Genomic DNA, 72089 nt, shown 5'->3' with positions numbered 1-72089 from the left:
GTCAGCTTATCCCTGCAACCGTGCACTGAAGTTTTAGATAAACTAAGCTGAAACCATTAAATAACTAACCAGCCTGTGCCAGCTATCTTTGTCATCTGATCCCTGCAACCGTGCACTGAAGTTTTAGATAAACTTGGCTGAAACCATTAAATAACTAACAAGCCTGTACCAGCGATCTGTGTCAGCTGATCCCTGCAACCGTGCACTGAAGTTTTAGATAAACCAAACCGAAACCATTAAATAACTAACCAGCCTGTGCCAGCGATCTGTGTCAGAGGATCCCTGCAACCGTGCACTGAAGTTTTAGATCAAATAAACTAAGTTGAAACCATTAAATAACTAACCAGCCTGTGCCAGCGATCTGTGTCAGCTGATCCCTGCAACCGTGCACTGAAGTTTTAGATCAAATAAACTAAGTTGAAACCATTAAATAACTAACCAGCCTGTGCCAGCGATCTGTGTCAGCTGATCCCTGCAACCGTGCACTGAAGTTTTAGATAAACTAAGCTGAAACCATTAAATAACTAACCAGCCTGTGCCAGCGATCTGTTTCAGCTGATCCCTGCGACCGTGCACTGAAGTTTTAGATCAAAAAAACTAAGTTGAAACCATTAAATAACTGACCAGCCTGTGCCAGCGATCTGTTTCAGCTGATCCCTGCGAACGTGGACTGAAGTCTTAGATCAAAATAAACTAAGCTGAAACCATTAAATAACTAACCAGCCTGTGCCAGCGATCTGTGTCAGCTGATCCCTGCTACCGCGCACTGAAGTTTTAGATAAAATAAACTAAGCTGAAACCATTAAATAACTAACCAGCCTGTGCCAGGGATCTGTGTCAGCTGATCCCTGCAACCGTGCACTGAAGTTTTAGATCAAATAAACTAAGCTGAAACCATTAAATAACCAACCAGGCTGTGCCAGGGATCTGTGTCAGCTGATCCCTGCGAACGTGGACTGAAGTTTTAGATCTAATAAACTAAGTTGAAACCATTAAATAACTAACCAGCCTGTGCAAGGGATCTGTGTCAGCTGATCCCTGCAACCGTGCACTGAAGTTTTAGATAAACTTGGCTGAAACCATTAAATAACTAACCAGCCTGTACCAGCGATCTGTGTCAGCTGATCCCTGCAATCGTGCACTGAAGTTTTAGATCAAATAAACTAAGTTAAAACCATTAAATAACTAACCAGCCTGTGCCAGCGATCTGTGTCAGCTGATCCCTGCGAACGTGGACTGAAGTTTTAGATCAAATAAACAAAGCTGAAACCATTAAATAACTAACCAGCGATCTGTGTCAGCTGATCACTGCGACCGTGCACTGAAGTTTTAGATAAAATAAACTAAGTTGAAACCATTAAATAACTAACCAGCCTGTGCCAGCGATCTGTGTCAGCTGATCCCTGCGACCGTGCACTGAAGTTTTAGATAAAATAAACTAAGCTGAAACCATTAAATAACTAACCAGCGATCTGTGTCAGCGGATCCCTGCGACCGTGCACTGAAGTCTTAGATCAAATAAACTAACGTGAAACCATTAAATAACCAACCAGCCTGTGCGAGCGATCTGTGTCAGCTGATCCCTGCAGCCGTGCACTGAAGTTTTAGATCAAATAAACTAAGCTGAAAACATTAAATAACCAACCAGGCTGTGCCAGAGATCTGTGTCAGCTGATCCCTGCGAACGTGTACTGAAGTTTTAGATAAAATAAAGTAAGCTGAAACCACTAAATAACTAACCAGCCTGTGCCAGGGATCTGTGTCAGCTGATCTTTGCGACCATGCACTGAAGTTTTAGATAAAATAAACTAAGCTGAAACCATTAAATAACTAACCAGCCTGTGCGAGCGATCTGTGTCAGCTGATCCCTGCAACCGTGCACTGAAGTTTTAGATCAAATAAACTAAGCTGAAACCATTAAATAACCAACCAGGCTGTGCCAGAGATCTGTGTCAGCTGATCCCTGCGACCGTGCACTGAAGTTTTAGATCAAATAAACTAAGCTGAAACCACTAAATAACTAACCAGCCTGTGCCAGCGATCTGTGTCAGCTGATCACTGCGACCGTGCACTGAAGTTTTAGATCAAATAAACTAAGCTGAAACCACTAAATAACCAACCAGCCTGTGCCAGCGATCTGTGTCAGCTGATCCCTGCAACCGTGCACTGAAGTTTTAGAGAAAATAAACTAAGTTGAAACCATTAAATAACTAACCAGCGTGTGTCAGGGATCTGTGTCAGCTGATCTTTGCGACCATGCACTGAAGTCTTAGATCAAATAAACTAACCTGAAACCATTTAAATAACTAACCAGCCTGTGACAGCGATCTGTGTCAGCGGATCCCTGCGACCGTGCACTGAAGTTTTAGATAAAATAAACTAAGTTAAAACCATTAAATAACTAACCAGCCTGTGCCAGGGATCTGTGTCAGCTGATCCCTGCAACCGTGCACTGAAGTTTTAGATAAACTAAGCTGAAACCATTAAATAACTAACCAGCCTGTGCCAGCGATCTGTGTCAGCTGATCCCTGCAACCGTGCACTGAAGTTTTAGATAAAATAAACCAAACCGAAACCATTAAATAACTAACCAGCCTGTGACAGCGATCTGTGTCAGCGGATCCCTGCGACCGTGCACTGAAGTTTTAGATAAAATAAACTAAGTTAAAACCATTAAATAACTAACCAGCCTGTGCTAGGGATCTGTGTCAGCTGATCCCTGCAACCGTGCACTGAAGTTTTAGATAAACTAAGCTGAAACCATTAAATAACTAACCAGCCTGTGCCAGCGATCTGTGTCAGCTGATCCCTGCAACCGTGCACTGAAGTTTTAGATAAACTAAGCTGAAACAATTAAATAACTAACCAGCCTGTGCCAGCGATCTGTTTCAGCTGGTCTTTGCGAATGTGCACTGAAGTCTTAGATCAAAATAAACTAAGCTGAAACCACGAAATAACTAACCAGCCTGTGCCAGCGATCTGTGTCAGCTGATCCCTGCAACCGTGCACTTACGTCTTAGATCAAATAAACTAAGCTGAAACCATTAAATAACTAACCAGCCTGTGCCAGCGATCTGTGTCAGCTGATCCCTGCAACCGTGCACTTACGTCTTAGATCAAATAAACTAAGCTGAAACCATTAAATAACTAACCAGCGATCTGTGTCAGCGGATCCCTGCGACCGTGCACTGAAGTTTAAGATAAAATAAACTAAGTTGAAACCATTAAATAACTAACCAGCCTGTGCAAGGGATCTGTGCCAGCGATCTGTTTCAGCTGATCTTTGCGAACGTGCACTGAAGTCTTAGATCAAATAAACTAACCTGAAACCATTAAATAACCAACCAGCCTGTGCGAGCGATCTGTGTCAGCTGATCCCTGCAACCGTGCACTGAAGTTTTAGATCAAATAAACTAAGCTGAAACCATTAAACAACTAACCAGCCTGTGCCAGCGATCTGTGTCAGCTGATCCCTGCAACCGTGCACTGAAGTTTTAGATCAAATAAACTAAGCTGAAACCATTAAATAACTAACCAGCCTGTGCCAGCGATCTGTGTGAGCTGATCCCTGCAACCGTGCACTTACGTCTTAGATCAAATAAACTAAGCTGAAACCATTAAATAACTAACCAGCGATCTGTGTCAGCGGATCCCTGCAACCGTGCACTGAAGTTTTAGAGAAAATAAACTAAGCTGAAACCATTAAACAACTAACCAGCCTGTGCCAGCGATCTGTGTCAGCTGATCCCTGCAACCGTGCACTGAAGTTTTAGAGAAAATAAACTAAGTTGAAACAATTAAATAACCAACCAGCCTGTGCCAGGGATCTGTGTCAGCTGATCTTTGCGACCATGCACTGAAGTCTTAGATCAAGTAAACTAACCTGAAACCATTAAATAACTAACCAGCCTGTGCGAGCGATCTGTGTCAGCTGATCCCTGCAACCGTGCACTGAAGTTTTAGAGAAAATAAACTAAGTTGAAACCACTAAATAACCAACCAGCCTGTGCCAGCGATCTGTGTCAGCTGATCCCTGCAACCGTGCACTGAAGTTTTAGAGAAAATAAACTAAGTTGAAACCATTAAATAACTAACCAGCCTGTGCCAGGGATCTGTGTCAGCTGATCTTTGCGACCATGCACTGAAGTCTTAGATCAAATAAACTAAGTTGAAACCATTTAAATAACTAACCAGCCTGTGACAGCGATCTGTGTCAGCTGATCCCTGCAACCGTGCACTGAAGTTTTAGATAAACTAAGCTGAAACCATTAAATAACTAACCAGCCTGTGCCAGCGATCTGTGTCAGCGGATCCCTGCGACCGTGCACTGAAGTTTTAGATAAAATAAACTAAGTTGAAACCATTAAATAACTAACCAGCCTGTGCCAGGGATCTGTGTCAGCCGATCCCTGCAACCGTGCACTGAAGTTTTAGATCAAATAAACTAACCTGAAACCATTTAAATAACTAACCAGCCTGTGACAGCGATCTGTGTCAGCTGATCCCTGCAACCGTGCACTGAAGTTTTAGATAAACTAAGCTGAAACCATTAAATAACTAACCAGCCTGTGCCAGCGATCTGTGTCAGCTGATCTTTGCGACCATGCACTGAAGTCTTAGATCAAATAAACTAACCTGAAACCATTAAATAACTAACCAGCCTGTGCGAGCGATCTGTGTCAGCTGATCCCTGCTACCGTGCACTGAAGTTTTAGCTCAAATAAACTAAGCTGAAACCATTAACCAACCAGGCTGTGCCAGAGATCTGTGTCAGCTGATCCCTGCGAACGTGGACTGAAGTTGTAGATCAAATAAACAAAGCTGAAACCATTAAATAACTAACCAGCGATCTGTGTCAGCTGATCACCGCGACCGTGCACTGAAGTTTTAGAGAAAATAAACTAAGTTGAAACCATTAAATAACTAACCAGCGATCTGTGTCAGCTGATCACTGCAACCGTGCACTGAAGTTTTAGATAAAATTAACTAAGTTGAAACCATTAAATAACTAACCAGCGTGTGTCAGGAATCTGTGTTAGCTGATCCCTGCAACCGTGCACTGAAGTTTTAGAGAAAATAAACTAAGTTAAAACCATTAAATAACTAACCAGCCTGTGCCAGGGATCTGTGTCAGCTGATCCCTGCAACCGTGCACTGAAGTTTTAGATAAACTAAGCTGAAACCATTAAATAACTAACCAGCCTGTGCCAGGGATTTGTTTCAGCTGATCTTAGCGAACGTGCACTGAAGTCTTAGATCAAAATAAACTAAGCTGAAACCACGAAATAACTAACCAGCCTGTGTCAGCAATCTGTGTCAGCTGATCCCTGCAACCGTGCACTGAAGTCTTAGATCAAATAAACTAAGTTGAAACCATTAAATAACTAACCAGCCTGTGCCAGCGATCTGTGTCAGCTGATCCCTGCAACCGTGCACTGACGTTTTAGAGAAAATAAACTAAGCTGAAACCATTAAATAACTAACCAGCCTGTGCCAGCGATCTGTGTCAGCTGATCCCTGCGAACGTGCACTGAAGTCTTAGATCAAATAAACTTGGCTGAAACCACTAAATAACTAACCAGCGATCTGTGTCAGCTGATCCCTGCAACCGTGCACTGAAGTTTTAGATAAAATTAACTAAGTTGAAACCATTAAATAACTAACCAGCGTGTGTCAGGAATCTGTGTTAGCTGATCTCTGCGACCGTGCACTGAAGTTTTAGATTAAATAAACCAAACCTAAACCATTAAATAACTAACCAGCCTGTGCCAGCGATCTTTGTCATCTGATCCCTGCAACCGTGCACTGAAGTTTTAGATAAACTAAGCTGAAACCATTAAATAACTAACCAGCCTGTGCCAGCGATCTGTGTCAGAGGATCCCTGCAACCGTGCACTGAAGTTTTAGATCAAATAAACTAAGTTGAAACCATTAAATAACTAACCAGCCTGTGCCAACGATCTGTGTCAGCTGATCCCTGCAACCGTGCACTGAAGTTTTAGATCAAATAAACTAAGTTGAAACCATTAAATAACTAACCAGCCTGTGCCAGCGATCTGTGTCAGCTGATCCCTGCAACCGTGCACTGAAGTTTTAGATAAACTAAGCTAAAACCATTAAATAACTAACAAGCCTGTGCCAGCGATCTGTTTCAGCTGATCCCTGCGACCGTGCACTGAAGTTTTAGATCAAAAAAACTAAGTTGAAACCATTAAATAACTGACCAGCCTGTGCCAGCGATCTGTTTCAGCTGATCCCTGCGAACGTGGACTGAAGTCTTAGATCAAAATAAACTAAGCTGAAACCACAAAATAACTAACCAGCCTGTGCCAGCGATCTGTGTCAGCTGATCCCTGCTACCGCGCACTGAAGTTTTAGATAAAATAAACTAAGCTGAAACCATTAAATAACTAACCAGCCTGTGCCAGGGATCTGTGTCAGCTGATCCCTGCAACCGTGCACTGAAGTTGTAGATCAAATAAACTAAGCTGAAACCATTAAATAACCAACCAGGCTGTGCCAGGGATCTGTGTCAGCTGATCCCTGCGAACGTGGACTGAAGTTTTAGATCTAATAAACTAACCTGAAACCATTAAATAACCAACCAGCTTGTGCCAGCGATCTGTGTCAGCGGATCCCTGCGACCGTGCACTGAAGTTTTAGATCAAATAAACGAAGTTGAAACCATTAAATAACTAACCAGCCTGTGCAAGGGATCTGTGTCAGCTGATCCCTGCAACCGTGCACTGAAGTTTTAGATAAACTTGGCTGAAACCATTAAATAACTAACCAGCCTGTACCAGCGATCTGTTTCAGCTGATCCCTGCAATCGTGCACTGAAGTTTTAGATCAAATAAACTAAGTTAAAACCATTAAATAACTAACCAGCCTGTGCCAGCGATCTGTGTCAGCTGATCCCTGCGAACGTGGACTGAAGTTTTAGATCAAATAAACAAAGCTGAAACCATTAAATAACTAACCAGCGATCTGTGTCAGCTGATCACTGCGACCGTGCACTGAAGTCTTAGATAAAATAAACTAAGTTGAAACCATTAAATAACTAACCAGCCTGTGCCAGCGATCTGTGTCAGCTGATCCCTGTGACCGTGCACTGAAGTCTTAGATCAAATAAACTAACCTGAAACCATTAAATAACCAACCAGCCTGTGCGAGCGATCTGTGTCAGCTGATCCCTGCAGCCGTGCACTGAAGTTTTAGATCAAATAAACTAAGCTGAAAACATTAAATAACCAACCAGGCTGTGCCAGAGATCTGTGTCAGCTGATCCCTGCGAACGTGTACTGAAGTTTTAGATAAAATAAACTAAGCTGAAACCATTAAATAACTAACCAGCCTGTGCGAGCGATCTGTGTCAGCTGATCCCTGCGAACGTGTACTGAAGTTTTAGATAAAATAAACTAAGCTGAAACCATTAAATAACTAACCAGCCTGTGCGAGCGATCTGTGTCAGCTGATCCCTGCGAACGTGTACTGAAGTTTTAGATAAAATAAACTAAGCTGAAACCACTAAATAACTAACCAGCCTGTGCCAGCGATCTGTGTCAGCTGATCCCTGCAACCGTGCACTGAAGTTTTAGATAAAATAAACCAAACCGAAACCATTAAATAACTAACCAGCCTGTGCCAGCGATCTGTGTCAGCTGATTCCTGCAACCGTGCACTGAAGTTTTAGATAAACTAAGTTGAAACCATTAAATAACTAACCAGCCTGTGCCAACGATCTGTGTCAGCTGGTCTTTGCGAATGTGCACTGAAGTCTTAGATCAAAATAAACTAAGCTGAAACCACGAAATAACTAACCAGCCTGTGCCAGCGATCTGTGTCAGCTGATCCCTGCAACCGTGCACTTACGTCTTAGATCAAATAAACTAAGCTGAAACCATTAAATAACTAACCAGCCTGTGCCAGCGATCTGTGTCAGCTGATCCCTGCAACCGTGCACTTACGTCTTAGATCAAATAAACTAAGCTGAAACCATTAAATAACTAACCAGCGATCTGTGTCAGCGGATCCCTGCGACCGTGCACTGAAGTTTAAGATAAAATAAACTAAGTTGAAACCATTAAATAACTAACCAGCCTGTGCAAGGGATCTGTGCCAGCGATCTGTTTCAGCTGATCTTTGCGAACGTGCACTGAAGTCTTAGATCAAATAAACTAACCTGAAACCATTAAATAACCAACCAGCCTGTGCGAGCGATCTGTGTCAGCTGATCCCTGCAACCGTGCACTGAAGTTTTAGATCAAATAAACTAAGCTGAAACCATTAAACAACTAACCAGCCTGTGCCAGCGATCTGTGTCAGCTGATCCCTGCAACCGTGCACTGAAGTTTTAGATCAAATAAACTAAGCTGAAACCATTAAATAACTAACCAGCCTGTGACAGCGATCTGTGTCAGCTGATCCCTGCAACCGTGCACTTACGTCTTAGATCAAATAAACTAAGCTGAAACCATTAAATAACTAACCAGCCTGTGCCAGCGATCTGTGTCAGCTGATCCCTGCAACCGTGCACTTACGTCTTAGATCAAATAAACTAAGCTGAAACCATTAAATAACTAACCAGCGATCTGTGTCAGCGGATCCCTGCAACCGTGCACTGAAGTTTTAGATCAAATAAACTAAGCTGAAACCATTAAACAACTAACCAGCCTGTGCCAGCGATCTGTGTCAGCTGATCCCTGCAACCGTGCACTGAAGTTTTAGAGAAAATAAACTAAGTTGAAACCATTAAATAACTAACCAGCGTGTGTCAGCGATCTGTGTCAGCTGATCCCTGCAACCGTGCACTGAAGTTTTAGAGAAAATAAACTAAGTTGAAACAATTAAATAACCAACCAGCCTGTGCCAGAGATCTGTGTCAGCTGATCTTTGCGACCATGCACTGAAGTCTTAGATCAAGTAAACTAACCTGAAACCATTAAATAACTAACCAGCCTGTGCGAGCGATCTGTGTCAGCTGATCCCTGCAACCGTGCACTGAAGTTTTAGATCAAATAAACTAAGCTGAAACCATTAAATAACCAACCAGGCTGTGCCAGAGATCTGTGTCAGCTGATCCCTGCGAACGTGGACTGAAGTTGTAGATCAAATAAACAAAGCTGAAACCATTAAATAACTAACCAGCGATCTGTGTCAGCTGATCACTGCGACCGTGCACTGAAGTTTTAGATCAAATAAACTAAGCTGAAACCACTAAATAACTAACCAGCCTGTGCCAGCGATCTGTGTCAGCTGATCCCTGCAACCGTGCACTGAAGTTTTAGAGAAAATAAACTAAGTTGAAACCATTAAATAACTAACCAGCCTGTGCCAGGGATCTGTGTCAGCTGATCTTTGCGACCATGCACTGAAGTCTTAGATCAAATAAACTAAGTTGAAACCATTTAAATAACTAACCAGCCTGTGACAGCGATCTGTGTCAGCTGATCCCTGCAACCGTGCACTGAAGTTTTAGATAAACTAAGCTGAAACCATTAAATAACTAACCAGCCTGTGCCAGCGATCTGTGTCAGCGGATCCCTGCGACCGTGCACTGAAGTTTTAGATAAAATAAACTAAGTTGAAACCATTAAATAACTAACCAGCCTGTGCCAGGGATCTGTGTCAGCCGATCCCTGCAACCGTGCACTGAAGTCTTAGATCAAATAAACTAACCTGAAACCATTAAATAACTAACCAGCCTGTACCAGCGATCTGTTTCAGCTGATCCCTGCAACCGTGCACTGAAGTTTTAGATAAACTTGGCTGAAACCATTAAATAACTAGCCAGCCTGTGCCAGCGATCTGTTTCATCTGATCCCTGCAAACCGTGCACTGAAGTTTTAGATAAAATAAGCTGAAACCATTAAATAACTAAACAACCAGCCTGTGCCAGCGATCTGTGTCAGCTGATTCCTGCAACCGTGCACTGAAGTTTTAGATAAACTAAGTTGAAACCATTAAATAACTAACCAGCCTGTGCCAACGATCTGTTTCAGCTGATCTTTGCGAATGTGCACTGAAGTCTTAGATCAAATAAACTAAGTTGAAACCATTAAATAACTAACCAGCCTGTGCCAACGATCTGTGTCAGCCGATCCCTGCAACCGTGCACTGAAGTTTTAGATAAACTAAGCTGAAACAATTAAATAACTAACCAGCCTGTGCCAGCGATCTGTTTCAGCTGATCTTTGCGAATGTGCACTGAAGTCTTAGATCAAATAAACTAAGCTGAAACCATTAAATAACTAACCAGCCTGTACCAGCGATCTGTGTCAGCTGATCCCTGCAACCGTGCACTGAAGTTTTAGATAAACTAAGCTGAAACCATTAAATAACTAACCAGCCTGTACCAGCGATCTGTGTCAGCTGATTCCTGCAACCGTGCACTGAAGTTTTAGATAAACTAAGCTGAAACCATTAAATAACTAACCAGCCTGTGCCAGCGATCTGTGTCAGCTGATCTTTGCGACCATGCACTGAAGTTGTAGATCAAATAAACTAAGCTGAAACCATTAAATAACTAACCAGCCTGTGACAGCGATCTGTGTCAGCTGATCCCTGCGAACGTGGACTGAAGTTGTAGATCAAATAAACTAAGCTGAAACCATTAAATAACTAACCAGCGATCTGTGTCAGCTGATCCCTGCGACCATGCACTGAAGTCTTAGATCAAATAAACTAACCTGAAACCATTTAAATAACTAACCAGCCTGTGACAGCGATCTGTTTCAGCTGATCCCTGCAACCGTGCACTGAAGTCTTAGATCAAAATAAAGTAAGCTGAAACCATTAAATAACCAACCAGCCTGTGCCAGGGATCTGTGTTAGCTGATCTTTGCGACCATGCACTGAAGTCTTAGATCAAATAAACTAACCTGAAACCATTTAAATAACTAACCAGCCTGTGACAGCGATCTGTGTCAGCTGATCCCTGCAACCGTGCACTGAAGTTTTAGATCAAATAAACTAAGCTGAAACCATTAAATAACTAACCAGCCTGTGCCAGCGATCTGTGTCAGCTGATCCCTGCGACCGTGCACTGAAGTTTTAGATCAAATAAACTAAGCTGAAACCATTAAATAACTAACTAGCCTGTGCCAGCGATCTGTGTCAGCGGATCCCTGCGACCGTGCACTGAAGTTTTAGATCAAATAAACTAAGCTGAAACCATTAAATAACTAACCAGCCTGTGCCAGCGATCTGTGTCAGCTGATCCCTGCAACCGTGCACTGAAGTTTTAGATCAAATAAACTAAGCTGAAACCATTAAATAACTAACCAGCCTGTGCCAGCGATCTGTGTCAGCGGATCCCTGCGACCGTGCACTGAAGTTTTAGATCAAATAAACTAAGCTGAAACCATTAAATAACTAACCAGCCTGTGCGAGCGATCTGTGTCAACTGATCCCTGCAACCGTGCACTGAAGTTTTAGATAAACTAAGCTGAAACCATTAAATAACTAACCAGCCTGTGCCAGCGATCTGTGTCAGCGGATCCCTGCGACCGTGCACTGAAGTTTTAGAGAAAATAAACTAAGTTGAAACCATTAAATAACTAACCAGCCTGTGCCAGGGATCTGTGTCAGCTGATCCCTGCAACTGTGCACTGAAGTTTTAGATAAACTAAGCTGAAACAATTAAATAATTAACCAGCCTGTGCCAGCAATCTGTTTCAGCTGATCTTTGCGAACGTGCACTGAAGTCTTAGATCAAAATAAACTAAGCTGAAACCACGAAATAACTAACCAGCCTGTGCCAGCGATCTGTGTCAGCTGATCCCTGCAACCGTGCACTGAAGTTTTAAATCAAATAAACTAAGCTGAAACCATTAAATAACTAACCAGCCTGTGCCAGCGATCTGTGTCAGCTGATCCCTGCAACAGTGCACTGAAGTTTTAGATCAAATAAACTAAGCTGAAACCATTAAATAACTAACCAGCGTGTGTCAGGGATCTGTGTTAGCTGATCCCTGCAACTGTGCACTGAAGTTTTACAGAAAATAAAGTAAGCTGAAACCATTAAATAACTAACCAGCCTGTGCCAGCGATCTGTGCCAACTGATCCCTGAAACCGTGCACTGAAGTTTTAGATAAACTTGGCTGAAACCATTAAATAACTAACCAGCCTGTGCCAGCGATCTGTGTCAGCTGATCCCTGCGAACGTGGACTGAAGTTTTAGATCAAATAAACTAACCTGAAACCATTAAATAACTAACCAGCCTGTGCCAGCGATCTGTGTCAGCTGATCCCTGCGACCGTGCACTGAAGTTTTAGAGAAAATAAACTAAGTTGAAACCATTAAATAACTAACCAGCCTGTGCCAGCGATCTGTGTCAGCTGATCCCTGCAACTGTGCACTGAAGTTTTAGATAAACTAAGCTGAAACAATTAAATAATTAACCAGCCTGTGCCAGCAATCTGTTTCAGCTGATCTTTGCGAACGTGCACTGAAGTCTTAGATCAAAATAAACTAAGCTGAAACCACGAAATAACTAACCAGCCTGTGCCAGCGATCTGTGTCAGCTGATCCCTGCAACCGTGCAGTGAAGTCTTAGATCAAATAAACTAAGCTGAAACCATTAAATAACTAACCAGCCTGTGCCAGCGATCTGTGTCAGCTGATCCCTGCAACTGTGCACTGAAGTTTTAGATCAAATAAACTAAGCTGAAACCATTAAATAACTAACCAGCCTGTGCCAGCGATCTGTGTCAGCTGATCCCTGCAACCGTGCAGTGAAGTCTTAGATCAAATAAACTAAGCTGAAACCATTAAATAACTAACCAGCCTGTGCCAGCGATCTGTGTCAGCTGATCCCTGCAACTGTGCACTGAAGTTTTAGATCAAATAAACTAAGCTGAAACCATTAAATAACTAACCAGCCTGTGCCAGCGATCTGTGTCAGCTGATCCCTGCGAACGTGGACTGAAGTTTTAGATCAAATAAACTAAGCTGAAACCATTAAATAACTAACCAGCGTGTGTCAGGGATCTGTGTTAGCTGATCCCTGCAACTGTGCACTGAAGTTTTACAGAAAATAAAGTAAGCTGAAACCATTAAATAACTAACCAGCCTGTGCCAGCGATCTGTGTCAGCTGATCCCTGCAACCGTGCACTGAAGTTTTAGATCAAATAAACTAAGCTGAAACCATTAAATAACTAACCAGCCTGTGCCAGCGATCTGTGTCAGCTGATCCCTGCGAACGTGGACTGAAGTTTTAGATCAAATAAACAAAGCTGAAACCATTAAATAACTAACCAGCGATCTGTGTCAGCTGATCACTGCGAACGTGGACTGAAGTTTTAGATCAAATAAACAAAGCTGAAACCATTAAAAAACTAACCAGCGATCTGTGTCAGCTGATCCCTGCAACTGTGCACTGAAGTTTTACAGAAAATAAAGTAAGCTGAAACCATTAAATAACTAACCAGCCTGTGCCAGCGATCTGTGTCAGCTGATCTTTGCGACCATGCACTGAAGTCTTAGATCAAATAAACTAACCTGAAACCATTTAAATAACTAACCAGCCTGTGACAGCGATCTGTGTCAGCTGATCCCTGCAACCGTGCACTGAAGTTTTAGATCAAATAAACTAAGCTGAAACCATTAAATAACTAACCAGCCTGTGCCAGCGATCTGTGTCAGCGGATCCCTGCGAACGTGGACTGAAGTTTTAGATCAAATAAACAAAGCTGAAACCATTAAATAACTAACCAGCGATCTGTGTCAGCTGATCCCTGCGACCGTGCACTGAAGTTTTAGATCAAATAAACTAAGCTGAAACCATTAAATAACTAACCAGCGATCTGTGTCAGCGGATCCCTGCGACCGTGCACTGAAGTTTAAGATAAAATAAACTAAGTTGAAAACATTAAATAACTAACCAGCCTGTGCAAGGGATCTGTGCCAGCGATCTGTTTCAGCTGATCTTTGCGAACGTGCACTGAAGTCTTAGATCAAATAAACTAACCTGAAACCATTAAATAACTAACCAGCCTGTACCAGCGATCTGTTTCAGCTGATCCCTGCAATCGTGCACTGAAGTTTTAGATAAACTAAGCTGAAACCATTAAATAACTAACCAGCCTGTACCAGCGATCTGTTTCAGGTGATCCCTGCAATCGTGCACTGAAGTTTTAGATCAAATAAACTAAGCTGAAACCATTAAATAACTAACCAGCCTGTGCCAGCGATCTGTGTCAGCTGATCCCTGCAATCGTGCACTGAAGTTTTAGATCAACTAAGCTGAAACCATTAAATAACTAACCAGCCTGTGCCAGCGATCTGTGTCAGCTGATCTTTGCAATCATGCCCTGAAGTCTTAGATCAAATAAACTAACCTGAAACCATTAAATAACTAACCAGCTTGTGCCAGCGATCTGTGTCAGCTGATCCCTGCGAACGTGGACTGAAGTTTTAGATCAAATAAACTAACCTGAAACCATTTAAATAACTAACCAGCGATCTGTGTCAGCTGATCCCTGCGACCATGCACTGAAGTTTTAGATCAAATAAACTAAGCTGAAACCATTAAATAACTAACCAGCCTGTGACAGCGATCTGTGTCAGCTGATCCCTGCAAGCGTGCACTGAAGTTTTAGATCAAATAAACTAAGCTGAAACCATTAAATAACTAACCAGCCTGTGACAGCGATCTGTGTCAGCGGATCCCTGCGAACGTGGACTGAAGTTTTAGATCAAATAAACAAAGCTGAAACCATTAAATAACTAACCAGCAATCTGTGTCAGCTGATCACTGCGACCGTGCACTGAAGTTTTAGATAAAATAAACTAAGTTGAAACCATTAAATAACTAACCAGCCTGTGCCAGCGATCTGTGTCAGCTGATCCCTGCAACCGTGCACTGAAGTCTTAGATCAAATAAACTAAGCTGAAACCATTAAATAACTAACCAGCCTGTGCCAGCGATCTGTGTCAGCTGATCCCTGCAACCGTGCACTGAAGTTTTAGATCAAATAAACAAAGCTGAAACCATTAAATAACTAACCAGCCTGTACCAGCGATCTGTTTCAGCTGATCCCTGCAACCGTGCACTGAAGTTTTAGATAAACTAAGCTGAAACCATTAAATAACTAACCAGCCTGTACCAGCGATCTGTTTCAGCTGATCCCTGCAACTGTGCACTGAAGTTTTACAGAAAATAAAGTAAGCTGAAACCATTAAATAACTAACCAGCCTGTGCCAGGGATCTGTGTCAGCTGATCTTTGCGACCATGCACTGAAGTTTTAGATCAAATAAACTAAGCTGAAACCATTAAATAACTAACCAGCCTGTGACAGCGATCTGTGTCAGCTGATCCCTGCAACCGTGCACTGAAGTCTTAGATCAAATAAACTAAGCTGAAACCATTAAATAACTAACCAGCCTGTGCCAGCGATCTGTGTCAGCTGATCCCTGCAACCGTGCACTGAAGTTTTAGATCAAATAAACAAAGCTGAAACCATTAAATAACTAACCAGCGATCTGTGTCAGCTGATCACTGCGACCGTGCACTGAAGTTTTAGATCAAATAAACTAACCTGAAACCATTAAATAACTAACCAGCCTGTACCAGCGATCTGTGTCAGCTGATCCCTGCAATCGTGCACTGAAGTTTTAGATCAGCTAAGCTGAAACCATTAAATAACTAACCAGCCTGTGCCAGCGATCTGTGTCAGCTGATCTTTGCGATCATGCCCTGAAGTCTTAGATCAAATAAACTAACCTGAAACCATTAAATAACTAACCAGCCTGTGCCAGCGATCTGTGTCAGCTGATCCCTGCAACGTGGACTGAAGTTTTAGATCAAATAAACAAAGCTGAAACCATTAAATAACCAACCAGGCTGTGCCAGCGATCTGTGTCAGCTGATCTTTGCGATCATGCCCTGAAGTCTTAGATCAAATAAACTAACCTGAAACCATTAAATAACTAACCAGCCTGTGCCAGAGATCTGTGTCAGCTGATCCCTGCGACCGTGCACTGAAGTTTTAGAGAAAATAAACTAAGTTGAAACCATTAAATAACTAACCAGCGTGTGTCAGGGATCTGTGTTAGCTGATCCCTGCAACTGTGCACTGAAGTTTTACAGAAAATAAAGTAAGCTGAAACCATTAAATAACTAACCAGCCTGTGCCAGGGATCTGTGTCAGCTGATCTTTGCGACCATGCACTGAAGTTTTAGATCAAATAAACTAAGCTGAAACCATTAAATAACTAACCAGCCTGTGACAGCGATCTGTGTCAGCTGATCCCTGCAAGCGTGCACTGAAGTTTTAGATCAAATAAACTAAGCTGAAACCATTAAATAACTAACCAGCCTGTGCCAGCGATCTGTGTCAGTGGATCCCTGCGAACGTGGACTGAAGTTTTAGATCAAATAAACTAAGCTGAAACCATTAAATAACTAACCAGCGATCTGTGTCAGCGGATCCCTGCGACCGTGCACTGAAGTTTAAGATAAAATAAACTAAGCTGAAACCACTAAATAACTAACCAGCCTGTGTCAGCGATCTGTGTTAGCTGATCCCTGCAACCGTGCACTGAAGTTTTAGATCAAATAAACTAAGTTGAAACCATTAAATAACTAACCAGCCTGTGCAAGGGATCTGTGCCAGCGATCTGTTTCAGCTGATCTTTGCGAACGTGCACTGAAGTCTTAGATCAAATAAACTAAGCTGAAACCACTAAATAACTAACCAGCCTGTGCCAGCGATCTGTGCCAGCGATCTGTTTCAGCTGATCTTTGCGAATGTGCACTGAAGTCTTAGATCAAATAAACTAAGCTGAAACCACTAAATAACTAACCAGCCTGTGTCAGCGATCTGTGTTAGCTGATCCCTGCAACCGTGCACTGAAGTTTTAGATCAAATAAACTAAGTTGAAACCATTAAATAACTGACCAGCCTGTGCCAGGGATCTGTGTCAGCTGATCTTTGCGACCATGCACTGAAGTCTTAGATCAAATAAACTAACCTGAAACCATTTAAATAACTAACCAGCCTGTGACAGCGATCTGTGTCAGCTGATCCCTGCAACCGTGCACTGAAGTTTTAGATCAAATAAACTAAGCTGAAACCATTAAATAACTAACCAGCCTGTGCCAGCGATCTGTGTCAGCGGATCCCTGCGACCGTGCACTGAAGTTTTAGATCAAATAAACTAAGCTGAAACCATTAAATAACTAACCAGCCTGTGCCAGCGATCTGTGTCAGCTGATCCCTGCAACCGTGCACTGAAGTTTTAGATCAAATAAACTAAGCTGAAACCATTAAATAACTAACCAGCCTGTGCCAGGAATCTTTGTCAACTGATCCCTGCAACCGTGCACTGAATTTTTAGAGAAAATAAACTAAGTTGAAACCATTAAATAACTAACCAGCCTGTGCCAGGGATCTGTGTCAGCTGATCTTTGCGACCATGCACTGAAGTTTTAGATCAAATAAACTAAGCTGAAACCATTAAATAACTAACCAGCCTGTGACAGCGATCTGTGTCAGCTGATCCCTGCAAGCGTGCACTGAAGTTTTAGATCAAATAGACTAACCTGAAACCATTAAATAACTAACCAGCCTGTGCGAGCGATCTGTGTCAGCTGATCCCTGCAACCGTGCACTGAAGTTTTAGATAAACTAAGCTGAAACCATTAAATAACTAACCAGCCTGTGCCAGCGATCTGTGTCAGCTGATCCCTGCGAACGTGGACTGAAGTTTTAGATCAAATAAACAAAGCTGAAACCGTTAAATAACTAACCAGCGATCTGTGTCAGCTGATCACTGCGACCGTGCACTGAAGTTTTAGATCAAATAAACTAAGCTGAAACCATTAAATAACTAACCAGCCTGTGCCAGCGATCTGTGTCAGCTGATCCCTGCAACCGTGCACTGAAGTTTTAGATAAACTTGGCTGAAACCATTAAATAACTAACCAGCCTGTACCAGCGATCTGTGTCAGCTGATCCCTGCAACCGTGCACTGAAGTTTTAGATAAACTAAGCTGAAACCATTAAATAACTAACCAGCCTGTGCCAGCGATCTGTGTCAGCTGATCCCTGCAACCGTGCACTGAAGTTTTAGATAAAATAAACCAAACCGAAACCATTAAATAACTAACCAGCCTGTGCCAGCGATCTGTGTCAGAGGATCCCTGCAACCGTGCACTGAAGTTTTAGATCAAATAAACTAAGTTGAAACCATTAAATAACTAACCAGCCTGTGCCAGCGATCTGTGTCAGCTGATCCCTGCAACCGTGCACTGAAGTTTTAGATAAAATAAACTAAGCTGAAACCATTAAATAACTAACCAGCCTGTGCCAGCGATCTCTGTCAGCAGATCCCTGCAACCGTGCACTGAAGTTTTAGATCAAATAAACTAAGCTGAAACCATTAAATAACTAACCAGCCTGTGCCAGCGATCTGTGTCAGCGGATCCCTGCGACCGTGCACTGAAGTTTTAGATAAAATAAACTCAGTTGAAAACATTAAATAACTAACCAGCCTGTGCAAGGGATCTGTGTCAGCTGATCCCTGCAACCGTGCACTGAAGTTTTAGATAAACTTGGCTGAAACCATTAAATAACTAACCAGCCTGTACCAGCGATCTGTGTCAGCGGATCCCTGCGAACGTGGACTGAAGTTTTAGATCAAATAAACAAAGCTGAAACCATTAAATAACTAACCAGCAATCTGTGTCAGCTGATCACTGCGACCGTGCACTGAAGTTTTAGATAAAATAAACTAAGTTGAAACCATTAAATAACTAACCAGCCTGTGCCAGCGATCTGTGTCAGCTGATCCCTGCAACCGTGCACTGAAGTTTTAGATCAAATAAACAAAGCTGAAACCATTAAATAACTAACCAGCCTGTACCAGCGATCTGTTTCAGCTGATCCCTGCAACCGTGCACTGAAGTTTTAGATAAACTAAGCTGAAACCATTAAATAACTAACCAGCCTGTACCAGCGATCTGTTTCAGCTGATCCCTGCAACTGTGCACTGAAGTTTTACAGAAAATAAAGTAAGCTGAAACCATTAAATAACTAACCAGCCTGTGCCAGGGATCTGTGTCAGCTGATCTTTGCGACCATGCACTGAAGTTTTAGATCAAATAAACTAAGCTGAAACCATTAAATAACTAACCAGCCTGTGACAGCGATCTGTGTCAGCTGATCCCTGCAAGCGTGCACTGAAGTTTTAGATCAAATAAACTAAGCTGAAACCATTAAATAACTAACCAGCCTGTGCCAGCGATCTGTGTCAGCGGATCCCTGCGAACGTGGACTGAAGTTTTAGATCAAATAAACAAAGCTGAAACCATTAAATAACTAACCAGCAATCTGTGTCAGCTGATAACTGCGACCGTGCACTGAAGTTTTAGATAAAATAAACTAAGTTGAAACCATTAAATAACTAACCAGCCTGTGCCAGCGATCTGTGTCAGCTGATCCCTGCAACCGTGCACTGAAGTCTTAGATCAAATAAACTAAGCTGAAACCATTAAATAACTAACCAGCCTGTGCCAGCGATCTGTGTCAGCTGATCCCTGCAACCGTGCACTGAAGTTTTAGATCAAATAAACAAAGCTGAAACCATTAAATAACTAACCAGCGATCTGTGTCAGCTGATCACTGCGACCGTGCACTGAAGTTTTAGATCAAATAAACTAACCTGAAACCATTAAATAACTAACCAGCCTGTACCAGCGATCTGTGTCAGCTGATCCCTGCAATCGTGCACTGAAGTTTTAGATCAGCTAAGCTGAAACCATTAAATAACTAACCAGCCTGTGCCAGCGATCTGTGTCAGCTGATCTTTGCGATCATGCCCTGAAGTCTTAGATCAAATAAACTAACCTGAAACCATTAAATAACTAACCAGCCTGTGCCAGCGATCTGTGTCAGCTGATCCCTGCAACGTGGACTGAAGTTTTAGATCAAATAAACAAAGCTGAAACCATTAAATAACCAACCAGGCTGTGCCAGCGATCTGTGTCAGCTGATCTTTGCGATCATGCCCTGAAGTCTTAGATCAAATAAACTAACCTGAAACCATTAAATAACTAACCAGCCTGTGCCAGAGATCTGTGTCAGCTGATCCCTGCGACCGTGCACTGAAGTTTTAGAGAAAATAAACTAAGTTGAAACCATTAAATAACTAACCAGCGTGTGTCAGGAATCTGTGTTAGCTGATCCCTGCAACTGTGCACTGAAGTTTTACAGAAAATAAAGTAAGCTGAAACCATTAAATAACTAACCAGCCTGTGCCAGGGATCTGTGTCAGCTGATCTTTGCGACCATGCACTGAAGTTTTAGATCAAATAAACTAAGCTGAAACCATTAAATAACTAACCAGCCTGTGACAGCGATCTGTGTCAGCTGATCCCTGCAAGCGTGCACTGAAGTTTTAGATCAAATAAACTAAGCTGAAACCATTAAATAACTAACCAGCCTGTGCCAGCGATCTGTGTCAGTGGATCCCTGCGAACGTGGACTGAAGTTTTAGATCAAATAAACTAAGCTGAAACCATTAAATAACTAACCAGCGATCTGTGTCAGCGGATCCCTGCGACCGTGCACTGAAGTTTAAGATAAAATAAACTAAGCTGAAACCACTAAATAACTAACCAGCCTGTGTCAGCGATCTGTGTTAGCTGATCCCTGCAACCGTGCACTGAAGTTTTAGATCAAATAAACTAAGTTGAAACCATTAAATAACTAACCAGCCTGTGCAAGGGATCTGTGCCAGCGATCTGTTTCAGCTGATCTTTGCGAACGTGCACTGAAGTCTTAGATCAAATAAACTAAGCTGAAACCACTAAATAACTAACCAGCCTGTGCCAGCGATCTGTGCCAGCGATCTGTTTCAGCTGATCTTTGCGAATGTGCACTGAAGTCTTAGATCAAATAAACTAAGCTGAAACCACTAAATAACTAACCAGCCTGTGTCAGCGATCTGTGTTAGCTGATCCCTGCAACCGTGCACTGAAGTTTTAGATCAAATAAACTAAGTTGAAACCATTAAATAACTGACCAGCCTGTGCCAGGGATCTGTGTCAGCTGATCTTTGCGACCATGCACTGAAGTCTTAGATCAAATAAACTAACCTGAAACCATTTAAATAACTAACCAGCCTGTGACAGCGATCTGTGTCAGCGGATCCCTGCGACCGTGCACTGAAGTTTTAGATCAAATAAACTAAGCTGAAACCATTAAATAACTAACCAGCCTGTGCCAGCGATCTGTGTCAGCTGATCCCTGCAACCGTGCACTGAAGTTTTAGATCAAATAAACTAAGCTGAAACCATTAAATAACTAACCAGCCTGTGCCAGCGATCTGTGTCAGCGGATCCCTGCGACCGTGCACTGAAGTTTTAGATCAAATAAACTAAGCTGAAACCATTAAATAACTAACCAGCCTGTGCCAGCGATCTGTGTCAGCTGATCCCTGCGAACGTGGACTGAAGTTTTAGATCAAATAAACAAAGCTGAAACCATTAAATAACTAACCAGCCTGTGCCAGGAATCTTTGTCAACTGATCCCTGCAACCGTGCACTGAATTTTTAGAGAAAATAAACTAAGTTGAAACCATTAAATAACTAACCAGCCTGTGCCAGGGATCTGTGTCAGCTGATCTTTGCGACCATGCACTGAAGTTTTAGATCAAATAAACTAAGCTGAAACCATTAAATAACTAACCAGCCTGTGACAGCGATCTGTGTCAGCTGATCCCTGCAACCGTGCACTGAAGTTTTAGATAAACTAAGCTGAAACCATTAAATAACTAACCAGCCTGTGCCAGCGATCTGTGTCAGCGGATACCTGCGACCGTGCACTGAAGTTTTAGAGAAAATAAACTAAGTTGAAACCATTAAATAACTAACCAGCCTGTGCCAGGGATCTGTGTCAGCTGATCCCTGCAACTGTGCACTGAAGTTTTAGATAAACTAAGCTGAAACAATTAAATAACTAACCAGCCTGTGCCAGCAATCTGTTTCAGCTGATCTTTGCGAACGTGCACTGAAGTCTTAGATCAAAATAAACTAAGCTGAAACCACGAAATAACTAACCAGCCTGTGCCAGCGATCTGTGTCAGCTGATCCCTGCAACCGTGCACTGAAGTCTTAGATCAAATAAACTAAGCTGAAACCATTAAATAACTAACCAGCCTGTGCCAGCGATCTGTGTCAGCTGATCCCTGCAACCGTGCACTGAAGTTTTAGATCAAATAAACTAAGCTGAAACCATTAAATAACTAACCAGCCTGTGCCAGCGATCTGTGTCAGCTGATCCCTGCGAACGTGGACTGAAGTTTTAGATCAAATAAACAAAGCTGAAACCGTTAAATAACTAACCAGCGATCTGTGTCAGCTGATCACTGCGACCGTGCACTGAAGTTTTAGATCAAATAAACTAAGCTGAAACCATTAAATAACTAACCAGCCTGTGCCAGCGATCTGTGTCAGCTGATCCCTGCAACCGTGCACTGAAGTTTTAGATAAACTTGGCTGAAACCATTAAATAACTAACCAGCCTGTACCAGCGATCTGTGTCAGCTGATCCCTGCAACCGTGCACTGAAGTTTTAGATAAACTAAGCTGAAACCATTAAATAACTAACCAGCCTGTGCCAGCGATCTGTGTCAGCTGATCCCTGCAACCGTGCACTGAAGTTTTAGATAAAATAAACCAAACCGAAACCATTAAATAACTAACCAGCCTGTGCCAGCGATCTGTGTCAGAGGATCCCTGCAACCGTGCACTGAAGTTTTAGATCAAATAAACTAAGTTGAAACCATTAAATAACTAACCAGCCTGTGCCAACGATCTGTGTCAGCTGATCCCTGCAACCGTGCACTGAAGTTTTAGATAAAATAAACTAAGCTGAAACCATTAAATAACTAACCAGCCTGTGCCAGCGATCTCTGTCAGCTGATCCCTGCAACCGTGCACTGAAGTTTTAGATCAAATAAACTAAGCTGAAACCATTAAATAACTAACCAGCCTGTGCCAGCGATCTGTGTCAGCGGATCCCTGCGACCGTGCACTGAAGTTTTAGATAAAATAAACTCAGTTGAAAACATTAAATAACTAACCAGCCTGTGCAAGGGATCTGTGTCAGCTGATCCCTGCAACCGTGCACTGAAGTTTTAGATAAACTTGGCTGAAACCATTAAATAACTAACCAGCCTGTACCAGCGATCTGTTTCAGCTGATCCCTGCAATCATGCACTGAAGTTTTAGATCAAATAAACTAAGTTAAAACCATTAAATAACTAACCAGCCTGTGCCAGGGATCTGTGTCAGCTGATCCCTGCAACCGTGCACTGAAGTTTTAGATAAACTAACCTGAAACCATTAAATAACTAACCAGCCTGTACCAGCGATCTGTTTCAGCTGATCCCTGCAATCATGCACTGAAGTTTTAGATCAAATAAACTAAGTTAAAACCATTAAATAACTAACCAGCCTGTGCCAGCGATCTGTGTCAGCTGATCCCTGCAACCGTGCACTGAAGTTTTAGATCAAATAAACTAAGCTGAAACCATTAAATAACTAACCAGCCTGTACCAGCGATCTGTTTCAGCTGATCCCTGCAATCATGCACTGAAGTTTTAGATCAAATAAACTAAGTTAAAACCATTAAATAACCAACCAGCCTGTGCCAGCGATCTGTGTCAGCTGATCCCTGCGACCGTGCACTGAAGTTTAAGATAAAATAAACTAAGTTGAAACCATTAAATAACTAACCAGCCTGTGCCAGGGATCTGTTTCAGCTGATCTTTGCGAACGTGCTCTGAAGTCTTAGATCAAATAAACTAAGCTGAAACCATTAAATAACTAACCAGCCTGTGCCAGCGATCTGTTTCAGCTGATCCCTGCAACCGTGCACTGAAGTTTTAGATAAACTAAGCTGAAACCATTAAATAACTAACCAGCCTGTACCAGCGATCTGTTTCAGCTGATCCCTGCAATCGTGCACTGAAGTTTTAGATCAAATAAACTAAGCTGAAACCATTAAATAACTAACCAGCCTGTGCCAGGGATCTGTGTCAGCTGATCCCTGCAACCGTGCACTGAAGTTTTAGATCAAATAAACTAAGCTGAAACCATTAAATAACTAACCAGCCTGTGCCAGCGATCTGTGTCAGCTGATCCCTGCAATCGTGCACTGAAGTTTTAGATAAACTAAGCTGAAACCATTAAATAACTAACCAGCCTGTACCAGCGATCTGTTTCAGCTGATCCCTGCAACCGTGCACTGAAGTTTTAGATAAACTAAGCTGAAACCATTAAATAACTAACCAGCCTGTACCAGCGATCTGTTTCAGCTGATCCCTGCGACCGTGCACTGAAGTTTTAGAGAAAATAAACTAAGTTGAAACCATTAAATAACTAACCAGCGTGTGTCAGGGATCTGTGTTAGCTGATCCCTGCAACTGTGCACTGAAGTTTTACAGAAAATAAACTAAGTTGAAACCATTAAATAACTAACCAGCCTGTGCCAGGGATCTGTGTCAGCTGATCTTTGCGACCATGCACTGAAGTCTTAGATCAAATAAACTAACCTGAAACCATTTAAATAACTAACCAGCCTGTGCCAGCGATCTGTGTCAGTGGATCCCTGCGAACGTGGACTGAAGTTTTAGATCAAATAAACTAAGCTGAAACCATTAAATAACTAACCAGCGATCTGTGTCAGCGGATCCCTGCGACCGTGCACTGAAGTTTAAGATAAAATAAACTAAGCTGAAACCACTAAATAACTAACCAGCCTGTGTCAGCGATCTGTGTTAGCTGATCCCTGCAACCGTGCACTGAAGTTTTAGATCAAATAAACTAAGTTGAAACCATTAAATAACTAACCAGCCTGTGCAAGGGATCTGTGCCAGCGATCTGTTTCAGCTGATCTTTGCGAACGTGCACTGAAGTCTTAGATCAAATAAACTAAGCTGAAACCACTAAATAACTAACCAGCCTGTGCCAGCGATCTGTGCCAGCGATCTGTTTCAGCTGATCTTTGCGAATGTGCACTGAAGTCTTAGATCAAATAAACTAAGCTGAAACCACTAAATAACTAACCAGCCTGTGTCAGCGATCTGTGTTAGCTGATCCCTGCAACCGTGCACTGAAGTTTTAGATCAAATAAACTAAGTTGAAACCATTAAATAACTGACCAGCCTGTGCCAGGGATCTGTGTCAGCTGATCTTTGCGACCATGCACTGAAGTCTTAGATCAAATAAACTAACCTGAAACCATTTAAATAACTAACCAGCCTGTGACAGCGATCTGTGTCAGCTGATCCCTGCAACCGTGCACTGAAGTTTTAGATCAAATAAACTAAGCTGAAACCATTAAATAACTAACCAGCCTGTGCCAGCGATCTGTGTCAGCGGATCCCTGCGACCGTGCACTGAAGTTTTAGATCAAATAAACTAAGCTGAAACCATTAAATAACTAACCAGCCTGTGCCAGCGATCTGTGTCAGCTGATCCCTGCAACCGTGCACTGAAGTTTTAGATCAAATAAACTAAGCTGAAACCATTAAATAACTAACCAGCCTGTGCCAGCGATCTGTGTCAGCGGATCCCTGCGACCGTGCACTGAAGTTTTAGATCAAATAAACTAAGCTGAAACCATTAAATAACTAACCAGCCTGTGCCAGCGATCTGTGTCAGCTGATCCCTGCGAACGTGGACTGAAGTTTTAGATCAAATAAACAAAGCTGAAACCATTAAATAACTAACCAGCCTGTGCCAGGAATCTTTGTCAACTGATCCCTGCAACCGTGCACTGAATTTTTAGAGAAAATAAACTAAGTTGAAACCATTAAATAACTAACCAGCCTGTGCCAGGGATCTGTGTCAGCTGATCTTTGCGACCATGCACTGAAGTTTTAGATCAAATAAACTAAGCTGAAACCATTAAATAACTAACCAGCCTGTGACAGCGATCTGTGTCAGCTGATCCCTGCAAGCGTGCACTGAAGTTTTAGATCAAATAGACTAACCTGAAACCATTAAATAACTAACCAGCCTGTGCGAGCGATCTGTGTCAGCTGATCCCTGCAACCGTGCACTGAAGTTTTAGATAAACTAAGCTGAAACCATTAAATAACTAACCAGCCTGTGCCAGCGATCTGTGTCAGCTGATCCCTGCGAACGTGGACTGAAGTTTTAGATCAAATAAACAAAGCTGAAACCGTTAAATAACTAACCAGCGATCTGTGTCAGCTGATCACTGCGACCGTGCACTGAAGTTTTAGATCAAATAAACTAAGCTGAAACCATTAAATAACTAACCAGCCTGTGCCAGCGATCTGTGTCAGCTGATCCCTGCAACCGTGCACTGAAGTTTTAGATAAACTTGGCTGAAACCATTAAATAACTAACCAGCCTGTACCAGCGATCTGTGTCAGCTGATCCCTGCAACCGTGCACTGAAGTTTTAGATAAACTAAGCTGAAACCATTAAATAACTAACCAGCCTGTGCCAGCGATCTGTGTCAGCTGATCCCTGCAACCGTGCACTGAAGTTTTAGATAAAATAAACCAAACCGAAACCATTAAATAACTAACCAGCCTGTGCCAGCGATCTGTGTCAGAGGATCCCTGCAACCGTGCACTGAAGTTTTAGATCAAATAAACTAAGTTGAAACCATTAAATAACTAACCAGCCTGTGCCAGCGATCTGTGTCAGCTGATCCCTGCAACCGTGCACTGAAGTTTTAGATAAAATAAACTAAGCTGAAACCATTAAATAACTAACCAGCCTGTGCCAGCGATCTCTGTCAGCAGATCCCTGCAACCGTGCACTGAAGTTTTAGATCAAATAAACTAAGCTGAAACCATTAAATAACTAACCAGCCTGTGCCAGCGATCTGTGTCAGCGGATCCCTGCGACCGTGCACTGAAGTTTTAGATAAAATAAACTCAGTTGAAAACATTAAATAACTAACCAGCCTGTGCAAGGGATCTGTGTCAGCTGATCCCTGCAACCGTGCACTGAAGTTTTAGATAAACTTGGCTGAAACCATTAAATAACTAACCAGCCTGTACCAGCGATCTGTGTCAGCGGATCCCTGCGAACGTGGACTGAAGTTTTAGATCAAATAAACAAAGCTGAAACCATTAAATAACTAACCAGCAATCTGTGTCAGCTGATCACTGCGACCGTGCACTGAAGTTTTAGATAAAATAAACTAAGTTGAAACCATTAAATAACTAACCAGCCTGTGCCAGCGATCTGTGTCAGCTGATCCCTGCAACCGTGCACTGAAGTTTTAGATCAAATAAACAAAGCTGAAACCATTAAATAACTAACCAGCCTGTACCAGCGATCTGTTTCAGCTGATCCCTGCAACCGTGCACTGAAGTTTTAGATAAACTAAGCTGAAACCATTAAATAACTAACCAGCCTGTACCAGCGATCTGTTTCAGCTGATCCCTGCAACTGTGCACTGAAGTTTTACAGAAAATAAAGTAAGCTGAAACCATTAAATAACTAACCAGCCTGTGCCAGGGATCTGTGTCAGCTGATCTTTGCGACCATGCACTGAAGTTTTAGATCAAATAAACTAAGCTGAAACCATTAAATAACTAACCAGCCTGTGACAGCGATCTGTGTCAGCTGATCCCTGCAAGCGTGCACTGAAGTTTTAGATCAAATAAACTAAGCTGAAACCATTAAATAACTAACCAGCCTGTGCCAGCGATCTGTGTCAGCGGATCCCTGCGAACGTGGACTGAAGTTTTAGATCAAATAAACAAAGCTGAAACCATTAAATAACTAACCAGCAATCTGTGTCAGCTGATAACTGCGACCGTGCACTGAAGTTTTAGATAAAATAAACTAAGTTGAAACCATTAAATAACTAACCAGCCTGTGCCAGCGATCTGTGTCAGCTGATCCCTGCAACCGTGCACTGAAGTCTTAGATCAAATAAACTAAGCTGAAACCATTAAATAACTAACCAGCCTGTGCCAGCGATCTGTGTCAGCTGATCCCTGCAACCGTGCACTGAAGTTTTAGATCAAATAAACAAAGCTGAAACCATTAAATAACTAACCAGCGATCTGTGTCAGCTGATCACTGCGACCGTGCACTGAAGTTTTAGATCAAATAAACTAACCTGAAACCATTAAATAACTAACCAGCCTGTACCAGCGATCTGTGTCAGCTGATCCCTGCAATCGTGCACTGAAGTTTTAGATCAGCTAAGCTGAAACCATTAAATAACTAACCAGCCTGTGCCAGCGATCTGTGTCAGCTGATCTTTGCGATCATGCCCTGAAGTCTTAGATCAAATAAACTAACCTGAAACCATTAAATAACTAACCAGCCTGTGCCAGCGATCTGTGTCAGCTGATCCCTGCAACGTGGACTGAAGTTTTAGATCAAATAAACAAAGCTGAAACCATTAAATAACCAACCAGGCTGTGCCAGCGATCTGTGTCAGCTGATCTTTGCGATCATGCCCTGAAGTCTTAGATCAAATAAACTAACCTGAAACCATTAAATAACTAACCAGCCTGTGCCAGAGATCTGTGTCAGCTGATCCCTGCGACCGTGCACTGAAGTTTTAGAGAAAATAAACTAAGTTGAAACCATTAAATAACTAACCAGCGTGTGTCAGGAATCTGTGTTAGCTGATCCCTGCAACTGTGCACTGAAGTTTTACAGAAAATAAAGTAAGCTGAAACCATTAAATAACTAACCAGCCTGTGCCAGGGATCTGTGTCAGCTGATCTTTGCGACCATGCACTGAAGTTTTAGATCAAATAAACTAAGCTGAAACCATTAAATAACTAACCAGCCTGTGACAGCGATCTGTGTCAGCTGATCCCTGCAAGCGTGCACTGAAGTTTTAGATCAAATAAACTAAGCTGAAACCATTAAATAACTAACCAGCCTGTGCCAGCGATCTGTGTCAGTGGATCCCTGCGAACGTGGACTGAAGTTTTAGATCAAATAAACTAAGCTGAAACCATTAAATAACTAACCAGCGATCTGTGTCAGCGGATCCCTGCGACCGTGCACTGAAGTTTAAGATAAAATAAACTAAGCTGAAACCACTAAATAACTAACCAGCCTGTGTCAGCGATCTGTGTTAGCTGATCCCTGCAACCGTGCACTGAAGTTTTAGATCAAATAAACTAAGTTGAAACCATTAAATAACTAACCAGCCTGTGCAAGGGATCTGTGCCAGCGATCTGTTTCAGCTGATCTTTGCGAACGTGCACTGAAGTCTTAGATCAAATAAACTAAGCTGAAACCACTAAATAACTAACCAGCCTGTGCCAGCGATCTGTGCCAGCGATCTGTTTCAGCTGATCTTTGCGAATGTGCACTGAAGTCTTAGATCAAATAAACTAAGCTGAAACCACTAAATAACTAACCAGCCTGTGTCAGCGATCTGTGTTAGCTGATCCCTGCAACCGTGCACTGAAGTTTTAGATCAAATAAACTAAGTTGAAACCATTAAATAACTGACCAGCCTGTGCCAGGGATCTGTGTCAGCTGATCTTTGCGACCATGCACTGAAGTCTTAGATCAAATAAACTAACCTGAAACCATTTAAATAACTAACCAGCCTGTGACAGCGATCTGTGTCAGCGGATCCCTGCGACCGTGCACTGAAGTTTTAGATCAAATAAACTAAGCTGAAACCATTAAATAACTAACCAGCCTGTGCCAGCGATCTGTGTCAGCTGATCCCTGCAACCGTGCACTGAAGTTTTAGATCAAATAAACTAAGCTGAAACCATTAAATAACTAACCAGCCTGTGCCAGCGATCTGTGTCAGCGGATCCCTGCGACCGTGCACTGAAGTTTTAGATCAAATAAACTAAGCTGAAACCATTAAATAACTAACCAGCCTGTGCCAGCGATCTGTGTCAGCTGATCCCTGCGAACGTGGACTGAAGTTTTAGATCAAATAAACAAAGCTGAAACCATTAAATAACTAACCAGCCTGTGCCAGGAATCTTTGTCAACTGATCCCTGCAACCGTGCACTGAATTTTTAGAGAAAATAAACTAAGTTGAAACCATTAAATAACTAACCAGCCTGTGCCAGGGATCTGTGTCAGCTGATCTTTGCGACCATGCACTGAAGTTTTAGATCAAATAAACTAAGCTGAAACCATTAAATAACTAACCAGCCTGTGACAGCGATCTGTGTCAGCTGATCCCTGCAACCGTGCACTGAAGTTTTAGATAAACTAAGCTGAAACCATTAAATAACTAACCAGCCTGTGCCAGCGATCTGTGTCAGCGGATACCTGCGACCGTGCACTGAAGTTTTAGAGAAAATAAACTAAGTTGAAACCATTAAATAACTAACCAGCCTGTGCCAGGGATCTGTGTCAGCTGATCCCTGCAACTGTGCACTGAAGTTTTAGATAAACTAAGCTGAAACAATTAAATAACTAACCAGCCTGTGCCAGCAATCTGTTTCAGCTGATCTTTGCGAACGTGCACTGAAGTCTTAGATCAAAATAAACTAAGCTGAAACCACGAAATAACTAACCAGCCTGTGCCAGCGATCTGTGTCAGCTGATCCCTGCAACCGTGCACTGAAGTCTTAGATCAAATAAACTAAGCTGAAACCATTAAATAACTAACCAGCCTGTGCCAGCGATCTGTGTCAGCTGATCCCTGCAACCGTGCACTGAAGTTTTAGATCAAATAAACTAAGCTGAAACCATTAAATAACTAACCAGCCTGTGCCAGCGATCTGTGTCAGCTGATCCCTGCGAACGTGGACTGAAGTTTTAGATCAAATAAACAAAGCTGAAACCGTTAAATAACTAACCAGCGATCTGTGTCAGCTGATCACTGCGACCGTGCACTGAAGTTTTAGATCAAATAAACTAAGCTGAAACCATTAAATAACTAACCAGCCTGTGCCAGCGATCTGTGTCAGCTGATCCCTGCAACCGTGCACTGAAGTTTTAGATAAACTTGGCTGAAACCATTAAATAACTAACCAGCCTGTACCAGCGATCTGTGTCAGCTGATCCCTGCAACCGTGCACTGAAGTTTTAGATAAACTAAGCTGAAACCATTAAATAACTAACCAGCCTGTGCCAGCGATCTGTGTCAGCTGATCCCTGCAACCGTGCACTGAAGTTTTAGATAAAATAAACCAAACCGAAACCATTAAATAACTAACCAGCCTGTGCCAGCGATCTGTGTCAGAGGATCCCTGCAACCGTGCACTGAAGTTTTAGATCAAATAAACTAAGTTGAAACCATTAAATAACTAACCAGCCTGTGCCAACGATCTGTGTCAGCTGATCCCTGCAACCGTGCACTGAAGTTTTAGATAAAATAAACTAAGCTGAAACCATTAAATAACTAACCAGCCTGTGCCAGCGATCTCTGTCAGCTGATCCCTGCAACCGTGCACTGAAGTTTTAGATCAAATAAACTAAGCTGAAACCATTAAATAACTAACCAGCCTGTGCCAGCGATCTGTGTCAGCGGATCCCTGCGACCGTGCACTGAAGTTTTAGATAAAATAAACTCAGTTGAAAACATTAAATAACTAACCAGCCTGTGCAAGGGATCTGTGTCAGCTGATCCCTGCAACCGTGCACTGAAGTTTTAGATAAACTTGGCTGAAACCATTAAATAACTAACCAGCCTGTACCAGCGATCTGTTTCAGCTGATCCCTGCAATCATGCACTGAAGTTTTAGATCAAATAAACTAAGTTAAAACCATTAAATAACTAACCAGCCTGTGCCAGGGATCTGTGTCAGCTGATCCCTGCAACCGTGCACTGAAGTTTTAGATAAACTAACCTGAAACCATTAAATAACTAACCAGCCTGTACCAGCGATCTGTTTCAGCTGATCCCTGCAATCATGCACTGAAGTTTTAGATCAAATAAACTAAGTTAAAACCATTAAATAACTAACCAGCCTGTGCCAGCGATCTGTGTCAGCTGATCCCTGCAACCGTGCACTGAAGTTTTAGATCAAATAAACTAAGCTGAAACCATTAAATAACTAACCAGCCTGTACCAGCGATCTGTTTCAGCTGATCCCTGCAATCATGCACTGAAGTTTTAGATCAAATAAACTAAGTTAAAACCATTAAATAACCAACCAGCCTGTGCCAGCGATCTGTGTCAGCTGATCCCTGCGAACGTGGACTGAAGTTTTAGATCAAATAAACAAAGCTGAAACCATTAAATAACTAACCAGCGATCTGTGTCAGCTGATCCCTGCGACCGTGCACTGAAGTTTAAGATAAAATAAACTAAGTTGAAACCATTAAATAACTAACCAGCCTGTGCCAGGGATCTGTTTCAGCTGATCTTTGCGAACGTGCTCTGAAGTCTTAGATCAAATAAACTAAGCTGAAACCATTAAATAACTAACCAGCCTGTGCCAGCGATCTGTTTCAGCTGATCCCTGCAACCGTGCACTGAAGTTTTAGATAAACTAAGCTGAAACCATTAAATAACTAACCAGCCTGTACCAGCGATCTGTTTCAGCTGATCCCTGCAATCGTGCACTGAAGTTTTAGATCAAATAAACTAAGCTGAAACCATTAAATAACTAACCAGCCTGTGCCAGGGATCTGTGTCAGCTGATCCCTGCAACCGTGCACTGAAGTTTTAGATCAAATAAACTAAGCTGAAACCATTAAATAACTAACCAGCCTGTGCCAGCGATCTGTGTCAGCTGATCCCTGCAATCGTGCACTGAAGTTTTAGATAAACTAAGCTGAAACCATTAAATAACTAACCAGCCTGTACCAGCGATCTGTTTCAGCTGATCCCTGCAACCGTGCACTGAAGTTTTAGATAAACTAAGCTGAAACCATTAAATAACTAACCAGCCTGTACCAGCGATCTGTTTCAGCTGATCCCTGCGACCGTGCACTGAAGTTTTAGAGAAAATAAACTAAGTTGAAACCATTAAATAACTAACCAGCGTGTGTCAGGGATCTGTGTTAGCTGATCCCTGCAACTGTGCACTGAAGTTTTACAGAAAATAAACTAAGTTGAAACCATTAAATAACTAACCAGCCTGTGCCAGGGATCTGTGTCAGCTGATCTTTGCGACCATGCACTGAAGTCTTAGATCAAATAAACTAACCTGAAACCATTTAAATAACTAACCAGCCTGTGACAGCGATCTGTGTCAGCTGATCCCTGCAACCGTGCACTGAAGTTTTAGATCAAATAAACTAAGCTGAAACCATTAAATAACTAACCAGCCTGTGCCAGCGATCTGTGTCAGTGGATCCCTGCGAACGTGGACTGAAGTTTTAGATCAAATAAACAAAGCTGAAACCATTAAATAACTAACCAGCGATCTGTGTCAGCTGATCCCTGCGACCGTGCACTGAAGTTTTAGATAAAATAAACTAAGTTGAAACCATTAAATAACTAACCAGCCTGTGCCAGCGATCTGTGTCAGCTGATCCCTGCAACCGTGCACTGAAGTCTTAGATCAAATAAACTAAGCTGAAACCATTAAATAACTAACCAGCCTGTACCAGCGATCTGTTTCAGCTGATCCCTGCGACCGTGCACTGAAGTTTTAGAGAAAATAAACTAAGTTGAAACCATTAAATAACTAACCAGCGTGTGTCAGGGATCTGTGTTAGCTGATCCCTCCAACTGTGCACTGAAGTTTTACAGAAAATAAACTAAGTTGAAACCATTAAATAACTAACCAGCCTGTGCCAGGGATCTGTGTCAGCTGATCTTTGCGACCATGCACTGAAGTCTTAGATCAAATAAACTAACCTGAAACCATTTAAATAACTAACCAGCCTGTGACAGCGATCTGTGTCAGCTGATCCCTGCAACCGTGCACTGAAGTTTTAGATCAAATAAACTAAGCTGAAACCATTAAATAACTAACCAGCCTGTGCCAGCGATCTGTGTCAGCGGATCCCTGCGAACGTGGACTGAAGTTTTAGATCAAATAAACAAAGCTGAAACCATTAAATAACTAACCAGCGATCTGTGTCAGCTGATCACTGCGACCGTGCACTGAAGTTTTAGATAAAATAAACTAAGTTGAAACCATTAAATAACTAACCAGCCTGTGCCAGCGATCTGTGTCAGCTGATCCCTGCAACCGTGCACTGAAGTCTTAGATCAAATAAACTAAGCTGAAACCATTAAATAACTAACCAGCCTGTGCCAGCGATCTGTGTCAGCTGATCCCTGCAACCGTGCACTGAAGTTTTAGATAAAATAAACTAAGCTGAAACCATTAAATAACTAACCAGCGATCTGTGTCAGCGGATCCCTGCGACCGTGCACTGAAGTTTAAGATAAAAAAAACTAAGTTGAAACCATTAAATAACTAACCAGCGATCTGTGTCAGCGGATCCCTGCGACCGTGCACTGAAGTTTAAGATAAAAAAAACTAAGTTGAAACCATTAAATAACTAACCAGCCTGTGCAAGGGATCTGTGCCAGCGATCTGTTTCAGCTGATCTTTGCGAACGTGCACTGAAGTCTTAGATCAAATAAACTAACCTGAAACCATTTAAATAACTAACCAGCCTGTGCGAGCGATCTGTGTCAGCTGATCCCTGCGAACGTGGACTGAAGTTTTAGATCAAATAAACTAAGCTGAAACCATTAAATAACCAACCAGGCTGTGCCAGAGATCTGTGTCAGCTGATCCCTGCGAACGTGGACTGAAGTTTTAGATCAAATAAACTAAGCTGAAACCACTAAATAACTAACCAGCCTGTGCCAGCGATCTGTGCCAGAGATCTGTGTCAGCTGATCCCTTCGAACGTGGACTGAAGTCTTAGATCAAATAAACTAAGCTGAAACCATTAAATAACTAACCAGCCTGTGCCAGCTATCTGTGTCAGCGGATCCCTGCGACCGTGCACTGAAGTTTTAGATCAAATAAACTAAGCTGAAACCATTAAATAACTAACCAGCCTGTGCCAGCGATCTGTGTCAGCTGATCCCTGCAACCGTGCACTGAAGTTTTAGATCAAATAAACTAAGCTGAAACCATTAAATAACTAACCAGCCTGAGCCAGCGATCTGTGTCAGCGGATCCCTGCGACCGTGCACTGAAGTTTTAGATCAAATAAACTAAGCTGAATCCATTAAATAACTAACCAGCCTGTGCCAGCGATCTGTGTCAGCGGATCCCTGCGAACGTGGACTGAAGTTTTAGATCAAATAAACAAAGCTGAAACCATTAAATAACTAACCAGCGATCTGTGTCAGCTGATCACTAAGACCGTGCACTGAAGTTTTAGATAAAATAAACTAAGTTGAAACCATTAAATAACTAACCAGCCTGTGCCAGCGATCTGTGTCAGCGGATCCCTGCAACCGTGCACTGAAGTCTTAGATCAAATAAACTAAGCTGAAACCATTAAATAACTAACCAGCCTGTGCCAGCGATCTGTGTCAGCTGATCCCTGCAACCGTGCACTGAATTTTTAGAGAAAATAAACTAAGCTGAAACCATTAAATAACCAACCAGGCTGTGCCAGAGATCTGTGTCAGCTGATCCCTGCGAACATGGACTGAAGTTTTAGATCAAATAAACTAAGCTGAAACCACTAAATAACTAACCAGCCTGTGCCAGCGATCTGTGCCAGAGATCTGTGTCAGCTGATCTTTGCGACCATGCACTGAAGTCTTAGATCAAATAAACTAACCTGAAACCATTAAATAACTAACCAGCCTGTGACAGCGATCTGTGTCAGCTGATCCCTGCGACCGTGCACTGAAGTTTTAGATCAAATAAACTAAGCTGAAACCATTAAATAACTAACCAGCCTGTGCCAGCGATCTGTGTCAGCTGATCCCTGCAACCGTGCACTGAAGTTTTAGATCAAATAAACTAAGCTGAAACCATTAAATAACTAACCAGCCTGTGCCAGCGATCTGTGTCAGCGGATCCCTGCGACCGTGCACTGAAGTTTTAGATCAAATAAACTAAGCTGAAACCATTAAATAACTAACCAGCCTGTGCCAGCGATCTGTGTCAGCGGATCCCTGCGAACGTGGACTGAAGTTTTAGATCAAATAAACTAAGCTGAAACCACTAAATAACTAACCAGCCTGTGCCAGCGATCTGTGCCAGAGATCTGTGTCAGCTGATCGCTGCGAACGTGGACTGAAGTCTTAGATCAAATAAACTAAGCTGAAACCACTAAATAACTAACCAGCCTGTGCCAGCGATCTGTGTCAGCTGATCCCTGCAACCGTGCACTGAAGTTTTAGAGAAAATAAACTAAGTTGAAACCATTAAATAACTAACCAGCCTGTGACAGCGATCTGTGTCAGCTAATCCCTGCAACCGTGCACTGAAGTTTTAGATCAAATAAACTAAGCTGAAACCATTAAATAACTAACCAGCCTGTGCCAGCGATCTGTGTCAGCGGATCCCTGCGACCGTGCACTGAAGTTTTAGATCAAATAAACTAAGCTGAAACCATTAAATAACTAACCAGCCTGTGCCAGCGATCTGTGTCAGCTGATCCCTGCAACCGTGCACTGAAGTTTTAGATCAAATAAACTAAGCTGAAACCATTAAATAACTAACCAGCCTGTGCCAGCGATCTGTGTCAGCGGATCCCTGCGACCGTGCACTGAAGTTTTAGATCAAATAAACTAAGCTGAAACCATTAAATAACTAACCAGCCTGTACCAGCGATCTGTGTCAGCTGATCACTGCGACCGTGCACTGAAGTTTTAGATCAAATAAACTAAGTTGAAACCATTAAATAACTAACCAGCCTGTGCCAGCGATCTGTGTCAGCTGATCCCTGCGACCGTGCACTGAAGTTTAAGATAAAATAAACTAAGTTGAAACCATTAAATAACTAACCAGCCTGTGCAAGGGATCTGTGCCAGCGATCTGTTTCAGCTGATCTTTGCGAACGTGCACTGAAGTCTTAGATCAAATAAACTAACCTGAAACCATTAAATAACTAACCAGCCTGTGCCAGCGATGCGTGTCAGCTGATCCCTGCAACCGTGCACTGAAGTTTTAGATCAAATAAACTAAGCTGAAACCATTAAATAACTAACCAGCGATCTGTGTCAGCTGATCACTGCGACCGTGCACTGAAGTTTTAGATCAAATAAACAAAGCTGAAACCATTAAATAACTAACCAGCCTGTACCAGCGATCTGTTTCAGCTGATCTTTGCGAACGTGCACTGAAGTCTTAGATCAAATAAACTAACCTGAAACCATTAAATAACTAACCAGCCTGTGCGAGCGATCTGTGTCAGCTGATCCCTGCAACCGTGCACTGAAGTTTTAGATAATCTAAGCTGAAACCATTAAATAACTAACCAGCCTGTACCAGCGATCTGTGTCAGCTGATCCCTGCTAACGTGGACTGAATTTTTAGATCAAATAAACAAAGCTGAAACCATTAAATAACTAACCAGCGATCTGTGTCAGCTGATCCCTGCGACCGTGCACTGAAGTTTAAGATAAAATAAACTAAGTTGAAACCATTAAATAACTAACCAGCCTGTGCAAGGGATCTGTGGCAGCGATCTGTTTCAGCTGATCTTTGCGAACTTGCTCTGAAGTCTTAGATCAAATAAACTAAGCTGAAACCATTAAATAACTAACCAGCCTGTACCAGCGATCTGTTTCAGCTGATCCCTGCAATCGTGCACTGAAGTTTTAGATAAACTAAGCTGAAACCATTAAATAACTAACCAGCCTGTACCAGCGATCTGTTTCAGCTGATCCCTGCAATCGTGCACTGAAGTTTTAGATAAACTAAGCTGAAACCATTAAATAACTAACCAGCCTGTACCAGCGATCTGTTTCAGCTGATCCCTGCAATCGTGCACTGAAGTTTTAGATAAACTAAGCTGAAACCATTAAATAACTAACCAGCCTGTGCCAGCGATCTGTGTCAGCTGATCCCTGCAATCGTGCACTGAAGTTTTAGATAAACTAAGCTGAAACCATTAAATAACTAACCAGCCTGTACCAGCGATCTGTTTCAGCTGATCCCTGCAACCGTGCACTGAAGTTTTAGATAAACTAAGCTGAAACCATTAAATAACTAACCAGCCTGTACCAGCGATCTGTTTCAGCTGATCCCTGCGACCGTGCACTGAAGTTTTAGAGAAAATAAACTAAGTTGAAACCATTAAATAACCAACCAGCGTGTGTCAGGGATCTGTGTTAGCTGATCCCTGCAACTGTGCACTGAAGTTTTACAGAAAATAAACTAAGTTGAAACCATTAAATAACTAACCAGCGATCTGTGTCAGCTGATCACTGCGACCGTGCACTGAAGTTTTAGATCAAATAAACTAAGCTGAAACCATTAAATAACTAACCAGCGATCTGTGTCAGCGGATCCCTGCGAACGTGGACTGAAGTTTTAGATCAAATAAACTAAGCTGAAACCATTAAATAACTAACCAGCGATCTGTGTCAGCTGATCACTGCGACCGTGCACTGAAGTTTTAGATAAAATAAACTAAGTTGAAACCATTAAATAACTAACCAGCCTGTGCCAGCGATCTGTGTCAGCTGATCCCTGCAACCGTGCACTGAAGTCTTAGATCAAATAAACTAAGCTGAAACCATTAAATAACTAACCAGCCTGTGCCAGCGATCTGTGTCAGCTGATCCCTGCAACCGTGCACTGAAGTTTTAGATAAAATAAACTAAGCTGAAACCATTAAATAACTAACCAGCGATCTGTGTCAGCGGATCCCTGCGACCGTGCACTGAAGTTTTAGATAAAATAAACTAAGCTGAAACCATTAAATAACTAACCAGCGATCTGTGTCAGCGGATCCCTGCAACCGTGCACTGAAGTTTTAGAGAAAATAAACTAAGTTGAAACCATTAAATAACTAACCAGCCTGTGCCAGGGATCTGTTTCAGCTGATCTTTGCGAACGTGCACTGAAGTCTTAGATCAAAATAAACTAAGCTGAAACCACGAAATAACTAACCAGCCTGTGCCAGCGATCTGTGTCAGCTGATCCCTGCAACCGTGCACTGAAGTTTTAGATAAACTAAGCTGAAACAATTAAATAACTAACCAGCCTGTGCCAGCAATCTGTTTCAGCTGATCTTTGCGAACGTGCACTGAAGTCTTAGATCAAAATAAACTAAGCTGAAACCACGAAATAACTAACCAGCCTGTGCCAGCGATCTGTGTCAGCTGATCCCTGCGAATGTGGACTGAAGTTTTAGATCAAATAAACAAAGCTGAAACCATTAAATAACTAACCAGCGATCTGTGTCAGCGGATCCCTTCGACCGTGCACTGAAGTTTAAGATAAAATAAACTAAGTTGAAACCATTAAATAACTAACCAGCCTGTGCAAGGGATCTGTGCCAGCGATCTGTGTCAGCTGATCCCTGCGACCGTGGACTGAAGTTTTAGATCAAATAAACAAAGCTGAAACAATTAAATAACTAACCAGCCTGTGCCAGCAATCTGTTTCAGCTGATCTTTGCGAACGTGCACTGAAGTCTTAGATCAAATAAACTAAGCTGAAACCATTAAATAACTAACCAGCCTGTGCCAGCGATCTGTGTCAGCGGATCCCTGCGACCGTGCACTGAAGTTTTAGATAAAATAAACTAAGTTAAAACCATTAAATAACTAACCAGCCTGTGCCAGCAATCTGTTTCAGCTGATCTTTGCGAACGTGCACTGAAGTCTTAGATCAAATAAACTAAGTTAAAACCATTAAATAACTAACCAGCCTGTGCAAGGGATCTGTGTCAGCTGATCCCTGCAACCGCGCACTGAAGTTTTAGATAAACTTGGCTGAAACCATTAAATAACTAACCAGCCTGTACCAGCGATCTGTTTCAGCTGATCCCTGCAATCGTGCACTGAAGTTTTAGATCAAATAAACTAAGTTAAAACCATTAAATAACTAACCAGCCTGTGCCAGGGATCTGTGTCAGCTGATCCCTGCAAGCGTGCACTGAAGTTTTAGATGAACTAAGCTGAAACCATTAAATAACTAACCAGCCTGTGCCAGCGATCTGTGTCAGCTGATCCCTGCAACCGTGCACTGAAGTTTTAGATAAAATAAACCAAACCGAAACCATTAAATAACTAACCAGCCTGTGCCAGCGATCTGTTTCATCTGATCCCTGCAACCGTGCACTGAAGTTTTAGATAAACAAAGCTGAAACCATTAAATAACTAACCAGCCTGTGCCAGCGATCTGTGTCAGCTGATCCCTGCAACCGTGCACTGAAGTTTTAGATAAAATAAACCAAACCGAAACCATTAAATAACTAACTAGCCTGTGCCAACGATCTGTGTCAGCTGATCCCTGCAACCGTGCACTGAAGTTTTAGATAAACTAAGCTGAAACAATTAAATAACTAACCAGCCTGTGCCAGCGATCTGTGTCAGCTGATCCCTGAAACCGTGCACTGAAGTTTTAGATAATCTAAGCTGAAACCATTAAATAACTAGCCAGCCTGTGCCAGGGATCTGTGTCAGCTGATCCCTGCAACCGTGCACTGAAGTTTTAGATAATCTAAGCTGAAACCATTAAATAACTAACCAGCCTGTGCCAGCGATCTGGGTCAGCTGATCCCTGCGAACGTGCACTGAAGTTTTAGATAAACTAAGCTGAAACCATTAAATAACTAACCAGCGATCTGTGTCAGCTGATCCCTGCGACCGTGCACTGAAGTTTTAGATAAACTAAGCTGAAACCATTAAATAACTAACCAGCCTGTACCAGCGATCTGTTTCAGCTGATCCCTGCAACCGTGCACTGAAGTTTTAGATAAACTAAGCTGAAACCATTAAATAACTAACCAGCCTGTACCAGCGATCTGTTTCAGCTGATCCCTGCGACCGTGCACTGAAGTTTTAGATAAAATAAACTAAGCTGAAACCATTAAATAACTAACCAGCCTGTACCAGCGATCTGTTTCAGCTGATCCCTGCGACCGTGCACTGAAGTTTTAGAGAAAATAAACTAAGTTGAAACCATTAAATAACTAACCAGCGTGTGTCAGGGATCTGTGTTAGCTGATCCCTGCAACCGTGCACTGAAGTTTTAGATAAAATAAACTAAGCTGAAACCATTAAATAACTAACCAGCGATCTGTGTCAGCGGATCCCTGCGACCGTGCACTGAAGTTTAAGATAAAAAAAACTAAGTTGAAACCATTAAATAACTAACCAGCCTGTGCAAGGGATCTGTGCCAGCGATCTGTTTCAGCTGATCTTTGCGAACGTGCACTGAAGTCTTAGATCAAATAAACTAACCTGAAACCATTAAATAACTAACCAGCCTGTGCCAGCGATCTGTTTCAGCTGATCCCTGCGACCGTGCACTGAAGTTTTAGATCAAATAAACAAAGCTGAAACCATTAAATAACTAACCAGACTGTACCAGCGATCTGTTTCAGCTGATCTTTGCGAACGTGCACTGAAGTCTTAGATCAAATAAACTAACCTGAAACCATTAAATAACTAACCAGCCTGTGCCAGCGATGTGTGTCAGCTGATCCCTGCAACCGTGCACTGAAGTTTTAGATCAAATAAACTAAGCTGAAACCATTAAATAACTAACCAGCGATCTGTGTCAGCTGATCACTGCGACCGTGCACTGAAGTTTTAGATCAAATAAACAAAGCTGAAACCATTAAATAACTAACCAGCCTGTACCAGCGATCTGTTTCAGCTGATCTTTGCGAACGTGCACTGAAGTCTTAGATCAAATAAACTAACCTGAAACCATTAAATAACTAACCAGCCTGTGCGAGCGATCTGTGTCAGCTGATCCCTGCAACCGTGCACTGAAGTTTTAGATAATCTAAGCTGAAACCATTAAATAACTAACCAGCCTGTGCCAGCGATCTGTGTCAGCTGATCCCTGCGAACGTGGACTGAAGTTTTAGATCAAATAAACAAAGCTGAAACCATTAAATAACTAACCAGCGATCTGTGTCAGCTGATCCCTGCGACCGTGCACTGAAGTTTAAGATAAAATAAACTAAGTTGAAACCATTAAATAACTAACCAGCCTGTGCAAGGGATCTGTGCCAGCGATCTGTTTCAGCTGATCTTTGCGAACGTGCTCTGAAGTCTTAGATCAAATAAACTAAGCTGAAACCATTAAATAACTAACCAGCCTGTACCAGCGATCTGTTTCAGCTGATCCCTGCAACCGTGCACTGAAGTTTTAGATAAACTAAGCTGAAACCATTAAATAACTAACCAGCCTGTACCAGCGATCTGTTTCAGCTGATCCCTGCAATCGTGCACTGAAGTTTTAGAACAAATAAACTAAGCTGAAACCATTAAATAACTAACCAGCCTGTGCCAGGGATCTGTGTCAGCTGATCCCTGCAACCGTGCACTGAAGTTTTAGATCAAATAAACTAAGCTGAAACCATTAAATAACTAACCAGCCTGTGCCAGCGATCTGTGTCAGCTGATCCCTGCAACCGTGCACTGAAGTTTTAGATCAAATAAACTAAGCTGAAACCATTAAATAACTAACCAGCGATCTGTGTCAGCGGATCCCTGCGACCGTGCACTGAAGTTTAAGATAAAAAAAACTAAGTTGAAACCATTAAATAACTAACCAGCCTGTGCCAGAGATCTGTGTCAGCTGATCTTTGCGAACGTGCACTGAAGTCTTAGATCAAATAAACTAACCTGAAACCATTTAAATAACTAACCAGCTTGTGCGAGCGATCTGTGTCAGCTGATCCCTGCGAACGTGGACTGAAGTTTTAGATCAAATAAACTAAGCTGAAACCATTAAATAACCAACCAGGCTGTGCCAGAGATCTGTGTCAGCTGATCCCTGCGAACGTGGACTGAAGTTTTAGATCAAATAAACTAAGCTGAAACCACTAAATAACTAACCAGCCTGTGCCAGCGATCTGTGCCAGAGATCTGTGTCAGCTGATCCCTTCGAACGTGGACTGAAGTCTTAGATCAAATAAACTAAGCTGAAACCATTAAATAACTAACCAGCCTGTGCCAGCTATCTGTGTCAGCGGATCCCTGCGACCGTGCACTGAAGTTTTAGATCAAATAAACTAAGCTGAAACCATTAAATAACTAACCAGCCTGAGCCAGCGATCTGTGTCAGCGGATCCCTGCGACCGTGCACTGAAGTTTTAGATCAAATAAACTAAGCTGAAACCATTAAATAACTAACCAGCCTGTGCCAGCGATCTGTGTCAGCTGATCCCTGCGACCGTGCACTGAAGTTTTAGAGAAAATAAACTAAGTTGAAACCATTAAATAACTAACCAGCCTGTGCCAGGGATCTGTGTCAGCTGATCCCTGCAACTGTGCACTGAAGTTTTAGATAAACTAAGCTGAAACAATTAAATAACTAACCAGCCTGTGCCAGCAATCTGTTTCAGCTGATCTTTGCGAACGTGCACTGAAGTCTTAGATCAAAATAAACTAAGCTGAAACCACGAAATAACTAACCAGCCTGTGCCAGCGATCTGTGTCAGCTGATCGCTGCGAATGTGGACTGAAGTTTTAGATCAAATAAACAAAGCTGAAACCATTAAATAACTAACCAGCGATCTGTGTCAGCGGATCCCTGCGACCGTGCACTGAAGTTTAAGATAAAATAAACTAAGTTGAAACCATTAAATAACTAACCAGCCTGTGCAAGGGATCTGTGCCAGCGATCTGTGTCAGCTGATCCCTGCGACCGTGGACTGAAGTTTTAGATCAAATAAACAAAGCTGAAACCATTAAATAACTAACCAGCGATCTGTGTCAGCGGACCCCTGCGACCGTGCACTGAAGTTTAAGATAAAATAAACTAAGTTGAAACCATTAAATAACTAACCAGCCTGTGCAAGGGATCTGTGCCAGCGATCTGTTTCAGCTGATCTTTGCGAACGTGCACTGAAGTCTTAGATCAAATAAACTAAGCTGAAACCATTAAATAACTAACCAGCATGTGCCAGCGATCTGTGTCAGCTGATCCCTGCAACCATGCACTGAAGTTTTAGATAAAATAAACTAAGCTGAAACCATTAAATAACTAACCAGCCTGTGCCAGAGATCTGTGTCAGCTGATCCCTGCGACCGTGCACTGAAGTTTTAGAGAAAATAAACTAAGTTGAAACCATTAAATAACTAACCAGCCTGTGCCAGGGATCTGTGTCAGCTGATCCCTGCAACTGTGCACTGAAGTTTTAGATAAACTAAGCTGAAACAATTAAATAACTAACCAGCCTGTGCCAGCAATCTGTGTCAGCGGATCCCTGCGACCGTGCACTGAAGTCTTAGATCAAATAAACTAAGCTGAAACCATTAAATAACTAACCAGCCTGTGCCAGGGATCTGTGTCAGCTGATCCCTGCAACTGTGCACTGAAGTTTTAGATAAACTAAGCTGAAACAATTAAATAACTAACCAGCCTGTGCCAGCAATCTGTGTCAGCGGATCCCTGCGACCGTGCACTGAAGTTTTAGATAAAATAAACTAAGTTAAAACCATTAAATAACTAACCAGCCTGTGCCAGGGATCTGTGTCAGCTGATCCCTGCAAGCGTGCACTGAAGTTTTAGATAAACTTGGCTGAAACCATTAAATAACTAACCAGCCTGTACCAGCGATCTGTTTCAGCTGATCCCTGCAATCGTGCACTGAAGTTTTAGATCAAATAAACTAAGTTAAAACCATTAAATAACTAACCAGCCTGTGCCAGGGATCTGTGTCAGCTGATCCCTGCAAGCGTGCACTGAAGTTTTAGATGAACTAAGCTGAAACCATTAAATAACTAACCAGCCTGTGCCAGCGATCTGTGTCAGCTGATCCCTGCAACCGTGCACTGAAGTTTTAGATAAAATAAACCAAACCGAAACCATTAAATAACTAACCAGCGATCTGTGCCAGCGATCTGTTTCATCTGATCCCTGCAACCGTGCACTGAAGTTTTAGATAAACAAAGCTGAAACCATTAAATAACTAACCAGCCTGTGCCAGCGATCTGTGTCAGCTGATCCCTGCAACCGTGCACTGAAGTTTTAGATAAAATAAACCAAACCGAAACCATTAAATAACTAACTAGCCTGTGCCAGCGATCTGTGTCAGCTGATCCCTGCAACCGTGCACTGAAGTTTTAGATAAACTAAGCTGAAACCATTAAATAACTAACCAGCCTGTGCCAACGATCTGTGTCAGCTGATCCCTGCAACCGTGCACTGAAGTTTTAGATAAACTAAGCTGAAACAATTAAATAACTAACCAGCCTATGCCAGCGATCTGTGTCAGCTGATCCCTGAAACCGTGCACTGAAGTTTTAGATAATCTAAGCTGAAACCATTAAATAACTAGCCAGCCTGTGCCAGGGATCTGTGTCAGCTGATCCCTGCAACCGTGCACTGAAGTTTTAGATAATCTAAGCTGAAACCATTAAATAACTAACCAGCCTGTGCCAGCGATCTGGGTCAGCTGATCCCTGCGAACGTGCGCTGAAACCATTAAATAACTAACCAGCGATCTGTGTCAGCTGATCCCTGCGACCGTGCACTGAAGTTTAAGATAAAATAAACTAAGTTGAAACCATTAAATAACTAACCAGCCTGTGCAAGGGATCTGTGCCAGCGATCTGTTTCAGCTGATCTTTGCGAACGTGCACTGAAGTCTTAGATCAAATAAACTAACCTGAAACCATTAAATAACCAACCAGCCTGTGCGAGCGATCTGTGTCAGCTGATCCCTGCAACCGTGCACTGAAGTTTTAGATCAAATAAACTAAGCTGAAACCATTAAATAACCAACCAGCCTGTGCCAGCGATCTGTGCCAGAGATCTGTTTCAGCTGAACTTTGCGAACGTGCACTGAAGTCTTAGATCAAATAAACTAAGCTGAAACCATTAAATAACTAACCAGCCTGTGCCAGCGATCTGTGTCAGCTGATCCCTGCAACCGTGCACTGAAGTTTTAGAGAAAATAAACTAAGTTGAAACCATTAAATAACTAACCAGCCTGTGCCAGGAATCTTTGTCAACTGATCCCTGCAACCGTGCACTGAATTTTTAGAGAAAATAAACTAAGTTGAAACCATTAAATAACTAACCAGCGTGTGTCAGGGATCTGTGTTAGCTGATCCCTGCAACTGTGCACTGAAGTTTTACAGAAAATAAAGTAAGCTGAAACAATTAAATAACTAACCAGCCTGTGCCAGGGATCTGTGTCAGCTGATCTTTGCGACCATGCACTGAAGTCTTAGATCAAATAAACTAACCTGAAACCATTAAATAACTAACCAGCCTGTGCGAGCGATCTGTGTCAGCTGATCCCTGCAACCGTGCACTGAAGTTTTAGATCAAATAAACTAAGCTGAAACCATTAAATAACTAACCAGCGATCTGTGTCAGCTGATCCCTGCGACCGTGCACTGAAGTTTTAGATAAAATAAACTAAGCTGAAACCATTAAATAACTAACCAGCGATCTGTGTCAGCTGATCCCTGCAACCGTGCACTGAAGTTTTAGATAAACTAAGCTGAAACCATTAAATAACTAGCCAGCCTGTGCCAGCGATCTGTTTCATCTGATCCCTGCAACCGTGCACTGAAGTTTTAGATAAACTAAGCTGAAACCATTAAATAACTAACCAGCCTGTGCCAGCGATCTGTGTCAGCTGATCCCTGAAACCGTGCACTGAAGTTTTAGATAAAATAAACCAAACCGAAACCATTAAATAACTAACCAGCCTGTGCGAGCGATCTGTGTCAGCTGATTCCTGCAACCGTGCACTGAAGTTTTAGATAAACTAAGTTGAAACCATTAAATAACTAACCAGCCTGTGCCAGCGATCTGTTTCAGCTGATTCCTGCAACCGTGCACTGAAGTTTTTTATGATAAACTAAGTTGAAACCATTTAAATAACTAACCAGCCTGTGCCAGCGATCTGTGTCAGCTGATCCCTGCAACCGTACACTTACGTCTTAGATCAAATAAACTAAGCTGAAACCATTAAATAACTAACCAGCCTGTGCCAGCGATCTGTGTCAGCTGATCCTTGCAACCGTGCACTGAAGTCTTAGATCAAATAAACTAAGCTGAAACCATTAAATAACTAACCAGCCTGTGCCAGCGATCTGGGTCAGCTGATCCCTGCGAACGTGGACTGAAGTTTTAGATCAAATAAACAAAGCTGAAACCATTAAATAACTAACCAGCGATCTGTGTCAGCTGATCACTGCGACCGTGCACTGAAGTTTTAGATAAAATAAACTAAGCTGAAACCATTAAATAACTAACCAACGATCTGTGTCAGCGGATCCCTGCGACCGTGCACTGAAGTTTAAGATAAAATAAACTAAGTTGAAACCATTAAATAACTAACCAGCCTGTGCAAGGGATCTGTGCCAGCGATCTGTTTCAGCTGATCTTTGCGAACGTGCACTGAAGTCTTAGATCAAATAAACTAACCTGAAACCATTAAATAACCAACCAGCCTGTGCCAGCGATCTGTGTCAGCTGATCCCTGCAACCGTGCACTGAAGTTTTAGAGAAAATAAACTAAGCTGAAACCATTAAATAACTAACCAGCGATCTGTGTCAGCGGATCCCTGCGACCGTGCACTGAAGTTTAAGATAAAATAAACTAAGCTGAAACCATTAAATAACTAACCAGCCTGTGCCAGCGATCTGTGTCAGCTGATCCCTGCAACCGTGCACTGAAGTTTTAGATCAAATAAACTAAGCTGAAACCACTAAATAACTAACCAGTCTGTGCCAGCGATCTGTGTCAGCTGATCCCTGCAACCGTGCACTGAAGTTTTAGAGAAAATAAACTAAGTTGAAACCATTAAATAACTAACCAGCGTGTGTCAGGGATCTGTGTTAGCTGATCCCTGCAACCGTGCACTGAAGTTTTAGAGAAAATAAACTAAGTTGAAACCATTAAATAACTAACCAGCCTGTGCCAGGGATCTGTGTCAGCTGATCTTTGCGACCATGCACTGAAGTCTTAGATCAAATAAACTAACCTGAAACCATTTAAATAACTAACCAGCCTGTGACAGCGATCTGTGTCAGCTGATCCCTGCAAGCGTGCACTGAAGTTTTAGATCAAATAAACTAAGCTGAAACCATTAAATAACTAACCAGCCTGTGCCAGCGATCTGTGTCAGCTGATCCCTGCAACCGTGCACTGAAGTTTTAGATAAACTAAGCTGAAACCATTAAATAACTAGCCAGCCTGTGCCAGCGATCTGTTTCATCTGATCCCTGCAACCGTGCACTGAAGTTTTAGATAAACTAAGTTGAAACCATTAAATAACTAACCAGCCTGTGCCAACGATCTGTGTCAGCTGATCCCTGCAACCGTGCACTGAAGTTTTAGATAAACTAAGTTGAAACCATTAAATAACTAACCAGTCTGTACCAGCGATTCTGTGTCAGCTGATCCCTGCAACCGTGCACTGAAGTTTTAGATTAAATAAACCAAACCTAAACCGTTAAATAACTAACCAGCCTGTGCCAGCGATCTGTGTCAGCTGATCCCTGCAACCGTGCACTGAAGTTTTAGATAAACTAAGCTGAAACCATTAAATAACTAACCAGCCTGTGCCAGCTATCTTTGTCATCTGATCCCTGCAACCGTGCACTGAAGTTTTAGATAAACTTGGCTGAAACCATTAAATAACTAACCAGCCTGTACCAGCGATCTGTGTCAGCTGATCCCTGCAACCGTGCACTGAAGTTTTAGATAAACTAAGCTGAAACCATTAAATAACTAACCAGCCTGTGGCAGCGATCTGTGTCAGCTGATCCCTGCAACCGTGCACTGAAGTTTTAGAGAAAATAAACTAAGCTGAAACCATTAAATAACTAACCAGCGGTCTGTGTCAGCGGATCCTTGCGACCGCGCACTGAAGTTTAAGATAAAATAAACTAAGCTGAAACCATTAAATAACTAACCAGCCTGTGCCAGGGATCTGTGTCAGCTGATCTTTGCGACCATGCACTGAAGTCTTAGATCAAATAAACTAACCTGAAACCATTAAATAACTAACCAGCGTGTGTCAGGGATCTGTGTTAGCTGATCCCTGCAACCGTGCACTGAAGTTTTAGAGAAAATAAACTAAGTTGAAACCATTAAATAACTAACCAGCCTGTGCCAGGGATCTGTGTCAGCTGATCTTTGCGACCATGCACTGAAGTCTTAGATCAAATAAACTAACCTGAAACCATTTAAATAACTAACCAGCCTGTGACAGCGATCTGTGTCAGCTGATCCCTGCAAGCGTGCACTGAAGTTTTAGATCAAATAAACTAAGCTGAAACCATTAAATAACTAACCAGCCTGTGCCAGAGATCTGTGTCAGCTGATCCCTGCAACCGTGCACTGAAGTTTTAGATAAACTAAGCTGAAACCATTAAATAACTAACCAGCCTGTGCCAGCGATCTGTTTCATCTGATCCCTGCAACCGTGCACTGAAGTTTTAGATAAACTAAGTTGAAACCATTAAATAACTAACCAGCCTGTGCCAACGATCTGTGTCAGCTGATCCCTGCAACCGTGCACTGAAGTTTTAGATAAACTAAGTTGAAACCATTAAATAACTAACCAGTCTGTACCAGCGATTCTGTGTCAGCTGATCCCTGCAACCGTGCACTGAAGTTTTAGATTAAATAAACCAAACCTAAACCGTTAAATAACTAACCAGCCTGTGCCAGCGATCTGTGTCAGCTGATCCCTGCAACCGTGCACTGAAGTTTTAGATAAACTAAGCTGAAACCATTAAATAACTAACCAGCCTGTGCCAGCTATCTTTGTCATCTGATTCCTGCAACCGTGCACTGAAGTTTTAGATAAACTTGGCTGAAACCATTAAATAACTAACCAGCCTGTACCAGCGATCTGTGTCAGCTGATCCCTGCAACCGTGCACTGAAGTTTTAGATAAACTAAGCTGAAACCATTAAATAACTAACCAGCCTGTACCAGCGATCTGTGTCAGCTGATCCCTGCAACCGTGCACTGAAGTTTTAGATAAAATAAACCAAACCGAAACCATTAAATAACTAACCAGCATGTGCCAGCGATCTGTGTCAGCTGATCCCTGCAACCGTGCACTGAAGTTTTAGATAAACTAAGCTGAAACCATTAAATAACTAACCAGCCTGTGCCAGGGATCTGTGTCAGCTGATCCCTGCAACCGTGCACTGAAGTTTTAGATCAAATAAACTAAGTTGAAACTATTAAATAACTAACCAGCCTGTGCCAGCGATCTGTGTCAGCTGATCCCTGCAACCGTGCACTGAAGTTTTAGATCAAATAAACTAAGTTGAAACCATTAAATAACTAACCAGCCTGTGCCAGCGATCTGTGTCAGCTGATCCCTGCAATCGTGCACTGAAGTTTTAGATAAACTAAGCTGAAACCATTAAATAACTAACCAGCCTGTACCAGCGATCTGTTTCAGCTGATCCCTGCAACCGTGCACTGAAGTTTTAGATAAACTAAGCTGAAACCATTAAATAACTAACCAGCCTGTACCAGCGATCTGTTTCAGCTGATCCCTGCGACCGTGCACTGAAGTTTTAGAGAAAATAAACTAAGTTGAAACCATTAAATAACCAACCAGCGTGTGTCAGGGATCTGTGTTAGCTGATCCCTGCAACTGTGCACTGAAGTTTTACAGAAAATAAACTAAGTTGAAACCATTAAATAACTAACCAGCGATCTGTGTCAGCTGATCACTGCGACCGTGCACTGAAGTTTTAGATCAAATAAACTAAGCTGAAACCATTAAATAACTAACCAGCGATCTGTGTCAGCGGATCCCTGCGAACGTGGACTGAAGTTTTAGATCAAATAAACTAAGCTGAAACCATTAAATAACTAACCAGCGATCTGTGTCAGCTGATCACTGCGACCGTGCACTGAAGTTTTAGATAAAATAAACTAAGTTGAAACCATTAAATAACTAACCAGCCTGTGCCAGCGATCTGTGTCAGCTGATCCCTGCAACCGTGCACTGAAGTCTTAGATCAAATAAACTAAGCTGAAACCATTAAATAACTAACCAGCCTGTGCCAGCGATCTGTGTCAGCTGATCCCTGCAACCGTGCACTGAAGTTTTAGATAAAATAAACTAAGCTGAAACCATTAAATAACTAACCAGCGATCTGTGTCAGCGGATCCCTGCGACCGTGCACTGAAGTTTTAGATAAAATAAACTAAGCTGAAACCATTAAATAACTAACCAGCGATCTGAGTCAGCGGATCCCTGCAACCGTGCACTGAAGTTTTAGAGAAAATAAACTAAGTTGAAACCATTAAATAACTAACCAGCCTGTGCCAGGGATCTGTTTCAGCTGATCTTTGCGAACGTGCACTGAAGTCTTAGATCAAAATAAACTAAGCTGAAACCACGAAATAACTAACCAGCCTGTGCCAGCGATCTGTGTCAGCTGATCCCTGCAACCGTGCACTGAAGTTTTAGATAAACTAAGCTGAAACAATTAAATAACTAACCAGCCTGTGCCAGCAATCTGTTTCAGCTGATCTTTGCGAACGTGCACTGAAGTCTTAGATCAAAATAAACTAAGCTGAAACCACGAAATAACTAACCAGCCTGTGCCAGCGATCTGTGTCAGCTGATCCCTGCGAATGTGGACTGAAGTTTTAGATCAAATAAACAAAGCTGAAACCATTAAATAACTAACCAGCGATCTGTGTCAGCGGATCCCTTCGACCGTGCACTGAAGTTTAAGATAAAATAAACTAAGTTGAAACCATTAAATAACTAACCAGCCTGTGCAAGGGATCTGTGCCAGCGATCTGTGTCAGCTGATCCCTGCGACCGTGGACTGAAGTTTTAGATCAAATAAACAAAGCTGAAACCATTAAATAACTAACCAGCCTGTGCAAGGGATCTGTGCCAGCGATCTGTTTCAGCTGATCTTTGCGAACGTGCACTGAAGTCTTAGATCAAATAAACTAAGCTGAAACCATTAAATAACTAACCAGCATGTGCCAGCGATCTGTGTCAGCTGATCCCTGCAACCATGCACTGAAGTTTTAGATAAAATAAACTAAGCTGAAACCATTAAATAACTAACCAGCCTGTGCCAGAGATCTGTGTCAGCTGATCCCTGCGACCGTGCACTGAAGTTTTAGAGAAAATAAACTAAGTTGAAACCATTAAATAACTAACCAGCCTGTGCCAGGGATCTGTGTCAGCTGATCCCTGCAACTGTGCACTGAAGTTTTAGATAAACTAAGCTGAAACAATTAAATAACTAACCAGCCTGTGCCAGCAATCTGTTTCAGCTGATCTTTGCGAACGTGCACTGAAGTCTTAGATCAAATAAACTAAGCTGAAACCATTAAATAACTAACCAGCCTGTGCCAGCGATCTGTGTCAGCGGATCCCTGCGACCGTGCACTGAAGTTTTAGATAAAATAAACTAAGTTAAAACCATTAAATAACTAACCAGCCTGTGCCAGCAATCTGTTTCAGCTGATCTTTGCGAACGTGCACTGAAGTCTTAGATCAAATAAACTAAGTTAAAACCATTAAATAACTAACCAGCCTGTGCAAGGGATCTGTGTCAGCTGATCCCTGCAACCGCGCACTGAAGTTTTAGATAAACTTGGCTGAAACCATTAAATAACTAACCAGCCTGTACCAGCGATCTGTTTCAGCTGATCCCTGCAATCGTGCACTGAAGTTTTAGATCAAATAAACTAAGTTAAAACCATTAAATAACTAACCAGCCTGTGCCAGGGATCTGTGTCAGCTGATCCCTGCAAGCGTGCACTGAAGTTTTAGATGAACTAAGCTGAAACCATTAAATAACTAACCAGCCTGTGCCAGCGATCTGTGTCAGCTGATCCCTGCAACCGTGCACTGAAGTTTTAGATAAAATAAACCAAACCGAAACCATTAAATAACTAACCAGCCTGTGCCAGCGATCTGTTTCATCTGATCCCTGCAACCGTGCACTGAAGTTTTAGATAAACAAAGCTGAAACCATTAAATAACTAACCAGCCTGTGCCAGCGATCTGTGTCAGCTGATCCCTGCAACCGTGCACTGAAGTTTTAGATAAAATAAACCAAACCGAAACCATTAAATAACTAACTAGCCTGTGCCAACGATCTGTGTCAGCTGATCCCTGCAACCGTGCACTGAAGTTTTAGATAAACTAAGCTGAAACAATTAAATAACTAACCAGCCTGTGCCAGCGATCTGTGTCAGCTGATCCCTGAAACCGTGCACTGAAGTTTTAGATAATCTAAGCTGAAACCATTAAATAACTAGCCAGCCTGTGCCAGGGATCTGTGTCAGCTGATCCCTGCAACCGTGCACTGAAGTTTTAGATAATCTAAGCTGAAACCATTAAATAACTAACCAGCCTGTGCCAGCGATCTGGGTCAGCTGATCCCTGCGAACGTGCACTGAAGTTTTAGATAAACTAAGCTGAAACCATTAAATAACTAACCAGCGATCTGTGTCAGCTGATCCCTGCGACCGTGCACTGAAGTTTTAGATAAACTAAGCTGAAACCATTAAATAACTAACCAGCCTGTACCAGCGATCTGTTTCAGCTGATCCCTGCAACCGTGCACTGAAGTTTTAGATAAACTAAGCTGAAACCATTAAATAACTAACCAGCCTGTACCAGCGATCTGTTTCAGCTGATCCCTGCGACCGTGCACTGAAGTTTTAGATAAAATAAACTAAGCTGAAACCATTAAATAACTAACCAGCCTGTACCAGCGATCTGTTTCAGCTGATCCCTGCGACCGTGCACTGAAGTTTTAGAGAAAATAAACTAAGTTGAAACCATTAAATAACTAACCAGCGTGTGTCAGGGATCTGTGTTAGCTGATCCCTGCAACCGTGCACTGAAGTTTTAGATAAAATAAACTAAGCTGAAACCATTAAATAACTAACCAGCGATCTGTGTCAGCGGATCCCTGCGACCGTGCACTGAAGTTTAAGATAAAAAAAACTAAGTTGAAACCATTAAATAACTAACCAGCCTGTGCAAGGGATCTGTGCCAGCGATCTGTTTCAGCTGATCTTTGCGAACGTGCACTGAAGTCTTAGATCAAATAAACTAACCTGAAACCATTAAATAACTAACCAGCCTGTGCCAGCGATCTGTTTCAGCTGATCCCTGCGACCGTGCACTGAAGTTTTAGATCAAATAAACAAAGCTGAAACCATTAAATAACTAACCAGACTGTACCAGCGATCTGTTTCAGCTGATCTTTGCGAACGTGCACTGAAGTCTTAGATCAAATAAACTAACCTGAAACCATTAAATAACTAACCAGCCTGTGCCAGCGATGTGTGTCAGCTGATCCCTGCAACCGTGCACTGAAGTTTTAGATCAAATAAACTAAGCTGAAACCATTAAATAACTAACCAGCGATCTGTGTCAGCTGATCACTGCGACCGTGCACTGAAGTTTTAGATCAAATAAACAAAGCTGAAACCATTAAATAACTAACCAGCCTGTACCAGCGATCTGTTTCAGCTGATCTTTGCGAACGTGCACTGAAGTTTTAGATCAAATAAACTAAGCTGAAACCATTAAATAACCAACCAGGCTGTGCCAGAGATCTGTGTCAGCTGATCCCTGCGAACGTGGACTGAAGTTTTAGATCAAATAAACTAAGCTGAAACCACTAAATAACTAACCAGCCTGTGCCAGCGATCTGTGCCAGAGATCTGTGTCAGCTGATCCCTTCGAACGTGGACTGAAGTCTTAGATCAAATAAACTAAGCTGAAACCATTAAATAACTAACCAGCCTGTGCCAGCTATCTGTGTCAGCGGATCCCTGCGACCGTGCACTGAAGTTTTAGATCAAATAAACTAAGCTGAAACCATTAAATAACTAACCAGCCTGAGCCAGCGATCTGTGTCAGCGGATCCCTGCGACCGTGCACTGAAGTTTTAGATCAAATAAACTAAGCTGAAACCATTAAATAACTAACCAGCCTGTGCCAGCGATCTGTGTCAGCTGATCCCTGCGACCGTGCACTGAAGTTTTAGAGAAAATAAACTAAGTTGAAACCATTAAATAACTAACCAGCCTGTGCCAGGGATCTGTGTCAGCTGATCCCTGCAACTGTGCACTGAAGTTTTAGATAAACTAAGCTGAAACAATTAAATAACTAACCAGCCTGTGCCAGCAATCTGTTTCAGCTGATCTTTGCGAACGTGCACTGAAGTCTTAGATCAAAATAAACTAAGCTGAAACCACGAAATAACTAACCAGCCTGTGCCAGCGATCTGTGTCAGCTGATCGCTGCGAATGTGGACTGAAGTTTTAGATCAAATAAACAAAGCTGAAACCATTAAATAACTAACCAGCGATCTGTGTCAGCGGATCCCTGCGACCGTGCACTGAAGTTTAAGATAAAATAAACTAAGTTGAAACCATTAAATAACTAACCAGCCTGTGCAAGGGATCTGTGCCAGCGATCTGTGTCAGCTGATCCCTGCGACCGTGGACTGAAGTTTTAGATCAAATAAACAAAGCTGAAACCATTAAATAACTAACCAGCGATCTGTGTCAGCGGACCCCTGCGACCGTGCACTGAAGTTTAAGATAAAATAAACTAAGTTGAAACCATTAAATAACTAACCAGCCTGTGCAAGGGATCTGTGCCAGCGATCTGTTTCAGCTGATCTTTGCGAACGTGCACTGAAGTCTTAGATCAAATAAACTAAGCTGAAACCATTAAATAACTAACCAGCATGTGCCAGCGATCTGTGTCAGCTGATCCCTGCAACCATGCACTGAAGTTTTAGATAAAATAAACTAAGCTGAAACCATTAAATAACTAACCAGCCTGTGCCAGAGATCTGTGTCAGCTGATCCCTGCGACCGTGCACTGAAGTTTTAGAGAAAATAAACTAAGTTGAAACCATTAAATAACTAACCAGCCTGTGCCAGGGATCTGTGTCAGCTGATCCCTGCAACTGTGCACTGAAGTTTTAGATAAACTAAGCTGAAACAATTAAATAACTAACCAGCCTGTGCCAGCAATCTGTGTCAGCGGATCCCTGCGACCGTGCACTGAAGTTTTAGATAAAATAAACTAAGTTAAAACCATTAAATAACTAACCAGCCTGTGCCAGGGATCTGTGTCAGCTGATCCCTGCAAGCGTGCACTGAAGTTTTAGATAAACTTGGCTGAAACCATTAAATAACTAACCAGCCTGTACCAGCGATCTGTTTCAGCTGATCCCTGCAATCGTGCACTGAAGTTTTAGATCAAATAAACTAAGTTAAAACCATTAAATAACTAACCAGCCTGTGCCAGGGATCTGTGTCAGCTGATCCCTGCAAGCGTGCACTGAAGTTTTAGATGAACTAAGCTGAAACCATTAAATAACTAACCAGCCTGTGCCAGCGATCTGTGTCAGCTGATCCCTGCAACCGTGCACTGAAGTTTTAGATAAAATAAACCAAACCGAAACCATTAAATAACTAACCAGCGATCTGTGCCAGCGATCTGTTTCATCTGATCCCTGCAACCGTGCACTGAAGTTTTAGATAAACAAAGCTGAAACCATTAAATAACTAACCAGCCTGTGCCAGCGATCTGTGTCAGCTGATCCCTGCAACCGTGCACTGAAGTTTTAGATAAAATAAACCAAACCGAAACCATTAAATAACTAACTAGCCTGTGCCAGCGATCTGTGTCAGCTGATCCCTGCAACCGTGCACTGAAGTTTTAGATAAACTAAGCTGAAACCATTAAATAACTAACCAGCCTGTGCCAACGATCTGTGTCAGCTGATCCCTGCAACCGTGCACTGAAGTTTTAGATAAACTAAGCTGAAACAATTAAATAACTAACCAGCCTATGCCAGCGATCTGTGTCAGCTGATCCCTGAAACCGTGCACTGAAGTTTTAGATAATCTAAGCTGAAACCATTAAATAACTAGCCAGCCTGTGCCAGGGATCTGTGTCAGCTGATCCCTGCAACCGTGCACTGAAGTTTTAGATAATCTAAGCTGAAACCATTAAATAACTAACCAGCCTGTGCCAGCGATCTGGGTCAGCTGATCCCTGCGAACGTGCGCTGAAACCATTAAATAACTAACCAGCGATCTGTGTCAGCTGATCCCTGCGACCGTGCACTGAAGTTTAAGATAAAATAAACTAAGTTGAAACCATTAAATAACTAACCAGCCTGTGCAAGGGATCTGTGCCAGCGATCTGTTTCAGCTGATCTTTGCGAACGTGCACTGAAGTCTTAGATCAAATAAACTAACCTGAAACCATTAAATAACCAACCAGCCTGTGCGAGCGATCTGTGTCAGCTGATCGCTGCGAATGTGGACTGAAGTTTTAGATCAAATAAACTAAGCTGAAACAATTAAATAACTAACCAGCCTGTGCCAGCAATCTGTTTCAGCTGATCTTTGCGAACGTGCACTGAAGTCTTAGATCAAAATAAACTAAGCTGAAACCACGAAATAACTAACCAGCCTGTGCCAGCGATCTGTGTCAGCTGATCGCTGCGAATGTGGACTGAAGTTTTAGATCAAATAAACAAAGCTGAAACCATTAAATAACTAACCAGCGATCTGTGTCAGCGGATCCCTGCGACCGTGCACTGAAGTTTAAGATAAAATAAACTAAGTTGAAACCATTAAATAACTAACCAGCCTGTGCAAGGGATCTGTGCCAGCGATCTGTGTCAGCTGATCCCTGCGACCGTGGACTGAAGTTTTAGATCAAATAAACAAAGCTGAAACCATTAAATAACTAACCAGCGATCTGTGTCAGCGGACCCCTGCGACCGTGCACTGAAGTTTAAGATAAAATAAACTAAGTTGAAACCATTAAATAACTAACCAGCCTGTGCAAGGGATCTGTGCCAGCGATCTGTTTCAGCTGATCTTTGCGAACGTGCACTGAAGTCTTAGATCAAATAAACTAAGCTGAAACCATTAAATAACTAACCAGCATGTGCCAGCGATCTGTGTCAGCTGATCCCTGCAACCATGCACTGAAGTTTTAGATAAAATAAACTAAGCTGAAACCATTAAATAACTAACCAGCCTGTGCCAGAGATCTGTGTCAGCTGATCCCTGCGACCGTGCACTGAAGTTTTAGAGAAAATAAACTAAGTTGAAACCATTAAATAACTAACCAGCCTGTGCCAGGGATCTGTGTCAGCTGATCCCTGCAACTGTGCACTGAAGTTTTAGATAAACTAAGCTGAAACAATTAAATAACTAACCAGCCTGTGCCAGCAATCTGTGTCAGCGGATCCCTGCGACCGTGCACTGAAGTTTTAGATAAAATAAACTAAGTTAAAACCATTAAATAACTAACCAGCCTGTGCCAGGGATCTGTGTCAGCTGATCCCTGCAAGCGTGCACTGAAGTTTTAGATAAACTTGGCTGAAACCATTAAATAACTAACCAGCCTGTACCAGCGATCTGTTTCAGCTGATCCCTGCAATCGTGCACTGAAGTTTTAGATCAAATAAACTAAGTTAAAACCATTAAATAACTAACCAGCCTGTGCCAGGGATCTGTGTCAGCTGATCCCTGCAAGCGTGCACTGAAGTTTTAGATGAACTAAGCTGAAACCATTAAATAACTAACCAGCCTGTGCCAGCGATCTGTGTCAGCTGATCCCTGCAACCGTGCACTGAAGTTTTAGATAAAATAAACCAAACCGAAACCATTAAATAACTAACCAGCGATCTGTGCCAGCGATCTGTTTCATCTGATCCCTGCAACCGTGCACTGAAGTTTTAGATAAACAAAGCTGAAACCATTAAATAACTAACCAGCCTGTGCCAGCGATCTGTGTCAGCTGATCCCTGCAACCGTGCACTGAAGTTTTAGATAAAATAAACCAAACCGAAACCATTAAATAACTAACTAGCCTGTGCCAGCGATCTGTGTCAGCTGATCCCTGCAACCGTGCACTGAAGTTTTAGATAAACTAAGCTGAAACCATTAAATAACTAACCAGCCTGTGCCAACGATCTGTGTCAGCTGATCCCTGCAACCGTGCACTGAAGTTTTAGATAAACTAAGCTGAAACAATTAAATAACTAACCAGCCTATGCCAGCGATCTGTGTCAGCTGATCCCTGAAACCGTGCACTGAAGTTTTAGATAATCTAAGCTGAAACCATTAAATAACTAGCCAGCCTGTGCCAGGGATCTGTGTCAGCTGATCCCTGCAACCGTGCACTGAAGTTTTAGATAATCTAAGCTGAAACCATTAAATAACTAACCAGCCTGTGCCAGCGATCTGGGTCAGCTGATCCCTGCGAACGTGCGCTGAAACCATTAAATAACTAACCAGCGATCTGTGTCAGCTGATCCCTGCGACCGTGCACTGAAGTTTAAGATAAAATAAACTAAGTTGAAACCATTAAATAACTAACCAGCCTGTGCAAGGGATCTGTGCCAGCGATCTGTTTCAGCTGATCTTTGCGAACGTGCACTGAAGTCTTAGATCAAATAAACTAACCTGAAACCATTAAATAACCAACCAGCCTGTGCGAGCGATCTGTGTCAGCTGATCCCTGCAACCGTGCACTGAAGTTTTAGATCAAATAAACTAAGCTGAAACCATTAAATAACCAACCAGCCTGTGCCAGCGATCTGTGCCAGAGATCTGTTTCAGCTGAACTTTGCGAACGTGCACTGAAGTCTTAGATCAAATAAACTAAGCTGAAACCATTAAATAACTAACCAGCCTGTGCCAGCGATCTGTGTCAGCTGATCCCTGCAACCGTGCACTGAAGTTTTAGAGAAAATAAACTAAGTTGAAACCATTAAATAACTAACCAGCCTGTGCCAGGAATCTTTGTCAACTGATCCCTGCAACCGTGCACTGAATTTTTAGAGAAAATAAACTAAGTTGAAACCATTAAATAACTAACCAGCGTGTGTCAGGGATCTGTGTTAGCTGATCCCTGCAACTGTGCACTGAAGTTTTACAGAAAATAAAGTAAGCTGAAACAATTAAATAACTAACCAGCCTGTGCCAGGGATCTGTGTCAGCTGATCTTTGCGACCATGCACTGAAGTCTTAGATCAAATAAACTAACCTGAAACCATTAAATAACTAACCAGCCTGTGCGAGCGATCTGTGTCAGCTGATCCCTGCAACCGTGCACTGAAGTTTTAGATCAAATAAACTAAGCTGAAACCATTAAATAACTAACCAGCGATCTGTGTCAGCTGATCCCTGCGACCGTGCACTGAAGTTTTAGATAAAATAAACTAAGCTGAAACCATTAAATAACTAACCAGCGATCTGTGTCAGCTGATCCCTGCAACCGTGCACTGAAGTTTTAGATAAACTAAGCTGAAACCATTAAATAACTAGCCAGCCTGTGCCAGCGATCTGTTTCATCTGATCCCTGCAACCGTGCACTGAAGTTTTAGATAAACTAAGCTGAAACCATTAAATAACTAACCAGCCTGTGCCAGCGATCTGTGTCAGCTGATCCCTGAAACCGTGCACTGAAGTTTTAGATAAAATAAACCAAACCGAAACCATTAAATAACTAACCAGCCTGTGCGAGCGATCTGTGTCAGCTGATTCCTGCAACCGTGCACTGAAGTTTTAGATAAACTAAGTTGAAACCATTAAATAACTAACCAGCCTGTGCCAGCGATCTGTTTCAGCTGATTCCTGCAACCGTGCACTGAAGTTTTTTATGATAAACTAAGTTGAAACCATTTAAATAACTAACCAGCCTGTGCCAGCGATCTGTGTCAGCTGATCCCTGCAACCGTACACTTACGTCTTAGATCAAATAAACTAAGCTGAAACCATTAAATAACTAACCAGCCTGTGCCAGCGATCTGTGTCAGCTGATCCTTGCAACCGTGCACTGAAGTCTTAGATCAAATAAACTAAGCTGAAACCATTAAATAACTAACCAGCCTGTGCCAGCGATCTGGGTCAGCTGATCCCTGCGAACGTGGACTGAAGTTTTAGATCAAATAAACAAAGCTGAAACCATTAAATAACTAACCAGCGATCTGTGTCAGCTGATCACTGCGACCGTGCACTGAAGTTTTAGATAAAATAAACTAAGCTGAAACCATTAAATAACTAACCAACGATCTGTGTCAGCGGATCCCTGCGACCGTGCACTGAAGTTTAAAATAAAATAAACTAAGTTGAAACCATTAAATAACTAACCAGCCTGTGCAAGGGATCTGTGCCAGCGATCTGTTTCAGCTGATCTTTGCGAACGTGCACTGAAGTCTTAGATCAAATAAACTAACCTGAAACCATTAAATAACCAACCAGCCTGTGCAAGCGATCTGTGTCAGCTGATCCCTGCAACCGTGCACTGAAGTTTTAGATCAAATAAACTAACCTGAAACCATTAAATAACCAACCAGCCTGTGCCAGCGATCTGTGTCAGCTGATCCCTGCAACCGTGCACTGAAGTTTTAGAGAAAATAAACTAAGCTGAAACCATTAAATAACTAACCAGCGATCTGTGTCAGCGGATCCCTGCGACCGTGCACTGAAGTTTAAGATAAAATAAACTAAGCTGAAACCATTAAATAACTAACCAGCCTGTGCCAGCGATCTGTGTCAGCTGATCCCTGCAACCGTGCACTGAAGTTTTAGATCAAATAAACTAAGCTGAAACCACTAAATAACTAACCAGTCTGTGCCAGCGATCTGTGTCAGCTGATCCCTGCAACCGTGCACTGAAGTTTTAGAGAAAATAAACTAAGTTGAAACCATTAAATAACTAACCAGCGTGTGTCAGGGATCTGTGTTAGCTGATCCCTGCAACCGTGCACTGAAGTTTTAGAGAAAATAAACTAAGTTGAAACCATTAAATAACTAACCAGCCTGTGCCAGGGATCTGTGTCAGCTGATCTTTGCGACCATGCACTGAAGTCTTAGATCAAATAAACTAACCTGAAACCATTTAAATAACTAACCAGCCTGTGACAGCGATCTGTGTCAGCTGATCCCTGCAAGCGTGCACTGAAGTTTTAGATCAAATAAACTAAGCTGAAACCATTAAATAACTAACCAGCCTGTGCCAGCGATCTGTGTCAGCTGATCCCTGCAACCGTGCACTGAAGTTTTAGATAAACTAAGCTGAAACCATTAAATAACTAGCCAGCCTGTGCCAGCGATCTGTTTCATCTGATCCCTGCAACCGTGCACTGAAGTTTTAGATAAACTAAGTTGAAACCATTAAATAACTAACCAGCCTGTGCCAACGATCTGTGTCAGCTGATCCCTGCAACCGTGCACTGAAGTTTTAGATAAACTAAGTTGAAACCATTAAATAACTAACCAGTCTGTACCAGCGATTCTGTGTCAGCTGATCCCTGCAACCGTGCACTGAAGTTTTAGATTAAATAAACCAAACCTAAACCGTTAAATAACTAACCAGCCTGTGCCAGCGATCTGTGTCAGCTGATCCCTGCAACCGTGCACTGAAGTTTTAGATAAACTAAGCTGAAACCATTAAATAACTAACCAGCCTGTGCCAGCTATCTTTGTCATCTGATCCCTGCAACCGTGCACTGAAGTTTTAGATAAACTTGGCTGAAACCATTAAATAACTAACCAGCCTGTACCAGCGATCTGTGTCAGCTGATCCCTGCAACCGTGCACTGAAGTTTTAGATAAACTAAGCTGAAACCATTAAATAACTAACCAGCCTGTGGCAGCGATCTGTGTCAGCTGATCCCTGCAACCGTGCACTGAAGTTTTAGAGAAAATAAACTAAGCTGAAACCATTAAATAACTAACCAGCGGTCTGTGTCAGCGGATCCTTGCGACCGCGCACTGAAGTTTAAGATAAAATAAACTAAGCTGAAACCATTAAATAACTAACCAGCCTGTGCCAGGGATCTGTGTCAGCTGATCTTTGCGACCATGCACTGAAGTCTTAGATCAAATAAACTAACCTGAAACCATTAAATAACTAACCAGCCTGTGCCAGCGATCTGTGTCAGCTGATCCCTGCAACCGTGCACTGAAGTTTTAGATCAAATAAACTAAGCTGAAACCACTAAATAACTAACCAGTCTGTGCCAGCGATCTGTGTCAGCTGATCCCTGCAACCGTGCACTGAAGTTTTAGAGAAAATAAACTAAGTTGAAACCATTAAATAACTAACCAGCGTGTGTCAGGGATCTGTGTTAGCTGATCCCTGCAACCGTGCACTGAAGTTTTAGAGAAAATAAACTAAGTTGAAACCATTAAATAACTAACCAGCCTGTGCCAGGGATCTGTGTCAGCTGATCTTTGCGACCATGCACTGAAGTCTTAGATCAAATAAACTAACCTGAAACCATTTAAATAACTAACCAGCCTGTGACAGCGATCTGTGTCAGCTGATCCCTGCAAGCGTGCACTGAAGTTTTAGATCAAATAAACTAAGCTGAAACCATTAAATAACTAACCAGCCTGTGCCAGAGATCTGTGTCAGCTGATCCCTGCAACCGTGCACTGAAGTTTTAGATAAACTAAGCTGAAACCATTAAATAACTAACCAGCCTGTGCCAGCGATCTGTTTCATCTGATCCCTGCAACCGTGCACTGAAGTTTTAGATAAACTAAGTTGAAACCATTAAATAACTAACCAGCCTGTGCCAACGATCTGTGTCAGCTGATCCCTGCAACCGTGCACTGAAGTTTTAGATAAACTAAGTTGAAACCATTAAATAACTAACCAGTCTGTACCAGCGATTCTGTGTCAGCTGATCCCTGCAACCGTGCACTGAAGTTTTAGATTAAATAAACCAAACCTAAACCGTTAAATAACTAACCAGCCTGTGCCAGCGATCTGTGTCAGCTGATCCCTGCAACCGTGCACTGAAGTTTTAGATAAACTAAGCTGAAACCATTAAATAACTAACCAGCCTGTGCCAGCTATCTTTGTCATCTGATTCCTGCAACCGTGCACTGAAGTTTTAGATAAACTTGGCTGAAACCATTAAATAACTAACCAGCCTGTACCAGCGATCTGTGTCAGCTGATCCCTGCAACCGTGCACTGAAGTTTTAGATAAACTAAGCTGAAACCATTAAATAACTAACCAGCCTGTACCAGCGATCTGTGTCAGCTGATCCCTGCAACCGTGCACTGAAGTTTTAGATAAAATAAACCAAACCGAAACCATTAAATAACTAACCAGCATGTGCCAGCGATCTGTGTCAGCTGATCCCTGCAACCGTGCACTGAAGTTTTAGATAAACTAAGCTGAAACCATTAAATAACTAACCAGCCTGTGCCAGGGATCTGTGTCAGCTGATCCCTGCAACCGTGCACTGAAGTTTTAGATCAAATAAACTAAGTTGAAACTATTAAATAACTAACCAGCCTGTGCCAGCGATCTGTGTCAGCTGATCCCTGCAACCGTGCACTGAAGTTTTAGATCAAATAAACTAAGTTGAAACCATTAAATAACTAACCAGCCTGTGCCAGCGATCTGTGTCAGCTGATCCCTGCAACCGTGCACTGAAGTTTTAGATAAACTAAGCTGAAACCATTAAATAACTAACCAGCCTGTGCCAGCGATCTGTATAAGCTGATCCCTGCAACCGTGCACTGAAGTTTTAGATAAAATAAACTAAGCTGAAACCATTAAATAACTAACCAGCCTGTGCCAGCGATCTTTGTCAGCTGATCCTTGCAAACGTGCACTGAAGTTTTAGATAAAATTAACTAAGTTGAAACCATTAAATAACTAACCAGCGTGTGTCAGGGATCTGTGTTAGTTGATCCCTGCAACCGTGCACTGAAGTTTTAGATAAAATAAACTAAGCTGAAACCATTAAATAACTAACCAGCCTGTGCCAGCGCTCTGTGTCAACTGATCCCTGCAACCGTGCACTGAATTTTTAGAGAAAATAAACTAAGTTGAAACCATTAAATAACTAAACAGCCTGTGCCAGGGATCTGTGTCAGCGGATCCCTGCGACCGTGCACTGAAGTTTTAGATAAAATAAACTAAATTGAAACCATTAAATAACTAACCAGCCTGTGCAAGGGATCTGTGTCAGCTGATCCCTGCAACCGTGCACTGAAGTTTTAGATCAAATAAACTAAGCTGAAACCATTAAATAACCAACCAGGCTGTGCCAGGGATCTGTGTCAGCTGATCCCTGCGAACGTGGACTGAAGTCTTAGATCAAATAAACTAAGCTGAAACCATTAAATAACTAACCAGCCTGTGCCAGCGATCTGTGTCAGCGGATCCCTGCGACCGTGCACTGAAGTTTTAGATAAAATAAACTAAATTGAAACCATTAAATAACTAACCAGCCTGTGCAAGGGATCTGTGTCAGCTGATCCCTGCAACCGTGCACTGAAGTTTTAGATAAACTTGGCTGAAACCATTAAATAACTAACCAGCCTGTACCAGCGATCTGTTTCAGCTGATCCCTGCAATCGTGCACTGAAGTTTTAGATCAAATAAACTACGTTAAAACCATTAAATAACTAACCAGCCTGTGCCAGGGATCTGTGTCAGCTGATCCCTGCAACCGTGCACTGAAGTTTTAGATAATCTAAGCTGAAACCATTAAATAACTAACCAGCGATCTGTGTTAGCTGATCCCTCCGACCGTGCACTGAAGTTTTAGATCAAATAAACTAAGATGAAACCATTAAATAACTAACCAGCGATCTGTGTCAGCTGATCCCTGCGACCGTGCACTGAAGTTTAAGATAAAATAAACTAAATTGAAACCATTAAATAACTAACCAGCCTGTGCAAGGGATCTGTGCCAGCGATCTGTTTCAGCTGATCTTTGCAAACGTGCACTGAATTTTTAGAGAAAATAAACTAAGCTGAAACCATTAAATAACTAACCAGCCTGTGCGAGCGATCTGTGTCAGCGGATCCCTGCGACCGTGCACTGAAGTTTTAGATCAAATAAACAAAGCTGAAACCATTAAATAACTAACCAGCGATCTGTGTCAGCTGATCACTGCGACCGTGCACTGAAGTTTTAGATCAAATAAACTAAGCTGAAACCACTAAATAACTAACCAGCCTGTGCCAGCGATCTGTGTCAGCTGATCCCTGCAACCGTGCACTGAAGTTTTAGAGAAAATAAACAAAGCTGAAACCATTAAATAACTAACCAGCGATCTGTGTCAGCTGATCACTGCGACCATGCACTGAAGTTTTAGAGAAAATAAACTAAGTTGAAACCATTAAATAACTAACCAGCCTGTGCCAGCGATCTGTGTCAGCTGATCCCTGCAACCGTGCACTGAAGTTTTAGAGAAAATAAACTAAGCTGAAACCACTAAATAACTAACCAGCCTGTGCCAGCGATCTGTGTCAGCTGATCCCTGCAACCATGCACTGAGGTTTTAGAGAAAATAAACTAAGTTGAAACCATTAAATAACTAACCAGCGTGTGTCAGGGATCTGTGTCAGCGGATCTTTGCGACCATGCACTGAAGTTTTAGATCAAATAAACTAAGTTGAAACCATTAAATAACTAACCAGCCTGTGCAAGGGATCTGTGTCAGCTGATCCCTGCAACCGTGCACTGAAGTTTTAGATAAACTTGGCTGAAACCATTAAATAACTAACCAGCCTGTACCAGCGATCTGTTTCAGCTGATCCCTGCAATCGTGCACTGAAGTTTTAGATCAAATAAACAAAGCTGAAACCATTAAATAACTAACCAGCGATCTGTGTCAGCTGATCCCTGCGACCGTGCACTGAAGTTTAAGATAAAATAAACTAAATTGAAACCATTAAATAACTAACCAGCCTGTGCAAGGGATCTGTGCCAGCGATCTGTTTCAGCTGATCTTTGCGAACGTGCACTGAATTTTTAGAGAAAATAAACTAAGCTGAAACCATTAAATAACTAACCAGCCTGTGCCAGCGATCTGTGTCAGCTGATCCCTGCAACCGTGCACTGAAGTTTTAGATAAAATAAACCAAACCGAAACCATTAAATAACTAACCAGCCTGTGCCAGCGATCTGTGTCAGCTGATTCCTGCAACCGTGCACTGAAGTTTTAGATAAACTAAGCTGAAACCATTAAATAACTAACCAGCCTGTACCAGCGATTCTGTGTCAGCTGATCCCTGCAACCGTGCACTGAAGTTTTAGATTAAATAAACCAAACCTAAACCATTAAATAACTAACCAGCCTGTGCCAGCGATCTGTGTCAGCTGATCCCTGCGAACGTGGACTGAAGTTTTAGATAAAATAAACTAAGCTGAAACCATTAAATAACTAACCAGCGATCTGTGTCAGCTGATCCCTGCAACCGTGCACTGAAGTTTTAGATAAACTAAGTTGAAACCATTAAATAACTAACCAGCCTGTGCCAGCTATCTTTGTCATCTGATCCCTGCAACCGTGCACTGAAGTTTTAGATAAACTTGGCTGAAACCATTAAATAACTAACCAGCCTGTACCAGCGATCTGTGTCAGCTGATCCCTGAAACCGTGCACTGAAGTTTTAGATAAACTAAGCTGAAACCATTAAATAACTAACGAGCCTGTGCCAGCGATCTGTGTCAGCTGATCCCTGCAACCGTGCACTGAAGTTTTAGATAAAATAAACCAAACCGAAACCATTAAATAACTAACCAGCATGTGCCAGCGATCTGTGTCAGCTGATCCCTGCAACCGTGCATTGAAGTTTTAGATAAACTAAGCTGAAACCATTAAATAACTAACCAGCCTGTGCCAGCGATCTGTTTCAGCTGATCCCTGCGAACGTGGACTGAAGTCTTAGATCAAAATAAACTAAGTTGAAAGCATTAAATAACTAACCAGCGTGTGTCAGGGATCTGTGTTAGTTGATCCCTGCGACCGTGCACTGAAGTTTTAGATAAAATAAACTAAGTTGAAACCATTAAATAACTAACCAGCCTGTGCCAGCGATCTGTTTCAGCTGATCTTTGCGAACGTGCACTGAAGTCTTAGATCAAATAAATTAAGCTGAAACCATTAAATAACTAACCAGCCTGTGCCAGCGCTCTGTGTCAACTGATCCCTGCAACCGTGCACTGAATTTTTAGAGAAAATAAACTAAGTTGAAACCATTAAATAACTAACGAGCCTGTGCCAGCGATCTGTGTCAGCTGATCCCTGCAACCGTGCACTGAAGTTTTAGATCAAATAAACCAAACCGAAACCATTAAATAACTAACCAGCATGTGCCAGCGATCTGTGTCAGCTGATTCCTGCAACCGTGCACTGAAGTTTTAGATAAACTAAGCTGAAACCATTAAATAACTAACCAGCCTGTGCCAGCGATCTGTTTCAGCTGATCCCTGCAATCGTGCACTGAAGTTTTAGATCAAATAAACTAAGTTGAAACCATTAAATAACTAACCAGCCTGTGCAAGGGATCTGTGTCAGCTGATCCCTGCAACCGTGCACTGAAGTTTTAGATAAAATAAACCAAACCGAAACCATTAAATAACTAACCAGCATGTGCCAGCGATCTGTGTCAGCTGATTCCTGCAACCGTGCACTGAAGTTTCAGATCAAATAAACTAAGTTGAAACTATTAAATAACTAACCAGCCTGTACCAGCGATCTGTGTCAGCTGATCCCTGCAACCGTGCACTGAAGTTTTAGATAAAATAAACCAAACCGAAACCAATAAATAACTAACCAGCATGTGCCAGCGATCTGTGTCAGCTGATTCCTGCAACCGTGCACTGAAGTTTTAGATAAACTAAGCTGAAACCATTAAATAACTAACCAGCCTGTGCCAGCGATCTGTGTCAGCTGATCCCTGCAACCGTGTACTGAAGTTTTAGATCAAATAAACTAAGTTGAAACTATTAAATAACTAACCAGCCTGTGCCAGCGATCTGTGTCAGCTGATCCCTGCAACCGTGCACTGAAGTTTTAGATCAAATAAACTAAGTTGAAACCATTAAATAACTAACCAGCCTGTGCCAGCGATCTCTGTCAGCTGATCCCTGCAACCGTGCATTGAAGTTTTAGATAAACTAAGCTGAAACCATTAAATAACTAACCAGCCTGTGCCAGCGATCTGTTTCAGCTGATCCCTGCGAACGTGGACTGAAGTCTTAGATCAAAATAAACTAAGTTGAAAGCATTAAATAACTAACCAGCGTGTGTCAGGGATCTGTGTTAGTTGATCCCTGCGACCGTGCACTGAAGTTTTAGATAAAATAAACTAAGTTGAAACCATTAAATAACTAACCAGCCTGTGCCAGCGATCTGTTTCAGCTGATCTTTGCGAACGTGCACTGAAGTCTTAGATCAAATAAACTAAGCTGAAACCATTAAATAACTAACCAGCCTGTGCCAGCGCTCTGTGTCAACTGATCCCTGCAACCGTGCACTGAATTTTTAGAGAAAATAAACTAAGTTGAAACCATTAAATAACTAACGAGCCTGTGCCAGCGATCTGTGTCAGCTGATCCCTGCAACCGTGCACTGAAGTTTTAGATCAAATAAACCAAACCGAAACCATTAAATAACTAACCAGCATGTGCCAGCGATCTGTGTCAGCTGATTCCTGCAACCGTGCACTGAAGTTTTAGATAAACTAAGCTGAAACCATTAAATAACTAACCAGCCTGTGCCAGCGATCTGTGTCAGCTGATTCCTGCAACCGTGCACTGAAGTTTTAGATAAACTAAGCTGAAACCATTAAATAACTAACCAGCCTGTGCCAGCGATCTCTGTCAGCTGATCCCTGCAACCGTGCATTGAAGTTTTAGATAAACTAAGCTGAAACCATTAAATAACTAACCAGCCTGTGCCAGCGATCTGTTTCAGCTGATCCCTGCGAACGTGGACTGAAGTCTTAGATCAAAATAAACTAAGTTGAAAGCATTAAATAACTAACCAGAGTGTGTCAGGGATCTGTGTTAGTTGATCCCTGCGACCGTGCACTGAAGTTTTAGATAAAATAAACTAAGTTGAAACCATTAAATAACTAACCAGCCTGTGCCAGCGATCTGTTTCAGCTGATCTTTGCGAACGTGCACTGAATTTTTAGAGAAAATAAACTAAGCTGAAACCATTAAATAACTAACCAGCCTGTGCCAGGGATCTGTGTCAGCTGATCCCTGCAACCGTGCACTGAAGTTTTAGATCAAATAAACTAAGCTGAAACCATTAAATAACTAACCAGCCTGTGCCAGCGATCTGTGTCAGCTGATCCCTGCAACCGTGCACTGAAGTTTTAGATAAAATAAACCAAACCGAAACCATTAAATAACTAACCAGCCTGTGCCAGCGATCTGTGTCAGCTGATTCCTGCAACCGTGCACTGAAGTTTTAGATAAACTAAGCTGAAACCATTAAATAACTAACCAGCCTGTGCCAGCGATCTGTTTCAGCTGATTCCTGCAACCGTGCACTGAAGTTTTAGATAAACTAAGCTGAAACCATTAAATAACTAACCAGCCTGTGCCAGCGATCTGTGTCAGCTGATCCCTGCAACCGTGCACTGAAGTTTTAGATAAAATAAACTAACCAGCCTGTGCCACCGATCTTTGTCAGCTGATCCTTGCAAACGTGCACTGAAGTTTTAGATAAAATTAACTAAGTTGAAACCATTAAATAACTAACCAGCCTGTGCCAGCAATCTGTTTCAGCTGATCCCTGCAACCGTGAACTGAATTTTTAGAGAAAATAAACTAAGTTGAAACCATTAAATAACTAACCAGCCTGTGCCAGCGCTCTGTGTCAACTGATCCCTGCAACCGTGCACTGAATTTTTAGAGAAAATAAACTAAGTTGAAACCATTAAATAACTAACCAGCCTGTGCCAGGGATCTGTGTCAGCTGATCCCTGCAACCGTGCACTGAAGTTTTAGATCAAATAAACTAAGCTGAAACCATTAAATAACCAACCAGGCTGTGCCAGAGATCTGTGTCAGCTGATCCCTGCGAACGTGAACTGAAGTTTTAGATCAAATAAACAAAGCTGAAACCATTAAATAACTAACCAGCGTGTGTCAGGGATCTGTGTCAGCTGATCTTTGCGACCATGCACTGAAGTCTTAGATCAAATAAACTAACCTGAAACCATTTAAATAACTAACCAGCGATCTGTGTCAGCGGATCCCTGCGACCGTGCACTGAAGTTTTAGATAAAATAAACTAAGTTGAAACCATTAAATAACTAACCAGCCTGTGCAAGGGATCTGTGTCAGCTGATCCCTGCAAGCGTGCACTGAAGTTTTAGATAAACTTGGCTGAAACCATTAAATAACTAACCAGCCTGTACCAGCGATCTGTGTCAGCTGATCCCTGAAACCGTGCACTGAAGTTTTAGATAAACTAAGCTGAAACCATTAAATAACTAACGAGCCTGTGCCAGCGATCTGTGTCAGCTGATCCCTGCAACCGTGCACTGAAGTTTTAGATAAAATAAACCAAACCGAAACCATTAAATAACTAACAAGCATGTGCCAGCGATCTGTGTCAGCTGATTCCTGCAACCGTGCACTGAAGTTTTAGATCAAATAAACTAAGTTGAAACTATTAAATAACTAACCAGCCTGTACCAGCGATCTGTGTCAGCTGATCCCTGCAACCGTGCACTGAAGTTTTAGATAAAATAAACCAAACCGAAACCAATAAATAACTAACCAGCATGTGCCAGCGATCTGTGTCAGCTGATCCCTGCAACCGTGCACTGAAGTTTTAGATCAAATAAACCAAACCGAAACCATTAAATAACTAACCAGCATGTGCCAGCGATCTGTGTCAGCTGATTCCTGCAACTGTGCACTGAAGTTTTAGATCAAATAAACGAAGTTGAAACTATTAAATAACTAACCAGCCTGTACCAGCGATCTGTGTCAGCTGATCCCTGCAACCGTGCACTGAAGTTTTAGATAAAATAAACCAAACCGAAACCAATAAATAACTAACCAGCATGTGCCAGCGATCTGTGTCAGCTGATTCCTGCAACCGTGCATTGAAGTTTTAGATAAACTAAGCTGAAACCATTAAATAACTAACCAGCCTGTGCCAGCGATCTCTGTCAGCTGATCCCTGCAACCGTGCATTGAAGTTTTAGATAAACTAAGCTGAAACCATTAAATAACTAACCAGCCTGTGCCAGCGATCTGTTTCAGCTGATCCCTGCGAACGTGGA

The sequence above is a fragment of the Astatotilapia calliptera genome, chromosome 3 (assembly GCF_964374335.1).
Source record: "Astatotilapia calliptera chromosome 3, fAstCal68.1, whole genome shotgun sequence".
NCBI classification, from domain to species: Eukaryota; Metazoa; Chordata; class Actinopteri; order Cichliformes; family Cichlidae; genus Astatotilapia; species Astatotilapia calliptera.
Note: the sequence above shows the minus strand (reverse complement) of the source record.